The sequence below is a fragment of the Oryzias latipes genome, chromosome 7, assembly GCF_053564925.1.
Source record: "Oryzias latipes strain Hd-rR chromosome 7, Olatipes_Hd-rR_3.1".
Lineage (NCBI taxonomy): Eukaryota > Metazoa > Chordata > Actinopteri > Beloniformes > Adrianichthyidae > Oryzias > Oryzias latipes.
The window spans coordinates 21,062,263-21,134,188 of record NC_136243.1 but is presented as its reverse complement, the minus strand read 5'-3'; the positions used below and the strand labels follow the sequence as shown (position 1 = coordinate 21,134,188).

Genomic DNA, 71,926 nt, shown 5'->3' with positions numbered 1-71,926 from the left:
AGTCACAATTGAACCAAAGGACCAGTTTCTGGAGGATAGGTGTCTTACAGGAGAACAGCTTCAAACACAGCTTCATTTTAGTCATTGTAAGTCAGTGAAGAAAGTAAAGGAATTTTTTGTATTATGGAGTTTGTTCTAAAAGGCAGAGCTGCGATCGGAGATCAGTTTTTCAGATCAATGTTAAAGAGCAATAAAGTGAAATGGATGGCATTAAAGTTGCAAACACATTGTCACACTTTTTTCAAATAAATATATAAAGTACTGCTTTAGAGCAGCTGGCCAGTGCTGACTCTGCATCACCTGAGGTTGTTTAGTAAACTTCCTTGATCTCCTTCTGGAAACACTTAAGTAGTCTTCTGTGTGCTGCAATATTCCCTGTAAACAGCCTTTGATGTATGAAATTCATAGAGTCCCCCTTTGACTTTGTGCTTTAAGCTGCAAAATGAAATAAATATAATTGACTATTGCCAGAAAACATCTCTCCTGAAACCAAGACAACAGATCTGAGCCAGGTGACATTATTTCCACAAAAGAGTCACAATCAATTCAAACTGGAATGCAGATCGTGTGAAAACCAGCGGCTCTTAAACTATTACACACTCAGTTTTCCCCAATTCTGGATTTTGATAGACACAGAATGTTAGCAAATAAACAAAGAGACCTCACGTGAACTCATTGAACCCCTCAAACCCCAGAAAACAGATCTGGCACCATCAGCGGCAGCATCCTACTGCTGATCTCCTCAAACCACCCCAGTGAGTTTGTAGACTAGCTTGGTCAATCGACTGCTGTCAACACCAACCAAACCAATTAAACTGTCTAATGAACATCTTGTAAAACACCATTGTGACCATTAAAGAGCATTTAAAGAGAGTACTGGGTATCGCGTGGAGGACTGCAGGTTAGGATGTCATGGCTTATTAGTAGACAAATTGTCTATGGTTTCCATTAACCCTTATGTGGTGTTCGGGTCTGTGGGACCCGTTTTCATTTTTTATCAAAAGAAAAATGATACAATTACTTAATTTTTCAAACTCAGACTCACTGGCCTTGGCTCATTTTCTGTGAAGAACAGATATCAGAATACATTTTTAATGACCACACACCGTATACCCCCCCAACACATTTATATTACATATAAGATGTTCGGGTCCACTCGACCCGGGGCTAATAGAAGTGTGGAAATTGATGTTTTATGTACCTACACTCTGTCCTCCACCTGTCTGGGCCTGCTGTGTGTGTGTGGGTGTGTGTAGGTGTGTGTGTGTGTGTGTGACCAGTGAGAAAGAGAGAGAGAGAGTGGCAGAGAGAGAAAGTTTCACTGTAAATGTGAGTTCTGTTTCTGCACCTGCGGTTCCCGCGCAAGGTTGCAACATTGTTAGAATAATTCAAAAATCAACTCTGTTTGCTCTCGTTCTCCCGCACATTTGACATTTAACCATTTGACTTTCTTGCGGGAATCTTTAATATCTCGCTCTTTATCTGCTACAAATTGGAGGCGGGACACGTTAAATATAGCTTTGCCAGTGTGGTTTCTTATCACAACTGATCAAAATGGCCAAAGGGCTTTCTGCGCAGAGGGCCCTGGAATTGATTTTAGAAGAGAGACGTTTTTGATGATGATGTAGAGGGAGACGATTCAAAAGAGGAGGTTTCAGAATTAGAGGATCACATTTCTGAAAATTCAGAGTCTGACAGTGACTCTGAAGAAGATGATTAGATTGGGGCGGCCGTGGAGCAGCGGTCGGGTGGTTGGCCCATGATCGTAAGATTGCAGGTTCAATTCCCGCCTTGCACGCCCATGAGTCGAAGTGTCCTTGGGCAAGACACTGAACCCCACCTTGCCTCTGGTGGTAGGTGGGCGCCTGTGTTTGGCAGCGGAGCCGCCACCAGTGTGTGAATGTGTGTGTCACTGGGTGAATGGGTCTGTGACTGTAAAGCCCTTTGTCCTTGTTGGAAGAAAGGCGCTATATAAGTAAACGCCATTTACCATTTACCATTTAGATTGAGCATCAGCCAGTTCCAAAACGAAGCCATCAGCACCCAGCCACAGGACCAGGCCGTCAGCAGCAGGACCATGTGTTGTATAGGCTAGTGGCTAGAAGGCCATGTGTTCAATGGGGCTGATGTGTTGTCTAGACTAATAGGTTTACTCTATGTGTTCAGCTTGTGTTGTGCACCTGAATGGGTTCAGTTTCTGTGTTCAAATAAATAAAAGTCAGTAGTTTTGAAAACCCTTGCTTCACTTGAAAATTTGTTTCCACTCATATCTTGATTTTAATTGATTTTCTTTATCACGTTTTAAATAATGAGTTATGAATGTGATCTAACAAAGGTAAAGGGCAAATATTAACCAAATATACTGATTGTAAATGGATGAGGTAAACATCTGTCGAGTATTTTAACATCAAAGTGTTTGATTGTGAGGCATTAAAAACCACAACATGCAACGGGTCCACCAGACCCACGAACACTGGCTGAGTAACAACAATATGAACACCACACAAGGGTTAAAGGACATTTCAAGAGCCCAATGCTGGAAATGAGACAGGTCACCCAAGACTTTTGAAACTTACAAAGATCTCAGTTTGAAAAAGTAATATCTCAGATTTCACTTCCAAAAACCAAATGGCACATGTTATAAAAAATGGGGAGTTGACTGCATTACACAGGCACTCAGTGTATTACCCAGCTGTAATATTGCTGAGGGAACAGACTCAAGGTGCTACTCTCTTTTATTAGTACTTCACTGGGATTATGGACACATTTCTTCCATTACCTCAGAGATAGGAGCAGGAAGCTGTTCCTCTGGGGGATGGCCAAATAACTCACAGACACACGCACATAAACATTAACATAAACTCTGTGGCTTAAATAGATTTGGATCTCGGTGAGCAGGTGTACTCTGAAACACACTCCTTCATTAAACTCAACCCAACCTTTTGCAGCTACATAAAAATAATCAATACTGTGAAAATAAACGACTATAAGAAAGGAAACAAAAGGACATAGGAATATAGTGTTTTATCTGTGTTTTTCCTTAATGGTTTATTAGTGATTACATCCACAAGAGATTGAACAGATTTAGCTCTGACTAGAACTATAGAATCAGAGTATGCATTTTAACGTACAACCAGAGAGCACTCACACACACACAGACACACACACATTGGTGTCAGCTGTGATGTATTGAAGCTGATGGATGACAGTAAAAAAAGAAAAGAAGGACAGATGAATTTGATTTGATTTGTTTTAATACTGTCAAGGTGGACCATCTTCACATGGATCCATTCCTACCTCAGCTGTGAATGATGGTCACAGTAAACAAATTACCAACAGGACTTAGTCTTCATTTTGCATTGATTCATCTGGTGGTGCGAAAACATGTCTGATCTAACTTGTTCTCCTTTATTTTGCCGTGCATAGCATTCGACTTTGATGTGACATTGTGCACAAGAGAATGTAATATGCTCACATGACAGTATTACATTATTTATTGCCTTTATATCAGAGAAATGTGGCCTTTGGTTTACCCTTTTCTGCACATATGGAGGCAATTGAACTAGAACATTACATCAGTTTAACATGTTTGAAAGTGGAGGCTCATCCGTAGGTCCTATTATTTATTTACTTGTTATTGTAGCTTCCTCTTAATGTTTCAAATCTTGTGCCAAATCAAATAATTTGAAGACAGAAATTCAGAAAAAATGTCCAGAATAGGGATTTTTTTGTGCAAATATTGTGAAATCTATATAGGTAAAAGGCCAGATTGCATGGCCATTTTTTATTTTTCAAGTTCTTGTGCCACAATGTAAAAAATTACTTTGCTGTTTTTATCTGAATGCACTGTTTTTCTCTGTGTTGTAACTTTAGCAACACTCATTATTAAAATGTGTTTGATAGCTGAGGTTAACAATTGAATGTTACCTTTACAAAGAAGCTTATCCCTGATACATTGTTGTGTCACTTTACGGCATATCCTGTCAGGGACTGCCACAGCGAATCAGCTTTCACTGATTTGCACAGGTCGTTAGGCAGAGATTTTAGGCAGACCTTGCTGACACAACCCTGTATTTTATCTGGGCTAGGGGCCGGCACAGGGGGACCCAGACTCTGGGCCTGCCCCCTTGTGGCTACATAGTTAGCCAGTAGTGCAAAGGGTCTTGCCCAAGGAGCCATACTGGATTAAGCTCATTGTGCCCTATTTATTAACAGAGCAAATACATTGCATGCTGAAATCAATTCAGAAAAAAATCACATGATCCAACACATTTTTGTTTTATTTCCCCCAATAACTCCGTGGTCTGTATTTTAGAGTATAGTTCTATGTATAGTTGATGATGGACATCCAGTTAAAGTGCACCTCCTCTCCATGGCTTTTTGTGACCTGCTCTGATGTAAAGCGCACACACACAAATGCACAAATTGTTATGTGCATGCACATGTTAATATATATTCACTTAAGGCACAAACACACAGCCCTAACACCCACTCTCCTTAACCTTAATGTGGGCATAAATTTCTCTTGCTGTGACTGAAGAGACAAATGGCCAATAAAAGTGCCAGTCGTGTTCACATATGTGTTTCTGGCACAATCAAATCAATTTTCTCTAAGTAGCCATAAACTTGTTTTCCTTAAAAGGTGAGAGGGGGGCCCATTACCCCAGTTCCCTTGTTTGTTCCTCCATCTCTGAGAACTCTCCACGGGGGTCAACATAAAGGCCTTAACTCTCGCAGTCCTTTCAGACTTTCAGTAGCCTTCAGACACAGAGAGACCAGGATCTCATCCATGTCTGTGTCCTCTGATCCCAAGACCACATTCATTAATCAATAGCACCCAGCAGAGTGACAGAGACATTGCCTGGCAGGGGTGACTGTCCCTGGATTTACCCTGATTCTGCTGCAGGGCTCTGCCTGGTCTCTCAGCCGATGAGGGTCTGCTCAAAGGCCCGTAAGAAAAGTTGGTTGAAAAAGGAGTTGTTCGCTCATATCCATTGATACCTGTTTAAAACATCACTGTAAACTGTCATAACACATTTCCCCAAATAATTTTTCCATCATTTTTTTTCCAATTACAATTCTATTACTTTGGTGACTTCATGAGAGGGGGGGACTTGGACCACATTTACTTTGGCTCTCCATCCCATAGTTGAATGAATGTAGTTGTAAGTCCATTTTTTGCATATAAACTCAGCTCAAAGTGATCAACCCCCACCTTACAGACACCCACCTCTACCCCCTTCATTTTCATCATCCACTAAACCCGAGGCCAGCAGCTTACACTCATGAGAGTTGACACTTGGTTCCTACAAATCCAGTTAAAATTCAGTGGCTCATTAAAGATTGATTGTGGGCTGTAAAGGGTAAAATTACACGTGTATAACTGCACAAAATCCTTCCTTTAACTTGTAATTCTGCTTTATCGAGGAGCTTTGTTCCTGCTGCTCCCCTGCTCCTTGTTAGAGACATTAGGACTAAACAAACAAGAAGTTTTAGTAAGGTCCAGGCCAACCTGGACCCACCAAGGCTATAAACACCAGGGCCAGGAAATCAGGCAATCAGGCTCAAGATTGTACCCCTGAGAGAGCAGTTCATATCTATTGCTGAAATATTTAGCAGTCTGAGCATGCCTGAAAAGACAAGAACTAGCCAATCCTTAATACATCTCCTGTGTATATGACTAAAATAGCAAACTTGAGTTAAGTTTCCTGCAAAATAAAATTATTATCACTTTGTGGAATATATGGATTATGGAGATGCTTGATTATCATTACATATTGATTATTACATATTTCTATATATAGCAAAAGTAAGTTTAAATACTGATCTACTGTTTTGTTCTTTGCCTATACCTCTCACTCATCAATGTGTCTCCTACTTTTTCCCCCTTTCTACCCGGCCTTCGTGACCCTGCAAGTTTCCCAGGAGTCCTGGGCCTTGGTGACACCACAAACACAATTTTCCATAATGTCATTTGGACCATAGATGGAGGAGAGAGAGTCGTGCCTGTCAAACTCCCCTCACCGCAATGCCAGAGAAAACGCAAAGCGACACATGACGGATTTTTAGATTTGTACAAATGGACAGCCATGCGCTTCCTCTCACCTCTTGTTTTCCACCCCCACCCACCACCTTTTTAACCCCCCATAACAGACTGCCCTCATGCCCTTACCTTCCCCCCTAGGAATGTCACTTCTTTACTCACGCCATCTCATATGTGGAGAAATTACTGCATTATTAATTGTGTGTAGAGGGCTATGTCAATTCAATGAATTTACTTAAGTTAAAGGATCATGTGACTCCAATTTTGTCGTGGACATGACATGGAGACCTCAGAAACTAAGAATTATGAAAAGCATAGTGAGAAAGAACATTATGATTAAAAAAAAAAAAAAAAAAAAAAAAAAAAAAAACTACCTTCAAATGTTTTTGCAGATGTGAGGTGGCAATAACAGAAGACATCAATAAAGCCTTAGAACAGTGATGCTCACCAGACTGAGAACTATTGCAAAATCTTCTCTCTCCTAGAGGACGGACCTTATGTTCAACTTTGAACCTCATACCAGAAATGTGGTCATAGAACAAAATGAGCTAATTATATTGTAGCTGTTGAACAGAAATGTTCAAAATATATATAAGTTAGTTAAAATATCTAAAAGATTTAAATGGTGCATGGTGTGTACTAAAATAGCGCTTTACTACCTTCTAAGAAGGTCCAAAGCACGTTGCAATCACAACCCCATCCACCAATACACACAAACCGTTATATACTGATGGCAGCTTTGCTACTGAACACTTACCACAAGGAGCAAAGCGTCCTTGGCCAAGACACTTCGACACATGGGAAGGACTGGCAAAAAGCGCGAGACACTGCAAGAACCAGTGATCTTCTGATCAGAGATTGACCGCTCTACCTCTGAACCACAGCAGCCTTGTCTAGCTGCCATTACAGCAAGACAAAGGCATCACATCCGACATTAGAAGCACACTTTTACAGGTTGAAAATATTCAGTGTGTGGTAATAATAATAATAATGGATTGGATTTATCTGCGCTTTTCAAGACACCCAAAGCGCTTACATTGTGTCCATTATTCATTCACTCCTCATTCATACTTGGTGATGGTAAGCTACGGTTGTAGCCACAGCTGCCCTGGGGCAGACTGACAGAGGCGTGGCTGCCATTTCGCGCCTACGGCCCCTCTGACCATCACCGGGATCATTCATGCGCATTCACACACCAGTGGAGCCACACTGGAGGCAAGGAGGGGGAAGTGTCTTGCCCAAGGACACAACGACATTTTGGCTGGTGGGAGCGGGGATCGAACCGCCAACCCTTCGATCATTGGACGACCCCGCTCAACCACCTGAGCCACTGTCGCCCTCAGTGACTGGTGATGCATTGTGTCCTGAAAAAGGCGGCAATTTTCATGCACATCATCAGAGTTTGCCATATTTTTCTATGGTTTATCTACTTTAATCCTCGGCCCCTCCCAATGGCATCATAAAAAAGGTGAGACCCTCTCAATCATTGCCTCAATCAATGAAAATGATTGGACCAGTGAACAGGAACAAATTGGGTTATAACACCTCTGAGCTCCTCTGCACCTGATGTGACCCTCAGCCACCCAGAAACTACTCACATCCCATTTGTCACTGTAGTTTTTTCTGGAATGAGGGGATAAGATTGAATGGACCGACATGGAAATATGATTTTTAGAACGCACTGTTAACTCACTGGGGAGCAGCTTTTGCCAAATTCTATCAAAAAGGGCAACTGTGTATTAAATGACTATCAAAAGACAGGTCGTCATTTTTCATAGTGTAACCACGGTGTCCCAAGAACTAACCCTTGACTTCTGCCATTGATCTGCTGTAGAATTGTGGCCACAGTAAATGCGACAGTGCCATGAAAAAACAGGCAAAGTGTTTTAAAAAAAGAAAGTCACAGTTAGTATGTCTGTGAACTGCAACACATGTGCAAAAGGGCAGCTTCATATGAACATATGCTCCGCAGACCCCAAAGTCACTTTGCTTTCCATAGTGCGGCCAGAAGTTTGGCACATTGCTATGTGATCCATATTGATGCAGCTGGATTCAGGGCTGTGAGTGGGCGAGAGGGGTCCCAGTGGGCGGCAGGTCACAGATCTTATGTTGATGAAACATCGGGATCTCCCACAGCCAGAGAATGGTGTCTTCAGTGTGTAGGATAAGAGCTGGTTAACGTTTAACCAGCCCCATCCTGTTCTCCACAACCTTCCATCAGCCAGCCAGAGTCAGTGCCGGCCATGTAACTTCCACCCCTAATGACCCCCACTCTGTTAGGGACAGAATTGATGGATCGCCACTGCCATTGTGCCCTGTGAGAGGACTGCTGCAAAGAGGCACTCTGATACAGAGTGGACAACACAACACATTATGACAACCCCCCAGTCTAATATAAAACAGCAGAAAAAGAACACATGGCGCGTAACTTAACTCAGCCGCCTACACAGACCACTACAATCTCTTCTCTTCCTTTTTTTGTTTGCCTATTTTTAGCTCCAGCCCCCATAAGCCACGACAGGAATGCCCTAGAAGCTGGCAAGTAGAATGAAAAGATCAGAAAAAGTTGGACACAGAGAGAAAAATGAGAGTTGGAGGAGAGAAACGGTCAGCAGCTGTGTAGAGTGACAGGATGCAGTGCAGATGAGTAATTGTGTTGGTTGAAGTCCTGAAATTGATGTGCGATCAGTCACGTACCCATCTCTGACCCCAACCTTGTGCTCAGCCCTGGATGTTAGCGTGGCAGCTTTGTTTCCCCTAACTTGAGGAGAGGCTTTCATATTTTATAAGTAAAATATTAATATACTAAAAGTAAACAAAATCAAAATGGTGCATTACAAATGTTTATGGATCAAAAGGTAGAAAATCACAATGTAACAAAACTAAGATTGTACGCCATTTTTTTTATTTGTTAGGATAGTTTTACCAGTTTTTCTGGCTCTCTTTACAACTTTTTTTCTTCTTTTTTACAAATTAAAGCAAATAAGATTGTTTTTTTTTTGTCTGACATGTAAAGATGTTTATCATAATAAATAAGGGTTTAAAATCCACTCAAGAGGGTAAAAAGAACAAGAAATTTGTTAGTTTCCTCTCATTTAGTTTCCTTAATTTAATTTTCTGAAAATTCTGCTTTCGATAATTATATTCTTCAGAGGCTAAGATGGCAGAGGTAATTGAACTAATTTGTTAAGGGGATCAAGATTTCAAGACCTTACAAGGTAAATGTAATGATGCATAGGATATGGGTCAAGTTTGGGATTAGCAAGAAAAAAAAAACTGACAAAACAGTCTGCCTTATTTGTGACAAAGGGGTCAGCGCTCCACCCATCTGGGTCTAAACTGCAGACATTTTGTGTCAGCAGGTGACGGAGAGGACAAACCGCTCAGTCCAAGTCCAGTGATGTGTTCGCAGGCGGACATGTGCGTGTGAGTTGAGAGGTTGGCGTATACACACGCGCTGCAGCTCTCAGCTGACTCCAAGAATATGTTTGTGTGGGACAAGTCCACCAAGACCCATCCATCAACTGGGTCCAAATACGCCCTGCGCCACTGGTGACATGGGGTTAACAACTTGACACTGACAGAGGTTGGGCGAGGCCCATGGCAGAATGGAAACCGAGACAGAAAGAGAGATGGATTGGACGGTGATCGACATTCAATTTGAATTATTGCAAATATTTCCATTTAGGAAAAATGAAAACATTATCAAGTGTTCATGCCATGGGACGAGTGAGTGACTTTTCCGGAGTGCCTTTTCTGGAAACAGTTCATACCCAAATTACATCCACATCTTGGGACTGTTCAGTGCTGTGAAACTGGAAAAACACAGCAGTGTGTCTCTCTTTGAGGTTGTTCTTAATTCAGACGCTTGCTTTTGGACCTACCAGGCAAGCTTGTCAACCTGACAGCCAGAGATGAGTTATGTTAGAATTGTTCATGAAGACATTAAACCTTCTTCCTCTCACTTATCACAGTGCATTATTACACATTAAACATGCACTAATGTACAAGTGATCAATTTTGTGGCCAGACAATAACCAGAAAGTGATTAAAACTTTTAGGGAGCATTGATTTTAGAACTACTTTTCGGGCCAAGTGAAAAAAAAAAAAGGAAAAACGAGTTGAAAATACAGATGTAAACCAGGAGCTGATGAACAGCTCAGGATTTTTCCCGATATAAGTCTTTGTCCGACAGAGGCCGCAAATGTAAAGTAATTCACTGAGTATCTCTGGCAGGAATGCAGGTGGAGGAAAGCGCAAGGGAAATGTAGCATAATCTCAGCCTCTGCCACGTTATCGGCTGCGCTTTTTAACACAGGGGCCAATTTAATTGCACTTAAAGCAGAATGGCAGAACATCAATCTTGATGAGTGGATCTGCATCAGAGCTCTCCCAGGCCAATCTATCACTATCTATGCCTCCGGGTAGCTTCCCCCCAACACGAACACTCCTATGCATACTCACACTCCCTGGACGTCCCATCTGCACACTCCCATCATGATTTATTTCAAAAGCAAAACCACACTTTTTAGACTCTTGTGTCACAATCCACCATCAAAATTTGACAAAAAACAAATGTCTTTCTCTTTAAAAGATGCACAAAATGAAATGATGTGGCAAAAATGGATCGAAATTAGATGGTTTGGTAATATGTAGGCCATCAAATGTGTTTTCTTTTGGATTTTTTTGCAGTAGATGAAGAAATACTGGACAATTATCTCTGCAAAAAAGTTCAATCTCCTTATGAGATCAATTTCTCACATTTTCAGTTTAAATCACAGGCAAAGCAGTTTATGGAGCAGGCAAAACAATTTTTTAGTACTTTTTGTATAAATACATTTATTTAAAAAAAGATAGAATTTAATATAATTAAAGAAAAAATGACCGAACACTCTACTTACTTTTAATGTAAAATATAGCTGCAGTTTGTAGGAGAATTTTCTATATGGTACAAAAGCATTATCGATTGTATTCCATCATTTTGAACCTTACTGTAAATACTTGAAAAAGTTAAAAGCCATAGATCTTAAGCCTGTAGTTCTGTGGTTGGAAAATGCCTCCTGTGCTTGAAGCATCTTGAATTCTTAGCGGCTAAAGAACACTTAAATACAGACAGCACTGGCTTCATCAGGGCCATAAAGGCCTTGAAGAAAACATATCTACTGTTGAAAGGTAGGGACAGAGCCTCTAGAAGGAGTAATGATCCCTTAATGCGGTGGCTTCCTCAACCACACGCACTCTCCCTGTCCACCCCCTCTTCTCCTGCCATTCCCTGCTGCTACATTAGCAGGGATAATAAATGAGACTCCAGCATTGCAAGCATAAACTTTTTATGACCCACCTAACCAGCCTCATTCAATGTGGATGTGATTACTCCACCAGGTGTCAGATGGAAAGCCAGATGGACAGTGGTGACGAAGGTGATGGAGTTCAAAGGGGGAACTAAGGATGCTTTTCTGATGGAAATAAATAATTTTTTAATATCATGCTCATAAAGGAATGATGAGAGTAGGGAAATCGAAAGAGGAAGTGTGAAAATAAAAGTTGAGGGATAAAAAATGAGAGTAGAATGAGGGAAGTGAAGAGTTGGAGGATGGGAGGGTCTCGAGCAACCTCTGGGAAGCTGCTGTAAATGGGCTGGTAAGACGGAGTGGACAGGCTGTATAGGCCCAATGAAAGGTGCCTTTCTCTTCTACATGATAGCTTTGATCCTTGCTTTGTCCACACTCTAGTCAGCAATATTGTTAGGCAGCGGTTAGTTAATGCTTTAACTAAGTTCCTGTATGAAGCTTAGAGGGAGGTGTGCTGTTCCTCAGCTATGACAGTGTTCTGTCTCTTTAATCTTATTTTATTGGCAACACACGATGAACCTTCAATAACAAATAAAAATTAAAGATAAAACTTTGAAAAAGTATAAATGTTTATAAAAAAAGGAACAATATGACTATATTATATAAATCTATGTATGACAAACAGAGCTACTGTCCACTGTAATTAAGAATTGGGAATTAATCTTTACTGTTGCACAACTGAAGTTTGCAATGAAAACATGTATGTATACATTTCATATCATAAAAGCATTATAAAAGTGTTCATTTTTTATTTGAAATGTTCCCTTTTTTGACATTTTAAAAACAATAAATATTCTATTTCCATATTTTGTTTTGTTTTAGAATGTCTAAACTAGTTCACATATTTTCTGTTCATTGAATTAGTTCAAATATGATGTTTGAAAAAATGCATGGTCAAACAACTCGCATTTTTTACAGTAAAACAAGGATCTAAAATGTTTAGTTCAAATGGGACAAAAATCAAACATTCAAATATAACGTTCGGATGAATCTGATTTTTTTTACTGTTCTTTGCAAACATGACCTCTATTCAATGAAAAAGACTGCCAGATGTCAGATGTCTGCGCATGATCCTAAAACTGGTGTCACATACTGTATAGGAATACAAAAATAATAATGAATAGTGAGATCCAGGGAAGAGAAATGTGTCTTGTATTTTATAGTCTGTAAACTAGACTTTTCCCTCTATTAAACTGACATTGGCTGATATAAGTTTTCTTAATTACTATAGCAATTGTAAAGCAAATTAAAATAATGCAGACTGCTCCTTTTCGAAGAAAAGAAAGTAAAAGAAATTCTACACATCTGACTAACTAATGAATGCTTTGTCTTTATCAGGAACTGTTCACGTCGATGGAAATATTCTGTACCATGTAATATTAATTATGCGACTGATGGCGTGGATGCACGTTCAACATGTCTGACATGTAGTTTTTGTTCTGCCTCATTAACAAAGGGCCAGTGTATCCAGAGATCTGATTAAAGGTAATTAAAATGACAAAAACACACCATCATTCCTAATGCAACTGTAACGATGACCTAAGTGTTGCTGAATACTGTCTCCTCCTCTTTTCTCTCTTCCCGCTCATCGCTCACTCCAGCTCAGTTTTGGCTGCCGAATCATTAACCTGCTCTGGAAGTCGGGTGTGCTGACAAAACACTTCTGCTATTGTGCATCCTGTCATTTTCAGGAAATCAGGGTTTCCCCTGCTGTCGAGGTAAAAGACCTGTAGGTTGTGAGCGACAGTCCACTTCTGTTTTGTCTTTCTTTTTTAATTGTTCTTTAATTTCTCTTCTTCTTATGTTGCTCCCTCCCTACATATTTTTAAAAAAATCCAACTGAAACAAAATATTGATTTTGACAAAAAGAACTAAGAAAAAAGATTTTTTACATTTTTTTTCAATAAAAAAGTGTTGGAGGAAAAATGAGTGCAGCTTGCAAACCCTTTTAAGAAACAGAATTGTGCAAATGTCACACGAAACTGTTTATAGTCAGTTGCTTTGACCACCCCTGTTGTGTGTGTGTGTGTATGTGTGAGTGCGTGACTTGTTGCATGTGATGGAGTAGATGTTCTGTCACAGACAGTACAGACTCGACACTTCCTTTACATGGCAGCTGCTGGGCATCCGTGATGTATCAGAGTCAGCAGAAGCATTGATCAGAACAGGGTTAATCATTGCTCCGGGAACCCAGAAGAGATGGGGACTGCCTGGGGAGAAGCAAGCAGGGCAAGTGGGCGGCTGCTCCATAGGAGGCCTGCTGCGTGAAGGAATGCATAGTAGAAAGATGTTACTAGGCACTTGTTTACAGCAGGTTTCTTAAAACTTATCAAATATTCAAAAAAGGCCAGACTTTAGATATTCTTTTAATTATTTACTCTCAGAAATTTTAACACCAGTTGCAGCAATTGTTGTTTTACACAAAAGGATTAACTGATAATCTATGAAATTCATGTCATATCAGTGAGAGTCTTGAGACTTCCCATAAATGAATTTCCTCATTGAAGAAAAACAGAAATAGAGTTGCAGTTCCCCTGTTCTGTTGATGCTCTGCCAGTTTCAGTTATTGAGTTATTGAGTTCAGCTCGATTCCTGCCACAGTGTTCCCACAAGCTCTTGCTTTTTCTTGGTGTGTTGGGTAGTTAAAATAATTAATATTTTACCTCAACATGAAATCCTGAACTATGACAAAGAATTAGGGCTCTCGTAAATGCATTTCTTTATTTTTCTTAACAATCTCAGTAGGGTAAGAACATATGAAGTTAAAATATATATTCTAAAACTCAAACATATTAAAAATAATTTAATCTTTGATTTTCAGCATCTGCTTTTCCTTCGGCTTCCAACTCATATTTGAATAAAAAAAGCATAAGAAACTATATAAATGAACTCTCTATACAGCTCATAACAGAAACTGTAGTCGAACAGTCACAAATGTGCATTGTCAGGTTACATGATGGTTTTTCTGGTTTGTGTCAGTCGGGTGCTTTTGAGCAGATTTCTAGTAGAGAGACCAGGAACAAAAAGTGCCTTTTGTCCGTGCACTGTTGCATATAGATAGAAAGATAGATATAATTGATTCCAGACTCATGGTCCAATCAGTAAAAAGGAGTACACAGACCCACTGCATTTAAAAAATACACAGTGTCAAGAATACACAAGTTTAGGTACAGTGTATATTTACAGTTAATAAAAAAGTTAATAAAAACTACTTAATAAAAATAAATTAATTAAAAAGGATAAGAATAAATACCAAGATAAAAAGGTTACATATACATACCACACCATAAAAACATTAATTACAATGACAAATAAAAAGACAGTCCCTCTAGTGTTTCCATAAATGTGACCGGAAACGTATGGCACTAAATCTAATGTTACTTATAGACCAGATGAGAGTATTCTCTGAAGCGTTTAATCTGCAGATAAATTTGAACATAAGCGAGCGCATGCAAGCCCAGAGAGTGTTAATTCTGAGAGAAACAAACAACTCCCTAGCACTCATCCTCCTTGGCTTATTTAAAAGCACTCTTAGAGCATTATTGTGTGCCACCTGCAGCTTTCTCATACTGGCACTTTTATAGTTCGCCCAAAGATGAGCTGTATACAGAGGAGTACAAAAAGCTTTAAATAATGTCACCTTGACTCCTTCTGTACACATACCAAACTTTCGAGAAAGAGTGTTGGCTTGGCCATACACCACACCACACTGCCTGTAGATATCTGCGTCATCTGACAAGTCTTCTAAAATGATGTGCCCAAGATACTTGATCTTATTAGTACACACAAGCACAGCATTTGATTGGTAAAAATATCATAGCTCTAACTGCTTTGATATTTGAATCTTAACTGTCTGATCAAATGAACAAAGGATTTTACTTAAAGTATTCATATATGAATCAATAGCCGATTTTTCTAATTCACGTCCAGTTATTTCACTTACATGAAGCTGGATTAGAAGGATTCACCATGCCAACAGGTTTGTATGACATTCAAAACTGTATGAGTAGAACTGCAATGTGAACTGTGAAAAACGTGAAAAACGTTCTCCAAATGGCCATTATAATAAGAAAAAAACCTGTTTGTGTGTGTTATCTAGACAGTTTTATACCCAAATGATCTATTTTAGTCTTCAAAGCAAAACAGGATATTCTCATTTGATTTGCAGTTTTAGGATTGAAACTATTTTTCGCAGAAAATAACAATGATTGCTATTTTTAGATTAAATAAGCATTAAAAGAAATCATGTTGGGATAATTTTATGGTATTAATGAATGTTATCGTGAAAGTTAACATTTCTATACATTGCTGACATACATTGCTGTAAATGTAACCACAGGTACATTTTTTGATGGAAGAAAAGTGAGATGGAGTACAAAATGCAGCAGGGGCTGATGGAACCAGAAGTTTCATCCATTTTAGAGTCCAAAAAAAGTCAAAAATGATAACTTGAATCTGGTCTGTGACTACTCAGCACTGCCCATTCACACTCAATGTGCTGGGTGTTAATAATTCAAAAAGAAAGCTGGAAAAAAGCTTCAACCTTGAGTGACAACTGTGAAAGTGAAAGGATGGAAAGAACAACCACAGGTGGGAATCCTAAAAATATGCTAAATCTAAATGTAAAGTTGAAGAAAGTAATTATATGTTCATTTTTAATTAATTATATGTTCATTTTTCCTCAACCATCCTTCTGACGTGACTCAGCTGTAAATCGCTGTCACTGCCATCATGGATTCCAACATCAAAGTACAGGACACTTCCTCCAAAAAAAGGGAGAGATTAGAAAGAAAACGCTCAGGATCGCACAAGTCATGACACAGACACACAAGCCTTCATTTTATGTGCACACACTTTCTTGAAGGAATGTCAGCAATGCCAGTAGGAAGGATGAGGGGCAGTGAGAATACAAAGAGGTTCATCTCTTCACAGGGGAAGACAAACAGGGCAATAAAACCATCATGTCACGAGCCAAGAATCTGCTGATGGCACACATATATATACACGCACGTTTTGAGAGACAAAAGTGAGCCGGTCCAGCAGATAAAGCCATCACTTCTTTTAATCTCTGGTTTTGTCCGGAGGCATCCCCCTTTTCACCTCTTCACTGCCCTGCTCATGCTTGTCAGGTGAGAGTCATTAATGTTTAGTTGGGCTGTGATGACAGCCCTGACAGCTCTCATCTGTCTAAAGGGACAAGATGAGAGACAGGGACGGCCCATCAAAGGATGCCACTTGGGGAGTGGGGGTAGGAGTGGTTGTGTTAGAGGAAGAGGGACCTATCTTTCTTTCTTTATCTGCAAAGTTAAAGGTTTTGTTAAAAAGGTGGGACCTAAATTGATGCTATTGTCATTTCTGTCACCCGCTTCTCTTTCCATCTTTCTGTCCATCCATTTCTACCACCCCCAGTTCCTTCCACTGCCCTCCATGTGTTTGTCAGCAGTTTGATTCAGTACCTGTGGGTTGGTTACTCATTGAGCTGAGGAGGATCTGCAGCCGGTGGAGGTGTATGGATGAGTGTCTGTAGGCAGACATTGGTGTCTTGGGGGAAGGCTGCTGCTTGATTGACAGATCTGCCCGCATCGTCCATTCCCTTTTAAAAAGACGGGAGATACAAAGCACAGGAAGTGGAAGGAGGTACAAAGTCTCGAATATAAATGGTACACCACTGGGGTGGTTAATAATTGGGAAATGTTGGACAATTAATTTTGAGAAGCGAGAGGAGGCTGAGTTTGGATTCTGTCACAGAAATCGCTGAAATCAGATGGGTTTCCATACCATCATTAAAAAAAAAATCACTTTTATTATATCATTTATTGTCTGATTTTGTTCATAATTAACTCATATATATGAAAGAAAATTTGTGGAAAACAATACTAACTAATTTAGTCTGTGTGTGTGTGTTTATGCTAATCCAGCCAATGTTTCCCTCCATCTTTCCAGATACGTCACAAGTTAATTGAGAAGGAGCTTTGACCACCGTGACAAGTTAAGTAGAGGGAGTGGAACCATTGTCTTTCAAATCAGCTGTCAGCACGTTTTCCCTGTCAGCAGTTCGACTCGCTACCTGCCTGGTTAATCATCGAGCCACTCCAAGGCGCAGGCTGCTAGAGGTGTGTGCCCCCCCATCATAGCCACAACAGGGCAGAATCTGATTGACAGATTAGCAAGCACCAGCGCTTTTTTAAAGAAAGATCGGGAAAAACATTGTAGGGAGGAGTGACTGAAATTGAAGGGGACCTGCAAAGAAAGTGAGAGGTCAAGGAAGAGTGTATTTGAGTGGGTGGGTAGCTATGATGGAGGAATGCTGGGTAACAGGTCCTCTCCTATATCTGTTTATTGATGATTATAAAAGGCAGGCTTTAATGCCTGAGTTTGAATATGTGCATAGTTTTCAGATGATAGTGGAACTGATTTTTCACATGCAAACTTTGCATGGGAATCAAACTCAGACTTATCCACAATTATTATTTTGGGCAGATCTGTATGAAAAAGGGAAATGCAGAGCGACAGACTCAGTTTTCATAAGTAAAAATTACATGTGAAAGTAAAAATGCCTTGGATTTTGATGCTGCTGCATTCCGTGTTCCCCCCCAAATAAGGTTATGCATGCTTTCGTCTTCTCCCCCTTCTTAGATTCCCTCACGCGCACCCGTTGAGGTTTGATTTCAAATGGAAAAATTAATGGGAGAATAATAGCCTTGGGTCTTGTTCTCTTTCATACACATCTTAGTTGGTCTTCAGGGAGATTTTTAGAGGGGGTCTTTATAAGGGTACTTTTTATATGAAGTCACTTTCCTTGCTCTGGTATTCATGTACATTTACACACAGAACAGACACCTGGGATGTTTTCAATACAATTTAGTTTTGCACTCAGCCCAACTTTTAAAAATCCCAGCGTGGGTTGATACTTTAAAAAGGAAACTATGATTACCTGTATGAATAAATCAATCTGCTTCATATTTATTTTCCGTAGAACGTTTCGTCAGAAACGCTGATATTCAAACACGATTTCAGGCCAAGTTCTCATTTATAAATTCTGGTTCTTCTTCAAGTGATTTGACAGCATGGGAGGAATCCACTAATGAAGCTGTACTTAATTTTAGAAAAGTACACATAGTGTTTTTGAGACTACCTCCGTTGTTCTTATAGTTCTGAGTGCCTCAAGCATTATACTAGTAGGAGCTGGACTCTAGAGGGAACAAAAACCCACATTTACAAGATGTGCAAGTTTCACTTGAGCTGATGCAGGGCCAAATTGGTTGCAGGCATTATTAAATCAAAGTGAAGACTTAGTGCTCTTAGGCTAGCGACAGGAGTGTGCATGTGTGGCTGGAATAGGGGGTTGGTTGTTAGGAGTTTGTAAGCGGAAGATGAGTTAGTGTACAACCAGCATTGATGTCGGGAAGCCCACTGGCATCTTCTGTTCAAACATTTGAGAGCACCGACCTGCCGAAGCTGCGGTGCCCAGGCGGCAGGTTTCCAGGTCTTCTTGTTTCTCCTTACTTTGAGGAATTTTTTTGGTTAACAAACTCCCGTTGCTCTCCTTGCATGCCTTGTTCCTCATCACAGATACCTGACTCAGCAAGACTTGAGAGATAGACCAGGAGAGGAAACTTTCCAGGCATACAGGAATTCACATCTTTCATTGCCCAGAAATGTATGAGTGCATAGATACGTTTCAGGAATATGAGGTTTTGAGGACATTATAAAATAAACTGCTTGATCCTCCTCAATTCAGGAATTCTGAAAATTCCACTAAATTCCACGACACACTGTAAAGCATTTGAAAAAGCATTTAAAAGCATAGATTGAGCCATAGATTTGTAAACTGAATTACCGGTACCATGAGTCAAAGTTTTGTGCATGCTATGCTTCTGTTAAAAACTTCATGTGGAGACTTAACGTGGAAACTTAACGTGACTTGGGACATGCTTCAATATAAAGTAAACTACTAAAATACCCAGAAACAAGCTAATTATGTGAACATAGTCAATTGTAATTGGTAAAAAAAAAAACTTTTATCAAACCAAAATTTTGGCATTTTGGACATTTAAGTGGGCAAACAGACATTTAGGAAGGAAAAAGATAGGTACTGATCTCAGTAAAGCAGTTGTTGCTAAACATCTAAGTACGATTTTGAAATAATTTCCTAACAGTCTGAAACCATAAATCTACATAACAAAAAGCTATCCCAACGTGAGAAACACTTAAGGTTTGGCAAGCTTTTTAGAAAAAAAATTCTTACATTTACATCAAAGTACAGTTAAAAAAATAAATCTGAATGACTGATAATTTTGTCTGTGTTACAGAATAACATCAATTTGGTTTCTATAAATTTAGTTCTTAAGCTTAAATATCTTTAAATATAATAAAAATATTGAAAATATGCAACAAAGTATTTTTCTTAAACAATTGATGCTCCTGTAATGGTGATTTGATGATGATTTAGAGAAAATAAATATAGACTTTAGAGTTTTATTAGGAAAGATTAGGCAAACGTCTGAATCATGTACCATAATAAATAGTTTAAGACTTTATTTTAGGTTTAAGCTATAATACAATGCCAAGTTTTTTGTTCAATTACCTCATATAAGAACAATTTTTGTTGGAATGACGTAATCTGCAGCAGGTATATATACACAAATGGTTGTCTCCTTTTTCTGTTTCGAAATGATCAAGAGGCTAAAAAGTAAATCAATAGAATCTGAAAAAAAAAAATATATATATATAAATTATATATATATATATATATATATATACACACATCTGTTTTTTCCAATGCTTAGTTTTATGATGTAGTTTTATTTGTTCTGCAGATAGATAAATGAACACTGAAGCTGTTCATTTCAAAAGCTCTTATATTGTAAATTTTATTCAGAGGCAAAAACAAACACTTTTATTAATGCTTTGAACCATTTCAGGTAAGTGGAAAGGGAGACTTTAAATACAATCAGTAAAAACAAAAAGTGCTAAAATGTACAGATCAGAGTGACAGAATGACACAATTATTCCAAAACAAACCAGCATCTCTGTTTCTCACTGTGTGCCTTTGGGTGCATGTTGCATTAATTGTTGCCTCCTCAGAGCCTGCAGATTATGCACACCATTATACCACTCAGATCAAAGGAACCACACTCTGAACTTTATAAAAATTTCATTCATTGTGTTCAACTCCCCCTCCTCCCCACCTTGAATCCCCTCTATTTTAAGCTGTGCCACCAAATAAGACAAGAAAGTCTTTTTCTGCCATGTTTTCCGACTCCACTTCCTTCCTGCCCAGAAGCATTCAAGTATCTCGTTAGTTCTCTCACAGCCAACATCCATCCTCTATCTGCCAGAAGCAAAAACCTGATTCAGGGAGTGATAAAGATATAAAATCTATAGAATATAAAGGTACATCTCAATGCATAGGTGCTGGGAACCGACAGCATGAAGTTGGGTTGGTGAGATCTTTTATGGAGCTAGAAGCTGTTTTTTTATTATTTTGCAGCAGCGATGGGTGATACAAGAGGCTCTGAATGAGAAAAGATGAGAGGATTATCCTTCCCAGTGGACGAAGCACACTGAAGAGCTGAAGTTTCATCAGAAAGTTAGTAGGTACCCTGTTTAAAAGAATCACTCAAAGCGTTGAAGAACCCTTTTATGGGACTACTTTCTTTCAGTAGAAAATATTTATTTGACTGCAACAGCTCAGCAAAATCTGAATTTTCTATGCAGTTTCCTTTTTTTAACTGCTTTCCTTCACCAACACACATAGACTGTATGGTCATCCATCAGCAGCAAGTGTTGTTTCTCCCCCCACATGTTTCATACACACAGGTATAAATCACTGTGCCTGATTTCCGGGGCCAGGGTTTAAATAATTAAAGAGCTTTAATTTATCAGGATTTAGCACCAGTTGACAGTGGGGCTGACAAAAGAGAGTGAGAGATATATTGAGAAAGGGGGAAAAAAGCATCATTATACATTTCAAACATACAAAATTGGTACATACTTTGATTTGAAAGGGGGTGAAAAGTCTATACTGAAGTGGAGCCAACAAAATAAGAAAAGAACAAAACATGACGCGACTTAATCTGAAATGAAGTTTTAAGTTCCTGACATAGAAGAATTCAACGTCACTGGGTGAAGGTTTGTATTAAAGGTTTGATCTGAAACCAAAAACTGAAGAGTCACATTTAATAAGAGCAAAATTACTAAATTGAAGCACCCAAAAAAAAAAAAAAAAAAATTGACAATGTTTACTACACATTTTTTTCCCTCTGGAAAGTCATATGACCAGTTTAAAAAAAAAAATAACCTCGCATTCAAGAAAACTAAAAGCAAGCATAAATCCCAAACTTACCGTCCTTTCCAAAAACGATTCTAGACAAAACATGTGAAACGTATGCCTTGGGAAGTAACAGCGGTGGCCCCTTATCCACCGCCTATCTGATGATTCCAGTAAGATGTACGTCTATGAAAGTCGCCATTTCTAAACACCTCTGACACGTTTTGTAATGCTGCATTTGAATTAACCCAAAAGGTCAAAGAAACAGAGTTTGTGTTCTTTTGTGCTTCGCAAGAATTACAAGGCTGATTTGCTTCAGATACCAGTCAAGAGAACTGTATAACTCTACTGCCCTCATGTGGCAATACACATGTAAATAAAGCTTTTAGAAAATAAAAAAAACCTTCTTAAAACATAATTATCTTCTCCTGTGTCTATAGTTACCCTGGATAAATGTTTACCCCATTAAGTCTAATAGAAGGCAAAATGACAAAAGAAGAGGAGCCTTACAAGGAAACAAAGCGACACTTCTGGCTGTTCAATCCTCCTTATTTATTCTTTCCAGTTACCGGTAATTAGAAAAAAAGAGAATAAACACAAACTCCCACACAATTCTTACAAAAACACAAAAAATTCAAAAAATTATTTCTTTTAGCCGAATTAACCTACACAGAAACAACCAGACAAACCGCCTTTTCTCTCGTGAGAGCTGACGTGCACACATACTCTGTGGTAGAATATTTCTGTATATATTGTAGTTATTTGACACCCTAAGTGACTATACCTTGTCGTTTATTGTCAAAAAGCCATCTAGTTGACAAATTATTTTGTGAAGTGTACTGATTAACTGGATATTACAACTTTGGAAGCTTCTGATTATATGACACTAGGTCATTACCGAACAAGAGATGTAAAGAAGATATTCAACAAACTATCAAGTCTACAGGCTCAACAGGGGAGATTAGCTGACCAAAAAACACATCACTCCTAAAAACAAACTGTATGATATATTCTTACTCTCAACAAAGCCTACATTTTGAATATGAAACCTACAGGTTCAGAGATACGACACCAGTTCCTTATGAAAATAATTATAATATTTGAAATAGTAAGCGATGATACAGTGTCTTGTTATGTCTTTTAAAGACAATCCGCCCACCATTTCTCTGGACTCCTCTATTCAGATTGTTTGTGACACTTCAGTTGTCCATAAGGGAGCGCTGTAAAGCCTGCTGAATCATTGTTTGCTCGTCTGTGGAGTAGTCCTGAATAAAAAAGAAAAAGGAACAAATAAAAACACATTTTAGACAGTTCATGAAACTAGAAACTAAATACCAACAACTTCATACTTACAACAAAGGTCTCATAAGAGAAAGTGTGCCTGAGCTTTAGGTGTTGAAAGAAGTCCGCGCTCCTGTAGTTGGGGTCCCCCCAAGGCATTGAGGCACAAATTGGGCACACCTAGACAAAGTAAAGCCAAAAAATACCCCATTGAAATGCTACTAACCATTCATAAAGTACAACTGAAAGGGAGAATGATCAGATAAACTGGATTCTTTACCACTTGGCGTGCATCTCGAGCGTGATGGGTCGTGCAATGTTCAACCAGGCTGTCCTGGTCAAGGTTCTGGCAGTTGCAGTAAGGACAGGTAAATGTGTAACGATTTGGCACTGGACTGTAGGAGAAAGAGAAACCATTGGATCTGGATATGTCACCTCTGACCGTTTAGTCAAAGTTAAAGGCAGGAAACTAATTTGTGTAATAAAACCTAAACTGCTAAACTCCCTGGGCAAAAATTGGGGACACAACATTCATCTTAAAAAAAAAGAAAGTTTAAAGATGCAGTTTCTGTTAAAAATAATGCACCTTAGAGTCATTTTTAGTTTTTTACTAACTAGGAAAACCAGTGACAGCAAACCTAAACCCTTAGAAAGAAGACATACTCTTTAAAAAACCTAATGCAGTTTAGGAATATGTAACTTAACATAATAGCCTAAAGGAATTTTGGGTGTGTTTTATTTATTAACTGGTAAACCAACAAGCACTCAAAAATGTTCATGATTTAACCTGTACTGTTTAGAAAGCGACATTCCTTTTCGCAAAACTCAAGACATCCTGGAACTGGCCAGTCTAGTAGTGTTCAACACAAGACCACATTGCTCACACGCAAAAAACTGACAACATCGTTTCTTTGTAAACAACAAGGAAATTACAAGTAGCATTATCTTTACACATCTAATTGGATAAGACTGCATCTAAAATCTACATTTGTTTTTGCGAAAAGTGTGATAGAAACCTAAGCCCTACACCCCATGTTGTCTTTTAGTCTTTTCATTATAACGCAGTGTTAGGTACTTACAAATAAGTTCTGACACACTGTTTTATATGACCCTATAACAGCTTTACGTTATAAAATGCTCCACATGCCAGATGCCTCAAGCACAGAAAAATTAACATCAGCTCAACACAAAGTTAACATTAAAATGTATTTGTGGATGATCCTTTCTATGTGTAACTCCATACTGTGGTACATCTCTTACCTTTAAACGTATCCAATATACTGAAAAATAACTTCTGATGTCATACCCTCTAAGGATCTTAGTTTACATCCCATTTCAGCTTTGACATTTTCCACATTCATCTTATTGGAACAAGGAACTTGATCTCTTTCGTTCTTGACCAGTAGGCCTATCATTACAAGTGTGTCAGCACGTCCCACATGGTAAACATGTTTGTGTTTGCTAATGTCACCTTCAGCATGTTTAGAGGCCATAACCAGTGTTTGCTACACCTGTTCACACTGACAGAACTTGATTCTTCCCTCCTGTGCATTTCCACTTCACATTCTTCAATTCCTCAACTGTGGCTTCGAGACTGGCGTTCCACAATTCCGCCTCACTCTGACGTCAAATCCACCGAGCTCCTCACTTAACTGATCACTGATGCTTCCACAGAGAATGGAGCACACCCCTCCTCACCTCCCATTCTGTGTAAAGTGCTTATTCAAACATTTACCTTGTGCTCAGCTATGAATTTGGTGCCTTCATTTCATTGTTTCTTTATTGCAAGCATTTTACTATGTCACCACAGATGCAGCACGATCAATAGATACAAAAGTACTTAAAAACCAACTTCTATGAAAATTTTGTTATTGGTGTTTTTCTTGTTCTTGTGGCATTTTTCTTGTGATGAAGGATACATATTAAAAAAATTACGCTTAAAACTGCATTTCTAAGTATTTCTTTATTCAAATTGTGGTGAATCAGAAGCAGACAAAAAATGCTGTCGGAAAAAGCCTGCAGCAGTTCTGTAGGTCCCACAGTCGGAAGGCCACAAGCTTCCTGCTCTGCTTCATTCCGATGCATCCACTTGCAGATAAATAGATCCATGCACATTTTTGCTTTTTTCGTCTGAGCTGACATCTGGCTTAAAAGTGTACAGCTGGATAGCTCAGATATTGCTTGTCATTTTTGTTGCACCGCTATTGTTATGTTGAGTGTGAGGAGTTGTAAGCTAGTGGGAGGGGGTGTAAATAGATGGGATATGGAGGCAGGCTTACTATGTTCTACCTACAACTTCCAATGAACTCCTGTCACTCTACAGAAAATATGACCAAGGATTTTTGATTTAGTCTAAAAATAGCATGATTGTAATTAAAAGAGCACTGGAAATGCTTTCACAATGGATCAAAAGATTATTGGAGAGGAACTTTAAGGTCATCACTTCGTACCAACTATAGTACACTTTTCGGTCGTCACTTCTGCCAGCGCAGGTAGATGATCAGACCTCAAACAGTGTGAAACAAAACCAAAATCCTCCTCTGTTTGTTGTTCAATAAACCAACAATCAAGGACAACTTGACCTTTAAACAAGCTGCTAGACACAATTACTGGCCTTGAGAATGTTTACTCCGAAGAAGCTTTTTTTTAATGTTGGATATATAATAGTTGGGTCTGTCAAAGTGCAGTAGACACCTTATAAGCAGGCCCTTTGCAGGTGCTTCCATTTATACTGTTACATTATGTTTTGACCTCTGCTTGTAAAATTCCACATCTTCTGCCAAATCGGACGTTGGTGCATAGTCAACTGCTTTGGGAGAATATTCAAAATCCCCTACTGGTTCACCCATGACTCAAGACTTTCTTCAGGTTATATCACAGTCATTTAGGTCCTCTGACAATAGCATGATCCTGATACCCTGCTCTGTCACGCCTAAGACAAGGGAAGTCTAAAGATGGGCTTTCATCACCATTTTGCCAAAAAAGCTTTTTCAGAAGATTACTAATTAGAGACTGGTCTTAGGACTTTAAAGAATAAAATACAGGTTGTGAGGATGGGAGACATGATTTTCATTCCAACAGAGCAGGAATATTTTTGACGGTGTAGGTACCACAGCCATTCGGCCTGCAATAACCTTTCTGGGTCCTTCAACTAGTGCCGACGTCACATTATGTGATTGGCTGTCCATTGGTCCGATGACGTTTCAGATAGTGATTGGTCTGGACAAATTACGATACAACCATAGAAGTGCATTGCAGCCGAACGGACTGTGTTCCGAACCCTTCTCCGGACCGCACACTTTAACAAAGCACCTTCCCTGCCTGCAAACACGAAGCTACAAGACTCCAGCTGCTCTGCTCAGAGACATGGTTCGCTTGTGTGGAGCAGCAGGTTCATTCTAAAAACCACAGATCTTTTTACAAAGTGGGTTGTGGCAAAATCTCTCCATAAACATTACAAAGGATAATGTCAGACACAACTTACGAGGGAAAATAACTTTATGTAACAAAAGGAAATGTGAAATGAAAATATGTAGAGCCCGAGCAGATCTGGATGCTATGTAGTTTGTCCACGTGGTGCTACCGTAGTGTGACGTCATCCTCAGTCGAAGGGACCCCGAACGGTTATTGCAGGGCGAATAGTAATGGTACCTACAATGGCTCTATTCTCAACTCCCACTTCTACACCTAGATAAATGAACAAAAGCAGTCAAATATTGACCCCCCTTTTCTATACAATGGAGACAAAACCATTTACCCAGAAGGCATCTGTGTCCTGGACACATGGTAGTGAACAATGAATCATCATTCAACGTCTTGTGATGGTTATGGACTTACAGACACTTGAGGAGAGGGGTTAATCTACGTACAAATGAAAATAATTGGTAGGTATGTAAATATAAGTAATGACCTTTCATAGACAACTAATTCCACTGTGGCTGTGAAACCTGTGCAAAAGCATACAAATAAAAACCACATTCAATGATTAAAATGTGCACCAATAGTGGTTTGAGCATCCAATGTACCTGATTCTATATGATTCTATCCTTGTAGGGTTTTTGTCAACTAAAATTTCTATTTTTTCTCTTTCATTGTTGTAACTGCACATACTTTGTAAAAACAAAATAACATGAAAACCTTTGTTACTTATTTATGACTACAACCTGATGTTTTTGATTTTGTTGTGCCTTACCTCACAGCAGCAGGCTGGCTTTGGACACTTGTCCTCACCCCTTCCTCAATATAGTCCTGGTATTTTAAACAGGCAGCTGTGTGGCTCCTCATCTGAGACAGAACAATCTTGTGCAAAAGAAGAATTCATTAATAAATGTAAGTTGAAACTGTGTGGTTAATTACGTACAACAAACGGTTGCCTCATAGTATACCTGAACTCCACATCCCTTACAAGCTGAGATTGATGACTGGATGAGGGCTTCTAGATCCACTGCTTTGGTCCACGGCCCAACTGTAGTCCTACATACCGCACATACGGGCTTTTGAGGACGCAAACACTCTTGCAAACAATTGTGACAGAATCTGCCAAGAGGTAGAAAGAAATAACAACAATAAAAAGACAAATATTTAAACAAAATCCTCACATAAATATAATTGATTAGTTGGAATTATTTAATACCCACACAGCTCTCAAAGACAATTATTTTTTACTTTAGCTTCCGGTAAATTCGATGGAAATCCCCACCTCAAGGGGGCGCAGGGACTTGTAGTCCGTCACATTAGTCTTTCGAGTAACTGCAAAAGATTTATGAACTACATTTCCCTAATAAAGCCTATTCTTTGATGTAAACAAAACTGAAACTGATTTAACAGGCTAGAATAGGTTTTGCCAAATATATACACGCAGAAAAAGACAACATTACAGAATTTTAGCTCATAGCGAATCTAAGAATATTAACGTTGGCATTCTGTTAATGCCAGAATGCGTTAAAAGATCAAGCATTTCCCTTCATTGTTTTTAACTGGTATCGTTTCATCGATGGTGCTGAGCCTCAGTAAGGGGAGGGTGGTCAAAATAAGGCGAAATACTTACGTATGTCCACATTGTGTTCTGACAGGTCTCTCAAAGATTTCGAGGCAAACTGGACACATAAAATCTGACACGTCGTTGCTGCCGTCAGCAGTGGTTTCTCTCTGTTGTGCAGCGCTAAATCCTCCGCGCACCGCCATTTCTATTTCTTTTCTTCACTGCATTAGTTCCAAGCAACCCTTCCCATAGCAACGTCACTGGGTTTTGGTTGTTTTTTTACGGCGTGGGGCGGAGCCACCGCTGCATGTATGAGCAGAGGCTGCTCTACGTGCAGTTCTATTTATTCTGTCTGGCAGTGCAGCAGTTGACTCAAACTTGAGGTCTATGGCGGAAATTCTCCACCATAACTGTAAAATCCAACCACCTCCAAGTTCTACTAAGTTTAAGGCAGTCATTCGGCGACTGGAAAATATAACTTTCAATTCAAAAGAGAATGTAATCGTCCTCGTTTTCTAACGTCATTGTCAGTAATTGGGGAATTTAGAATAATGTCCGTATCCATCATCTTTTTTAGGTGCAGGTGAGGTGATCGAAGAATGCAGCCTGGTATTGTTACGTTTGGCCTCTGATTAAACCAGTAAATATTTTATCTGCATAATTAAAAACATAAATATAAACCAAACTATTGGCCTTTGTACTATTGTGATCCAAATCAACACTTCCTTATTGTGGGTGACTTTAGGTGGTGAAATTAATTAGCGTCTAAAAAAACTAGCGTTTGCAGTGTCTAATGATTAATGACTGACGGTCTACCTATAGGGTTTATTATGTGCATCTGTTTGTTGGTTTTGTCTAATACTAATGACTGTCAGTGTGGGCTCTGAATCCCCTCCCTTTACACGTGGGCCCCTAGTGGTCATGAACTGTCAAGATTTTGCGCATGCGTACTCCGCTAAAAATGAATTTTCAACAGCTGAGGAGGCGTAACTAGCGATGGTTAGCACTTATGAAAAGGTAAGATAACGATTTGATTGTGTTTCTGGGTTGGTTATGACTCGTAACACCTACAGTATCGTAATAACATGTTTGTTGATAAGAGAAATGGCTTGTTATTTTATCTGTTTGGGTAATTTCTCTTATATAGCGTGAAATAGCTGAGTGAGTGTAGCAATGGAACGCCCTGCTAGCCCGCCCAGAGTCAATTGCTAACTAGCCATCTGCGCTTAAATGGGCGTTCACTGCTTAGCTTGTACTCATTTGGGGGTCAGTGCCAGTTTTATTTAGGATGTCGAAAGTCTTTTAGAACACGTTCTACAGTGGATGTGTTGTTTTACATCACCCGTGTTAATTAACGATGCTGACCTAACTGATGCGCAGTGAAAAGGCATGTTGATGTAGCTTGCTAGCTAACTGGATATCCAATGCCAGGGCAAAAAAACTGGAACAGCCACCCGATTTATTTACCAGGAAACGACGTCCAATTTCCTGGACCTCTCCTCTGGCATGAAAACATTGCAGCTCGTTTTCATAAGTCACCTGTCGGTTCAGTTTGCCTGTTTTATGTCCCGCCATATAATTAGGGTAACGTGTGGACAGCCCCGATAAATCCTTTTCCAATTGAAACGTTAACTGAAAGGGACAGCCTTATCTGTGTCGAGCGTCAGCCTCAAGTGCCAGTCACCCATTATATTTCCCCTTCCTTATTGGTCATCGTTTCGCAGTAATGCAGCAGGTTTACGATTGTGACTGACAATATTAATTAAGGAACCCACACAATGCTTCCCACACAAAATACTTAATCTGCCTGAGATTAGTGATGCTTTACTTCCCTTAAAAAATGGAATAATTAGTTATGCAGAGCATATAGTGGTTGTTGCGACATCTTGTAACTTAAAGTGAAGCTTTTCTCGTAACAATACTTTCTGAGCTTGTGTTTTTAAATGACATTTCTATTTCTGTCATTTTGATTTCTCATTAGGACTCTGAGGTGGCTCAGAAGAATCGTTTAACGAACAGAACGTCTTCTAGAAGAGGGACGTGGAGCTCCGCATTCACAGCATCCAAGCCTAACTGTTTCTAAAGGCAAAAAAAAAAAAAACATCTTCTGACTTCACTTCTGGGGTAAAATTGAGTCTTGAGCTTTTACCAGAGATGGTTGTAAGACGGTATCCATGCCGATTGCAGCCTGGATACACCAAGTGAAAGCATCAGTCACCTGTCTTTCTACTTTAGAAGGGGTACGCCAGAGTGGACTCAAATCTAGTTCTTCCCTCATCTCCCAAAATACATAAGAAGTGACTGAGTTCCAATCTGTACAGGAAATTATGGTGACTAAAAATGGTGCTTAAATGTGGCATCCCGGTGCAGGTTGTGCTTAAATGGGGAGGGGGGGCTCTCTCAGAAAATTGTAAAAGCTGACTGAAAGTCTGCTTCTGACAATGGATGCCAAGTTGAAAGAAGATCTGTTTCGGAGGTATGTGACAGCACTGGAGAAACGTCTGGAGGAGGGGGGTGATTATACGGGGACCGGAACTACATCGGGTGGAGAGCAAAGTAGACAAAAGGACAAGGAGGCCCTACTTTCAACAGCAACGGCTCTGCTTGGCGCCTACCAGCCAGATCCTGGACAGAGGTTTCGCATGGTGCGTTTCTACGAGATTGTGGATAATTCCCTTCACTGCCAGAGAGGAGGCAGTCTCAAGAGCCTGGAGAGAGCATTTCACACCCTGGAAACCATCTGCACCAATCTCTTGCTCTTCCCTTGGAAAAAGGAGTTTAGATGTATAAAGGTGAGTTCAGTTTGTGATGGTAATGCCTAAAATAAGACTGATCACCACAACAAACACAATAGTTCCCTGTAGTATTTATACAGATGTTACAGTGTTACTGAGTTTTTATTTCTACCCAGTGAGCAAAGAGAAGTGCAGGATGCGAAGAGGATAAGGGTTCAAAGATTGTTTACATCTAAAATAGATGTTAAAAAAATACAAATTCAGAATTTATAGGTAGCTCAAAACTTTTATCTTGTAGAACTTAGAAGAGATAAAACTTTGATATATTTTACATGAATTCAGTTTTCAAAAAAATTAAAGACTGTTGGATTTACTTTTTTTGTGTTGTTGGTTAATCTTACCTTTTTTTTTAAGGAGACAGTAATACAGATGACATGTTTTCTCTTCCAGACCTTCACTGGGCCATACGTCTACCATCTGCAGTCTGTCATTTCTGATGCGGAACTCCGAACTTTGATGCGCACCATTGGGTATGCTTGTGATCATAATTCGCAGTTCCATTTGCAGGAGCATCCTGTGGGCTCAAATCATCTGCGCCAATTAGCATTCGAGCTCTTCTTGGCTCAGGCAGAGTGTCGTCTTCTGGGAGAGGTAGTGGCTTTGGCTCGTGGTTCAGCTTCAGAGCTGGAGGCCCTGGAACTCCGCAGAGGGAGCAGAGATGATGCAGCTGGCTGTGCTGAGGCGCTCCGTAGACGTGACAGCCTCGGGGCAGACATGGCTCGTCTGTCTGTGCGACCGCTGGATATAGAAAGACCTCACGCCCACCACTTAAGGCGAGGTAGCCGACCCTCCAAATCTGTGGATGTTACAGATGGGGCTGGGCACTGGCACCCAGCTGTGAGCAAGCCTGTTTTGAAGGCCTCGCTGAGCTTAAGGAAGGAACCTCTGTTTGTGGATGCAGAGGAAGATATGAAGGACGAGATCATCAGGCCCAGTACCTCGGCATCTTTTTTCTCCGTTGCAGCTCCACCTTCTTATAGCCCCATTGCAGACTTTTTCCCAGTTCAGTCGCCTCCCCCAGCTGATTCCTACACGCCATACCATCTGTCCTCATTGGATGAAATTGATTTATATACAGAGAGGGGGGTTGCCGGGACGGGAGGACGGCAAACCCCGTCCCGACCTTCTTCAAGGGAACCTCGAGAAGGACGGGACGGGTGGCTCCTTAAAGTTCATGGCGGAGTGAAGTGTCAGGGTTGTGGGCTAGGCTGTTCCTCAATGGCCTCCTGCCAAACATGTGACAGGATTCTTTGCCCGTCCTGCCATGACCTAGACCCTTCCCCTTGCTGCGGCCTCCAGGACTACCACCCCAAATCTTCCCGCCCCCTGGATGGATACATCCCTGTTAAAGAAAAGCTCTCTGTGTACTCTAACACTCAGTCTCACTCCCATCTTCATTCACACCCTCTGACATTAACCCACTCTCATACCCAGCCCCACCCTCACCCGCAGATGGTAGAAAAACCACTGATGTCCACCAAGCTGTTTCCGAGCAAATCCATTGCCTTGACAACACCCAAAGGTGGCATCAGTGAGCGAATTAGCATGGGGGGACCACGCTGTGGCTTTTGCAACAAGCCAGGTGCATCACACACCTGTGTGAATTGCTCCAAAGTATCATGTGACTCATGCATGGGCTTGTATGCAAACGATGTCTGCACGCGAAAGAATCCTCAGCACAGCTTTGTGCCCAACCATCAGCTCAACTTCAAATCTGGCACCATATCTCACCTGGTGTACCGGTAAATCAGGCAGTCTGACTAATGCCCCCGACCCCTTTCCCTCAACCCGTATTGTAGTCTTGCACTAACGCTTTAGCTTATTTTTCATGCTTTAACAGTTCATTTGCCACCTCCCCTAGAACCTGACGGTCTTTCTCTAACCCATATGTGTGCTTCTGTAGGGCCGTGGAATGCATATACTACAGAGAGCCACCTTGTCTGCCCATTGCTCTGCCTTGTACAACCTTTGGCCTTTTTAAGATTTATGTTTTGTTCTTCCCCTGCTACCTGCTTCTGAGTGCTAATGTGATGTTTTAGTGCTTTCTAGTGTTAGTTTGATTTGATCCTGCTTAAAAAGAAAAGAAAAAAGTTAAAGAATTCCATGTCAGTTTTAAATGACATTTATCTGAACATAACATAGTCAGAAATTCATTTTAAGAAAAGAGGCACTGACAGTCTATATTTCAATAGTATATATATTTTTAGTCTCCATTCTCAAGCTTAAAGCAAGACTGTTAAATGGTCCTGAGATTGGACATTAGGGCGACATGAGTGCACATCTTATTTATGTGAAGGGACTTACTGGGACAATGGACAAATATCACGTGTCCTGTTGAAGGGAAATCCTTTCTTGTAAGCTGCTTCAGATGACATGGCTGAGGTTTAAATGCTGCTTTTGACTTCATGTCAAAGAGACGTAGCGTTGATCTCTTTCTTATAGTTGTATAATTCTTGTCTCCCTTTTTTTGTTTTTGCCTACACTCATTAAGTCTACATGGTTCTTGGTGTGGATATGGCCCATTAGCGGATCAGTCATTTCCTGTATTCCTGGCTGTCTTTGTAGGGTCACAAAGAGTTTAATGTTGAGCAAAAAACTAAGCATCTAAAGAATGCGTGAGCTGTTTTGATCGGTTTTAGGATGAATGAAAAATAGTCCCCAACACAGTTTATGTCTACCTCATGTGACATCATCAGCTTATACCTGTAGTTTGAAATAAACCTGCCCTAAAAAGTTCAACGCAGAGAAGAAAATACTTTTTTCTGCCATTTAAAGCCTATGACACATACTTTTAAGTGAAACAATGACTTTAAGATATTTACTTTGTGAAGTATTTATTTCATTCAAATCCTCCAAACGGTGTTTTGCATTGAACGTGCTTACAGTTTCTGTTTTGTTGGGATGGCACATCCAAAAACCAGAAGGCCTTTGAAATGAGTGAAGTTAAATGACATTTTTTTGTTCTTTTTTTGTTAAAAAGCTTTTTTCTTAATGAACTGGATTGCATTAATGTAAGTTATTTTCTTTTTGTCCCTTTGACAAAAAAAAATCAGACACCACGAGTCACTGCATCTAAGTCTTGACACTGACAAAGGCACAAAGCTGTTACTGTTGATGATATATTTTATGACACTGGAATCCTTGTATCACTGAATTCTATTTGTGGAAAGGTATATATAAATATATATGAAGAAATAAAACCTGTGTTGGAAAGGCTGCCCATTGCATCTGTAGGTATACCCCATTGGTTTGGAACCAGGAGAGCTATTTTTTATTGCATTTGATGGTCAGCAAGGGCTAACTTTTAAATGACATCTCACTACCAAAATCCATCTGTCCATCTTCTGTTACTGCCTTGTCCTGTGCAGGGTGATGTAGGTTGCTGGAGCCTATCCCAGCCACTGCAGTTCAAATTGGGGTACACCCTGGACAGGTTGGCAGTCCACCACAGGGTCATTACCAAAAAAGATTTTTTTTTTTTTTTTTTAAAACAAGGTTTTTTTTGACAGACAACTTGGTCTACCTTTGCCATGTTCTGTCGGGCAGGAATAACCTCAAAATGCCTTAAGCTTGTTAAGCTCTCACATAGCATTTTATTTTTATTTGTTTAGTTCTGTCATGTCGTCCCTGTAACTGTTTTATCAGCCTGTAGCTTCAACATTAGTGCGTGTTCACCAGAGAAATAACAGAAAAAGAAATCAAAGGGATTTTAAACGTATAATTACAGCTGAGTATAGGATAGAGCACAGCTATGAAATGAAATGATAGAAGGATGCAGCAGTTTACATGATCAAAAGTGCACTAAATAATTGTTTTTCTTTACAAGTCAGAATTGTTTTACATTCAGTTTTGCTTTAAGATGTTACCTGGACTGACACAAATTTCATGTCTGTTGCTCTTCTTCCAATTTGAAATTTGATTCTGCAGCATTTTCAATATTCACGAGCTGAAAAGCTACAGGGCAGCACCGTGCATTTCACTCTGAAATGTTGCATTCTGTCTCGTCTCTGTTTCGGCCCTCTGTATACGTTTGTTTGGCTTCTTTGAGTGATTGGCTCTTATTCTGATTCCCCTTTGATGGCTGCAAAGAAAATTCCTTAGAAAGATTTGCAACAGCTGATTGAAACTTTAAGATGAACTTATTCCATAAGTACCTTTTTCTCTGCCCTTCTTTTTGAACAGTGGCACATCTTTAGGCCAGTCTCTCATTTTCAGTATGTTTTATAAAAAAAAAAACAAAAACTAAAAAAACAGCTGGTGACATTCAGCTGTTTTGGTGTTATTTTTTATTTTTTGACAAAAAACATTGTGACAAAACAAGCTAATTGAGGATTCAACATTTTTAGGGAGCTATTGGGAGACGTGCAATTGTTGACTTTCACAAAATCTTTCTAAATATTTTGATTATATATCATAGATGTATTTTGGTTGCTTTCTTGGCAAATCATACCAGCAACAACGTTGACTTCCATGTAGTATGATGTATTGAGCCATGTTCCACGAGTTACTATATTGCCAAATGAAGAACAAATATCTCTGGAGTACAAAACAAAAATCCGCAGCTTGCCTGGATGTACAATTCATGTATTATAAATCTGTGATTATGCGAACAGTTTAGCCTTGTGTTTGTTGATGTTGGCCTTTTCAGAAAGCCTTGAAAGCAAATCATCTCACATACAGTTCTCTCAAACGATCGGTTGGGAATCAGATTTTAAAGCAGTGACCTGGAAATGTGTAAGTTCCAACAAAGGGCTAAAATAGTCTTGAGGGCTGCTCTTTCATTTGTGGGCGCTGCTTTCACTGGTTGACATGTAGACATGTTTTGGATACGTTTACGTGTGGACGAAACACTAAATGAAATGGTTATAACGACTGATCTCCAAGGCATAAAAGTCTTTACAGTGAGCCATGTTTAACTTCCACCTGAAGCACTCATATTATTGTAGAAGCCAGTCCTCCCTCTAGTTCTTAGTGTGGTTATCTTCTTGATATTAAAAGTGGTGGTGTAGCTAGACAGCCTCGTTAACATATCCCATTTCTGTAAGCTTTTCTTTTGGCATGATCTGTACAAGGCCCATACCTATACCCTGAACTTCTACCTAACTTTGGCCCTGAGGACCATCGCACAATGTGTATGTGAAGGGGTATCAACCTCATTTTTCAGTATATGGGGGGGTGGGCAGAGAAAATTCATAAACTTGTTAATTGATAAAGAGATATGTATATTTAACTGATATTATAAAAGTACTTGGCAAAAGTCAGTCACCCTTCACTTCTTACAAATTGCTTCCGAGGAGCCAGATTTTTACTTCTGTAATCTTTTAAAATGCACTGTTGAGGTTGTTCTTGATTTATGAAGGACTGTTTTAATTTTTATTGGACATTATTTTGGCCTTTTTTCTGTCTTCTTTCAGTCCACTTCTTGCTCTTGATCATTTTTAAAGAGTGTGAAATTGGTTCTATTTATTATTTTTCTAGTTTTCATTTACATAAATCGGATTCCCCCATGTTACTGTATCAGGTGGCCGAGAAAACAGAAAAGGTTTTCCGGAAATGGTCAAGAGGAACAAGTGGATTGAAAACTAGAGTCGGGGAAAACTTGGAAAGCCTTTTGCAGAGCCAGGAAACAACTTAAAAGATTTAGGTGACGCAGGACACAGCGGAAGCAAAACACAGCATAAGAAATAGGAGTGCCTATGACTTTTGCACAGTACGGACACACAAAGAGATTGAATGAAAACAGATGTAAATGAGATTTTATAAAATAATTTAGAAAATAAAATGCTAAAAAAAAGTGTTTTACTCTGGTGTTTCTTATTTCTGTTTTTAACAATGCTTCCCAAGGCAAAACAAAACATCACATTTTCAACAAATGTTTAATTATCAGAGGAAAAATAATATTGACCTATTTTAGAAATTATTTCAGTACGTGATTTACAACGTTTATTTATTTATTTTTTATTGTGTGAGTCATGTTTAATATATTTAAATTTATTTTTTCAAGCATTTTTATTGCATTGTATAAAGTTTGACAATATTCTCCATATGACAACTAGAGGGAGACAAATACTCATTTCTAAGCAGAGGCTTTTAACCCATAAGATCCCAAACCCATTTTTCCTTAAAATGAAAATTATGTAGGACATACCACAAATCAAGTGGATCACAGAACACATTTCTCTCTCTCTTTATTTTTCTCCTGTTACACTGATGGTTTTTATTTGGATTAAGTACTAATACAAAAGTTAGTTCTTCAAAAGTAAAACATTATTACCTTAAAATCTGACTAAAAGCAAGACTTGGTGAATTTTGGTCTACAAAAGAAAACGAATATAAATATATTTTGAATTATCTTCTTTTTTTAACAATATTTTTTAAATCCTTATTTCTTATATCCCTCCTGTGCCTAGCCTGCCTCCCCCAGCCCCCCCCCCCCCTTTTTTTTTTTGAAAGTGGGGTCTTATGTCCTGGGTTGCCCTTTAATGGAATACAAACATAGAATAGACATAATCAAATAAAATCAATTTCTAACTTGATATTGTTTTATGTAGTCAAAAAAATGTCTGTGTCAGAGGAGTTAGTAGTTTATTCTTATTTTGTTATGACTGCTGTTAAAGCAGGGCCCAGTATTTTCACAGACATTATTCAAATACTACTTTAACTCTTGGAAAACAAAATTTCAAAAAGTGATTTATGATGTTAAAATGTGCCCATAAATAAAATAAGGTGCAAGTCTTTTGACACATGTTTCTGGCTGGAGCAAGGTCTACAGAAATGTTTAGTTCACAAAAGCAAATGGAAATATATTTTAAATTGGAATTTTAAAGCCACAATACTGTTAGAAGTCAGTTTTTGGATGACCGTCTTCAGTCTCTTCCTTTCATAACTCAGCTTGGATAACAGCCACTTGAAAATAAATGCCTCTTCTGTATCAGGATGTTATGAAACAACATTCTTGGTTTGTTTTTATTTTGGTTTCCTCATCGCTTCAAGTTTTGGAAATGACCAGTGTGGAACCAAGTTGAAGTCACTCGCTGACAAATGACAAACACATTCCTGTTCTTTTTTTAATTTTTATTATTTTATATAAAAATTGGATGTTGTACAAAACCTATGGACACATTCTGTGATAGATCTAGTTATATTTCCACTCTTTCTTTAAATTCAACCTTCCCTTGAACAATACTGCCACACCATGTGGTCAGGAGTAACTGTAAATGATTCAAACAGATAAGGGAAATATTTGTTAATCCAATAATTTGGTCTCTTACTCTGTCCAGATTCGTGAAAATATAAATGAAATTGGACTTCTTGAAGAAAAAACAACCTGTGTTTAGGCAAAACTTGAGTGTTGTTGAGATCAACACTTTAACACATAAGAACTGCAATCTTAACAGTCAGTGCAGCTAACCCTCTTTACCTGGAGAAATAATGGACCAATGCATGCCTCCAGCAAAACTGTTAGACTGTTTGCTGCTGAGATTATCCTCAGAGGTGTAATAGCAGAGATGAACTTCAGTGAGATCTCTGCAGTGCTGGAAGTGCTGAGTGAGTGCCAGCAGTATCCCTGCAGTATCCTCTGGGATGTGTCAGAGGTGTGCTGACTAACAGTCTTACATGCCTTGAGGGAGTCTAACAGAAGAAAGAACACATGGCATCAAAATTCTGTCAAAAAATGTGTGAGCGCAATGTAGGCTTTTGCACTGGAACATAAGTGTCCTCGTCCTTGTAAAATCCTGCTCACGTGTGCGCCTCGTCTGCTGTTTTCTGCATCTATAAGGCACATCGGGCTGAGCTCCTGCAAAGCCTGTTCAGCTGTTGGAGGTATATCTGCTCGCCTGGACAGTGCTTCCAAGAGATGCAGCTTTTGCCTTTATACTAACCGTAAGACTGTCATACGAACACATTTAAATCTAGTGATTATCTTGGTGATCATCTGTTTTTTAAAATAACATCTTACTGATGGGAAAAAAAGTCTTTGAAAATTACCAGCATAGTTTGATTTAGAGAATGCATTCAAAATAAATTACAAATCCATCCAACTATACACATTAAGTAAAATACATTTTAAATCTGCACAGTGTATAAAGAATACAAAAATGAATTCATTTTTTAACGTCATTTATTTCATTTCAATGATTTAACTTATTTGTTTTAAATTGTCCTGGTTGCTGTCCTCTTGTCCTGATAATATCGGGGTGATGCATAACAAAAGCAATACAATAAAGAAACATGTTAATTGTATAGGTTAATAAGCTGAATAAGATATGTATGTGTATATATATATATATGTTATATTTTACTTATCACAGGTTTAGTATTCATGTTATGCAACAGATTTACAGACTTTTTGTCCAAACCACAAAGAGGAAAAAATTATTTTATCTTTTCATCTAAATAAAAATCATAAGAGCTTCATGTTATTAATATTTTTAAAGAGGTTTACAACTACTATCAAGGGTTGATTCTACACACTGTACAAAGAAAACAAGTCGAAACATTTTGCAATAAAATATGCAATTTTTCCAAAATATTCCAGACCAAACTTGACTGTGGTTTACAAACAATCCAGATATTGCACTTCTTGTGCTCCATCAACATAGGAACTCCTGTAATACTTAAAGGTATCATGCCTGGACGGTGGTTTCTAGAGATACAATTCTTCCCTATAGTTGTCAAAATCCCAAACTAAAAAGGCTTCTTAAAAGACCAAATTGTAATCAGAGGAGGCATGGACTTTAATTTTATTTATTGTGAAAAAAACAGTGAAAGCTGGGTGTATAAAAAAAAAGCTGTCAAGAACAAAGAGGGGAGGGGCAGGCGTAAAGCAATGAGATGTGTACACGCTCTCACGCATCTGTTTTTACGCTGCAGAGTGCACAGGAGCATGACATTTTGAGGACAGGGACAACTCTGTTCCAGTGTGAGAGCCTGGTTACTCTCACGCAATTTTAGCAGAAATTTGACGCTTTATCAACACTTATTTTCTCCTGATTATCACTAATAGCAGCCAATTTTTTGATTCACTATTAATCCTTTTGCTATAGGCACTCTAACATTGGGAGTTGGGTCATCTAGACCCACTAGACAGTGCACTGAACCTTTTTTCTTCAATGATTTGTGATCTTCACTGGTGTCCATGGATTACATGAAATCTTTCCACTTTTATCCACCTTTGTCATGGTGGGGAGAAAACGTCAATGTAAGGGTGGGGTCATCTAAGATAGCACAAAGGTTAAAAAGATAAGTTAGGAACCCCTGTCCTGACATGGATAAAATAAAAAATATCTCGTTCCTACAAATTAATATCTTGTTCCCACAAATTAATATTCATCCATCCATCCATCCATCCATCTTCCTCCGCTTATCCGGGACCGGGTCGCGGGGGCAGCAGACTGAGCAGAGATGCCCAGACTTCCCTCACCCCAGCCACTTCCTTCAGCTCCTCTGGGGGGACCCCGAGGCGTTCCCAGGCCAGCCGAGAGACGTAGTCTCTCCAGCGTATCCTGGGTCTTCCCCGGGGCCTCCGCCCAGTGGGACATGCCAGGAACACCTCTCCAGGGAGGCGTCCAGGGGGCATCCGGACTAGATGCCCGAGCCACCTCAGCTGGCTCCTTTCGATGTGGAGGAGAAGCGGTTCTACTCCGAGCTCCCCGCGGGTGACCGAGCTTCTCACCCTATCTCTAAGGGAGCGCCCAGCCACCCGTACGGAGGAAGCTCATTTCAGCCGCTTGTATTCGGGACCTCGTTTTTTCGGTCATGACCCATAGCGCATGAGCATAGGTGAGTACTGGAACGTAGATCGACCGGTAAATTGAGAGCTTTGCTTTTCGGCTCAGCTCTCTCTTCACCACGACGGACCGATAGAGCGACCGCATAACTACGGACGCCGCTCCGATCCGCCTGTCAATCTCACGCTCCGATCTTCCCTCACTCGTGAACAAGACCCCAAGGTATTTAAACTCCTCCACCTGGGGCAAGGACACTCCACCCATCGAGAGATGGCAAACTACCTTACTCCGGTCAATTCCGGTTAATTAATTTGTGTGAACGAATTTCATGTCTGGGTTTTCATGTCTGGGTTCATTGACATCCTGGTACGCTCTCCGTCCATCCTGCTGCAAAAGCCGCTTTCTGCCGCTACTTGCGTGTCTCTGTGACCCACATTTGTTCAAGAGGGGAAAAATAAAAACAAGAATGATCGATTTTTTTATTATCTTGATAAAAATAAGAAAAATATCATAAGATTTAGGATGCCCAAGCTTTATCTGAATTATTTGGCTTTCTCTTTTAGCCCCAAAAGTTTAAATGGTAAATGATCATTTAATTTTAATGAGTATATGATTTTTTGTCTTTGCATGTGCCCATGCAGCGGATTGCAGACTAGTTTAAGGGACATCCTACTTTTAACCAAACAAATTAGAATGAGCTCCAACAATCCCTTCATGCTTTTATTTTTATATGAAACTAGTCAAAATGATGGATGGAAGGCTTTACAAAAAAAATATACTTTTGAAAAACTCTTTATTTCCTTTGCTTTGAACATGATTACTTTATGAATTGTGAGTAACTTTTTGATTTTTCTTTTTTACAAACGCATGCCTTAGCAAGAATCCTTAAAAAAAGATTTAAAGTAATAATTAAATGAAGTAACTCTGATCCTAGACAAGAGTCCTAACCTCTTCTTGGTTAATTACGAAGGATGAATCCAGAAAAAGAAGTTCTACTTTTTTGTCCTTCCTCTTTTCCATTACACCACTCTTTTCTAAAGACCTGAGAAAACAGGAGCAAGGTCTGTTTGCCACAAAGCCTTGATGTTTTTCTTATCAGCACCTTAACCCTTCCGCTCCCTTAGGTTGGCATGTGCTTTGGGGTCTGCATGACCCCCCTCCAAAAAAATATAACTCCCTCCGCTGTTTTACAGGGCATAAGTGACCCCACGAGGCATTTCTCGGTGGCCAGCACGAAACCCATTCCCTCCGCTGTTTTACAGGGCATAAGTGACCCCACGAGACAATACTTTATTTTTTTTTTCTCTCCATCCTCTCCGCTGTTTTACAGGGCATAAGTGACCCCACGAGGCATTTCTCGGTGGCCAGCACGAAACCCATTCCCTCCGCTGTTTTACAGGGCAGAAGTGACCCCACGAGACAATACTTTATTTTTAATTTTTTCTCTCCATCCTCTCTTCATTTTCCTTACACCCCAAGACCACCAGAAGGTGGAGAGGGAAGGAGGGGGGTAATCAATTTTTTTTTAAATTTATTTTCATACCCCTCGCGCTGTGCTTTCGCTTGCATTCGACCCCGTATTATTAAAAAAACATTCACTCCGCTGTTTTACGGAGCTCAAATGACCCCAAGAGACAATACTTTTTTTTCTCCAAAAAAAGCGTTCACTCCGCTGTTTTACGGAGTGCAAATGACCCCACGAGACAATGCTTTTTTTTTTCACCCACTATTCATTTCCTTACAGCGCACGACCACCAGGGGGAGGGGAAGGGGGGGCATCAATTCATTTATTTATTTACATACCCCTCGCGCTGTGCTTTCGCGTGCATTCGACCCCTGTATTATTTAAAAAAAAAGCGTTCACTCCGCTGTTTTATGGAGCTCAAATGACCCCAAGAGACAATACTTTATTTTTTTTTCTCCAAACAAAAGCGTTCACTCCGCTGTTTTACGGGGCTAAAATGACCCCAAGAGACAATACTTTATTTTTATTTTCCTCCAAAAACAAAAGCGTTCACTCCGCTGTTTTACGGAGCTAAAATGACCCCAAGAGACAATACTTTATTTTTTTTTTTCTCCAAAAACAAAAGCGTTCACTCCGCTGTTTTACGGAGCTCAAATGACCCCAAGAGACAATACTTTATTATTTTTTTCTCCAAAAACAAAAGCGTTCACTCCGCTGTTTTACAGAGTGCAAATGACCCCACGAGACTATGCTTTTTTTTTCCTATCTTCATTTTCCTTACACCGCACGACCACCAGGGGGAAGGGGGGGGGGTATAATTTTTTTTTTTGTTTATGGCATTTGGCAATTCCCTCGCGCTGTAGTTTGGGGTGCATTTGACCCCCGTATTTTTTTTCAAAAAAAAATAAAAATTCCAACCGCTGTTTATCGGAGCACGTGTGACCCCACGAGGCGTTTTTTTTTTTTTTTGGTGGATGGCATTTGGCAATTCCCTCGCGCTGTAGTTTGGGGTGCATTTGACCTCCGTATTTATATAACCCTCCCACTCGCTCAGGTGGGCATGTGCTTTGGGGTCTGCATGACCCCCCAAAAAATCCGCTGTTTTACGCAGCTCGTGTGACCCCACGAGAAATTTCTCAGTGGCCGGCATAAAAAACATTCAGTCCGCTGTTTTACTGATCGTAAACGACCCCACGAGAAATTTCTCTGTGGCCGGCATAAAAAACATTCAGTCCGCTGTTTTACGGATCGTAAACGACCCCACGAGACAATACTTTTTTTATCATCCTCTCTTCATTGTCCTTACACCCCACGACCACCAGGGGGTGGAGGGGGAGGAGGGGGGCATCAATTTATTTATTTATTTTCATACGTCTCGCGCTGTGCTTTGGCGTGCATTTGACCCCATATTTTTTATCATCCTCTCTTCATTGTCCTTACACCCCACGACCACCAGGGGGTGGAGGGGGAGGAGGCGATGAGGGGGGGCATCAAACTATTTATTTATTTTCATACCCCTCGCGCTGTCTTTTGGGTGCATTTGACCCCGTATTTTTAAAAAAAAAACATTCACTCCGCTGGTTTACGGAACGTAAAGGACCCCATCCTCTCTTCATTGTACTTACACCCCACGACCACCAGGGGGTGGAGGGGATGAGGGGGGGCATCAATCTATTTATTTATTTTCATACCCCTCGCGCTGTCTTTTGGGTGCATTTGACCCCGTATTTTTTTTTCTTCATTGTCCTTACACCCCACGACCACCAGGGGGTGGAGGGGGGGAGAAGGGGGGCATCAATTTATTTATTTATTTTCATACCTCTCGCGCTGTGCTTTGGCGTGCATTTGACCCCATATTTTTTTCATTTCTTCATTGTCCTTACACCCCACGACCACCAGGGGGTGGAGGGAGAGGAGGGGATGAGGGGGGGCATCAATCTATTTATTTATTTTTATACCCCTCGCGCTGTCTTTTGGTTGCATTTGACCCCATATTTTAAAAAAAAAAAAAAAAAAACATTCACTCCGCTGTTTTACGGAACGTAAAGGACCCCATCCTCTCTTCATTGTACTTACACCCCACGACCACCAGGGGGTGGAGGGGATGAGGGGGGGCATCTATCTATTTATTTATTTTCATACCCCTCGCGCTGTCTTTTGGGTGCATTTGACCCCGTATTTTTTTTTCTTCATTGTCCTTACACCCCACGACCACCAGGGGGTGGAGGGGGGGAGAAGGGGGGCATCAATTTATTTATTTATTTTCATACCTCTCGCGCTGTGCTTTGGCGTGCATTTGACCCCATATTTTTTTCATTTCTTCATTGTCCTTACACCCCACGACCACCAGGGGGTGGAGGGAGAGGAGGGGATGAGGGGGGGCATCAATCTATTTATTTATTTTTATACCCCTCGCGCTGTCTTTTGGTTGCATTTGACCCCATATTTTAAAAAAAAAAAAAAAAAACATTCACTCCGCTGTTTTACGGAACGTAAAGGACCCCATCCTCTCTTCATTGTACTTACACCCCACGACCACCAGGGGGTGGAGGGGATGAGGGGGGGCATCTATCTATTTATTTATTTTCATACCCCTCGCGCTGTCTTTTGGGTGCATTTGACCCCGTATTTTTTTTTCTTCATTGTCCTTACACCCCACGACCACCAGGGGGTGGAGGGGGGGAGAAGGGGGGCATCAATTTATTTATTTATTTTCATACCTCTCGCGCTGTGCTTTGGCGTGCATTTGACCCCATATTTTTTTCATTTCTTCATTGTCCTTACACCCCACGACCACCAGGGGGTGGAGGGAGAGGAGGGGATGAGGGGGGGCATCAATCTATTTATTTATTTTTATACCCCTCGCGCTGTCTTTTGGTTGCATTTGACCCCATATTTTTAAAAAAAAAAAAAAAAACATTCACTCCGCTGTTTTACGGAACGTAAAGGACCCCATCCTCTCTTCATTGTACTTACACCCCACGACCACCAGGGGGTGGAGGGGATGAGGGGGGGCATCTATCTATTTATTTATTTTCATACCCCTCGCGCTGTCTTTTGGGTGCATTTGACCCCGTATTTGTTTTCTTCATTGTCCTTACACCCCACGACCACCAGGGGGTGGAGGGGGGGAGAAGGGGGGCATCAATTTATTTATTTATTTTCATACCTCTCGCGCTGTACTTTAGGGTGCATTTTACCCCGTACTTTTTAAAAAAAAAAAAACTTTCACTTTCACAAACTTTCATTTACACAGAGTATAAATGACCCCACGAGACATTACTTGGTGGCCTGCATTTGGCAATTCCCTCGCGCTGTACTTTAGGGTGCATTTGACCCCTGTGTTTTTTTTTTTTTTATCCATCCACTGTTTTACTGTGAGTGACCAACCAGACATTCTTTTTTTTTTCTCTCTCTTCATTTCCTTACCCCTCGCACTTGCTTAGGTTGGCGTGTGCTTTAGAAAAATCCCCTCCCCAGACACAGGGACACAGACACAGAAAGCTGTAGAACGAGCTCAGAGAACACGCGCGAGAGAGATAGAGGGGGGAGGGAGGCATGCGGAGACCTCCGCTCTGTGAGGCCGACCGAGGCACGTTAGAGAAATCCCCTCCGCTGTCAAGCCAAGAGAACAGCCAGAGAAACAGCAGGCCAGACGCAGAGGAGGGACCGTGCTGCCTGCAGCTGCGAGGAAAGACCAGAGTTTTTTTTTTTTTGAGGAAGCAAGGGAACTCGGCCGATCAGCAGCTTTCTTCTGTGTTTCAAAGCAGGGAGGTTCTCAGCTCAGGGAGCGGGCAGGGCCCTGCAAGAAAAGCAGCGTCTCGCAGCTATGCCGAGCAGGATTTTCAATGTCACTAATCACAAAGAGAAAATAAAAAGGATGCTCGTTGGAGCATTGCTGGTTTTACACGCCTGAGTGTCTGCAAGTCACGTCCAAAGCCGCTTGGCTTCGGCTCATTCGCAGAGCTCCCTCCCTGAAGACGACGTGTTTGCATTTTTACACACACCAAATACGTGTCCACAGCTCAGCTTTTTGTGGGGCCAGATCAGAGATGAGGGCAGTGGGCAGACACAGAAAGCTTTCCGAAGGGGCTCAGAGAACGCTCGCGACAGAGAAACAGAGAGAAAGGGAAGAAGGAGGAGGTGGAGGAGGAGGAGGAGGAGAGAAGGAATGTGAGGCAGAGACTGGGGAGAGGGGGTTGGAGACAGAGATGATTTGGCCTCGGCTCTTGGAGAATGACTGACTCGGACCGCCCAGTGGAGCCTCACTCACGAGCGGGCGGGAGAAACAGCAAGGCAGACCCAGAGGAGGAACTGTGGTGCCTGCAGCTGCGAGCAGGGAGTTTTGAGGAAGGAGGGGGCAGGGAACTCGGCCGATCAGCAGTTTTCTTCTGTGTTTTCAAAGCCGCACAGCCTCTGAGCTCTGCGAAGACAGGGGCCACGGCTCAGGGGGGAAGAATGCAGCCTTACTCTCAGACGAGTCACACAGCCTCTGAGCTCTGCGAAGACAGGGGTCAGCCCAGGGGCAGGCCGCAGCCTTTCTTGGTGGGGGAAGAATGCAGCCTGTCGAAGCAGAGCCAGCCGCACAGCCTCTGAGCTCTGCGAAGACAGGGGCCACGGCTCAGAGGGGGAAGAATGCAGCCTTACTCTCAGACGAGTCACACAGCCTCTGAGCTCTGCGAAGACAGGAGTCAGCCCAGGGGCAGGCCGCAGCCTTTCTTGGTGGGGGAAGAATGCAGCCTGTCGAACCAGAGCCAGCCGCACAGCCTCTGAGCTCTGCGAAGACAGGGGCCACGGCTCAGAGGGGAAGAATGCAGCCTTACTCTCAGACGAGTCACACAGCCTCTGAGCTCTGCGAAGACAGGGGTCAGCCCAGGGGCAGGCCGCAGCCTTTCTTGGTGGGGGAAGAATGCAGCCTGTCGAACCAGAGCCAGCCGCACAGCCTCTGAGCTCTGCGAAGACAGGGGCCACGGCTCAGGGGGGAAGAATGCAGCCTTACTCTCAGACGAGTCACAGCACGGCTCAGAGGCAGGAGGCAGGCTGGAGGCGGCAGCCTTTCGCCATCAGAGACGCACAGCCTCTGAGCTCTGCGAAGACAGGGGTCAGCCCAGGGGCAGGCCGCAGCCTTTCGAAACCTGAGCCGCACAGCCTCTGAGCTCTGCGAATGAGCCAAAGCCAAGCTCTTCCTCTCAGAAGAGTCACAGAGGCCACAAGACAGAGCCGTGGCCTATGTCTTCGCAGAGCTCCTTGGGAAAGGTTTTTCTCTAGCTGTATAACAGAAATCAAAAATTAAAAAAAGTGACAGAAAATCCAAAGCAGCACAGAAATTTCTTTGGTGCGCGATGACTTTTTATTTATTTTTTTTTCATTACAACCCAGGGATAGCTCAGCGAAATGGAGAAAGAGTTGGAGCAGGATATTCAATGTCACTAATCACAAAGAGAAAATAAAAAGGATGCTCGTTGGAGCATTGCTGGTTTTACACGCCTGAGTGTCTGCAAGTCACGTCCAAAGCCGCTTGGCTTCGGCTCATTCGCAGAGCTCTGAGAGCCTGCCCCCACAGAGGGCCCCTGAGGAAGCAGCGGCAGGCAGGCCAGAGTGGAATTTTCCTCTCTGAAGACGACGTGTTTGCATTTTTACACACACCAAATACGTGTCCACAGCTCAGCTTTTTGTGGGGCCAGATCAGGGATGAGGGCAGCGGGCAGACACAGAAAGCTTTCCGAAGGTTCTCAGAGAACGCGCGCGACAGAGAAACAGAGAGAAAAGGAGAGAGGAGGAGGAGGAGAGAAGGAATGTGTGTGACTGCAAGAGGCACAGACTGGGGAGAGAGGGGGGAGAGAGACAGAGATGATTTTGCCTAGGCTCTTGGAGGCTGACTGACTCGGACCGCCCCAGAGCCACACAGCCTCGTCGCTCTGTTTGCATTTTTACACACACCAAATACGTGTCCACAGCTCAGCTTTTTGTGGGGCCAGATTAGGGATGACGGCAGCGGGCAGACACAGAAAGCTTTCCGAAGGGGCTCAGAGAACGCGCGCGACAGAGAAACAGAGAGAAATGGAAGAAGGAGGAGGAGGAGAGAAGGAATGTGTGTGACTGAAAGAGGCACAGACTGGGGAGAGAGGGGGGAGAGAGACAGAGATGATTTTGCCTAGGCTCTTGGAGGCTGACTGACTCGGACCGCCCCAGAGCCACACAGCCTCGGCGCTCTGTTTGCATTTTTACACACACCAAATACGTGTCCACAGCTCAGCTTTTTGTGGGGCCAGATCAGGGATGAGGGCAGTGGGCAGACACAGAAAGCTTTCCGAAGGGGCTCAGAGAACGCGCGCGACAGAGAAACAGAGAGAAATGGAAGAAGGAGGAGGAGGAGGAGGAGAGAAGGAATGTGTGTGACTGCAAGAGGCAAAGACTGGGGAGAGAGGGGGGGAGAAAGACAGAAATGATTTGGCCTCGGCTCTTGGAGGCTGACTGACTCGGACCGCCCCGTGGAGCCTCACTCACGAGCGGGCGGGAGACACAGCAAGGCAGACGCAGAGGAGGAACCGTGGTGCCTGCAGCTGCGAGCAGGGAGTTTTGAGGAAGGAGGGGCAGGGAACTCTGCCGATCAGCAGTTTTCTTCTGTGTTTCAAAGCAGGGAGTTTCTCAGCTCAGGCAAAGACCAGAGTGTTACTTGTTTGTTTATATCTTTCTTTATTTTCCTTTACATATGTAAAATACATTTAAAAAAAAAAATACAGATTGCGAGAGGAGCAGGAGGGATAGACCAGCATTTCAACAGTTTGATTTCTGCCTGAGGCCTCCAGCACAAGCCTTGTCTACAGAATCAATGTCTTTTCTCTTTCTTTTATCGCGAAGCCCTTTTCGCACCTTAAAAGAGTTGTAAAGTGCTATATGTATGAACAAAGTGTCATTCGTTCAGGTTCCCTTCAATGAAATAACAATATTTATTAAAATATAACTGCCTCATCCAGGCCTGTGTTTGTTGAGAGTAATTTCTGTTTCCCTTCATCTGCCGTATGAAAAACAGCGATGCAGGACAGCCTCCGGGCTACATGCTGAATTTGACCAACATGATTCCAGCTGGAGCTCCAGACTCTCCTCCTCCTCCAACATACTCCAGTTAGGTTTTTCTAGTAACCGTAACGGCGATGCTGCTCTTGGTTATTTTCATCCTCACCTTGTACCCCCTTTACGGTCCAAAATGCAACACAGAACCAACGATAATGTAAAGATTTGTCTGAAATGTTCACTGATTTGTGCGTGCGTGTGGAGTGAGGAATTTGGAAAACAAATCTTCAGGCTTTGAAGCGATGGTCAGGGAACCAAGCGTCAGAGCTATTAGGCGTATTTTCTCCCCGGACACGAAACGCTCCCGCTAGACACTGCATCCTACCACCACAGTTCGAGGGGCCAACGCGGAGAACGAGGCAGGCTGAGGCGGGCTGCGGCACGCAGTGCTTAACAGCAGCTGGACTTTCCTGGAGAGTTCTGTTGGTGGAGCATCCCCCTCTGACTTACAGTCATAACGCCCGCTCGCACACACCCAAAAGCGTGCACACCCCCTGCAGCTGGTCACCGATTGGTCACCGATTGACCCTCACCCCTAAAAGCCCAGATATAAAAAACGTCGAGTTGACAGTAGCCTAGTCAAAAAGAAAATAAAACGTCTACTTATTAACGCCGGCAGAGAGCACAGTTCAAGGACACCTTAGAAAAGCTTAGGCGGTGCACTGCGTTCGACCCCCACCAGAGGCCCACCCAGATGGACATCCTCCTCAAGGCCATACGCTACGTGGAGGCGCAGCAGCTGCAGCAGGGGTTCAAGTCCTCTCTGTCATCTCAGCCATCACGCGAGGAAGGAGGGACGCGGGCTCAGACTGCTTTCTTAGACGGTCGTTCTTTTGCTCGGAGCTCTGATGCCAGGGGCTCAGTCGAGATTTTGCCCTCCTCCTCGGCTTTCTCATCCGTCTCGCGTCCGCCCCAGCGGCTGAAAACCGAGGACAACGAGGAGCAAAAGCCCCAAGGTGGAAGACGATGGGCTGAACGTTGTAAGAGAGCACGGTTCAGGGACACCTTAGAAAAGCTGAGGCGGTGCACTGCGTTCGACCCCCCCAAGAAGCCGACCAATATGGACATTCTCCTCAACGCCATAAGCTACGTTGAGGGGCTGGATGCACTGCTCCTACAACAGGGGTACATGTCAGCCTCCGCGCAGCCAGCTATCTCAGACGGTCGGTCTTTCGAGTGGAGCTCTGACGCCGGGGACTCAGCCACGTGGGACAACCTTCGCCCGGAGGCCGTCCAGGACCGGACGTCCGGCCCGGCCTCCGCGCAGCCCGCTTTCTCAGACGGTCGCTCTTACTGCGCCTGACTAAAACTGCAGAGAGACCTTCTCGGTAGTACTAGGACCGTCAGCTCAGAACGATGCCTTGCTTAATTTTTCATTATTTTTTTTTTATTTTATTTTTTAATGAGACCAGGCTGGACTCTTTACAGCCATTCCCCCCATTCGTTCTGACATGCAAGATAAGTGTGTGTGTTGGATTATGTAAAGGAAATTGTTTTAGTATTATCATTGGTTTAAATGTGTATGCTTAAATGTTAACTCAGATTGACCTTTTTACCTTTTTAGAAAGATTTGTGTGTTTGTTCATCTGCTTCTCATCCCAGCACGGCTGAGGGGGTTTGACGACACACTGTCCTTAGCTGATAAGGACTGGTTGAAGTTAGAATGCACCAAATGGGTCATTATACGACACCCACAATGAACTTTTTTCTGTGTTTTGAAATTTTTACCTTCTTCTTGTGTTCTTAATAAAAACAGCACGAGGAGAGACAGAACCTTGGTGTTGCTCCACCAACAGAACTCTCCAGGAAAGTCCGGCTCGCTTCAAAGCCTGAAGATTTGTTTTCCAAATTCCTCACTCCACACGCACGCACAAATCAGTGAACATTTCAGACAAATCTTTACATTATCGTTGGTTCTGTGTTGCATTTTGGACCGTAAAGGGGGTACAAGGTGAGGATGAAAATAACCAAGAGCAGCATCGCCGTTACGGTTACTAGAAAAACCTAACTGGAGTATGTTGGAGGAGGAGGAGAGTCTGGAGCTCCAGCTGGAATCATGTTGGTCAAATTCAGCATGTAGCCCGGAGGCTGTCCTGCATCGCTGTTTTTCATACGGCAGATGAAGGGAAACAGAAATTACTCTCAACAAACACAGGCCTGGATGAGGCAGTTATATTTTAATAAATATTGTTATTTCATTGAAGGGAACCTGAACGAATGACACTTTGTTCATACATATAGCACTTTACAACTCTTTTAAGGTGCGAAAAGGGCTTCGCGATAAAAGAAAGAGAAAAGACATTGATTCTGTAGACAAGGCTTGTGCTGGAGGCCTCAGGCAGAAATCAAACTGTTGAAATGCTGGTCTATCCCTCCTGCTCCTCTCGCAATCTGTATTTTTTTTTTTAAATGTATTTTACATATGTAAAGGAAAATAAAGAAAGATATAAACAAACAAGTAACACTCTGGTCTTTGCCTGAGCTGAGAAACTCCCTGCTTTGAAACACAGAAGAAAACTGCTGATCGGCAGAGTTCCCTGCCCCTCCTTCCTCAAAACTCCCTGCTCGCAGCTGCAGGCACCACGGTTCCTCCTCTGCGTCTGCCTTGCTGTGTCTCCCGCCCGCTCGTGAGTGAGGCTCCACGGGGCGGTCCGAGTCAGTCAGCCTCCAAGAGCCGAGGCCAAATCATTTCTGTCTTTCTCCCCCCCTCTCTCCCCAGTCTTTGCCTCTTGCAGTCACACACATTCCTTCTCTCCTCCTCCTCCTCCTCCTTCTTCCATTTCTCTCTGTTTCTCTGTCGCGCGCGTTCTCTGAGCCCCTTCGGAAAGCTTTCTGTGTCTGCCCACTGCCCTCATCCCTGATCTGGCCCCACAAAAAGCTGAGCTGTGGACACGTATTTGGTGTGTGTAAAAATGCAAACACGTCGTCTTCAGGGAGGGAGCTCTGCGAATGAGCCGAAGCCAAGCGGCTTTGGACGTGACTTGCAGACACTCAGGCGTGTAAAACCAGCAATGCTCCAACGAGCATCCTTTTTATTTTCTCTTTGTGATTAGTGACATTGAAAATCCTGCTCGGCATAGCTGCGAGACGCTGCTTTTCTTGCAGGGCCCTGCCCGCTCCCTGAGCTGAGAACCTCCCTGCTTTGAAACACAGAAGAAAGCTGCTGATCGGCCGAGTTCCCTTGCTTCCTCAAAAAAAAAAAAACTCTGGTCTTTCCTCGCAGCTGCAGGCAGCACGGTCCCTCCTCTGCGTCTGGCCTGCTGTTTCTCTGGCTGTTCTCTTGGCTTGACAGCGGAGGGGATTTCTCTAACGTGCCTCGGTCGGCCTCACAGAGCGGAGGTCTCCGCATGCCTCCCTCCCCCCTCTATCTCTCTCGCGCGTGTTCTCTGAGCTCGTTCTACAGCTTTCTGTGTCTGTGTCCCTGTGTCTGGGGAGGGGATTTTTCTAAAGCACACGCCAACCTAAGCAAGTGCGAGGGGTAAGGAAATGAAGAGAGAGAAAAAAAAAAGAATGTCTGGTTGGTCACTCACAGTAAAACAGTGGATGGATAAAAAAAAAAAAAACACAGGGGTCAAATGCACCCTAAAGTACAGCGCGAGGGAATTGCCAAATGCAGGCCACCAAGTAATGTCTCGTGGGGTCATTTATACTCTGTGTAAATGAAAGTTTGTGAAAGTGAAAGTTTTTTTTTTTTAAAAAGTACGGGGTAAAATGCACCCTAAAGTACAGCGCGAGAGGTATGAAAATAAATAAATAAATTGATGCCCCCCTTCTCCCCCCCTCCACCCCCTGGTGGTCGTGGGGTGTAAGGACAATGAAGAAAACAAATACGGGGTCAAATGCACCCAAAAGACAGCGCGAGGGGTATGAAAATAAATAAATAGATAGATGCCCCCCCTCATCCCCTCCACCCCCTGGTGGTCGTGGGGTGTAAGTACAATGAAGAGAGGATGGGGTCCTTTACGTTCCGTAAAACAGCGGAGTGAATGTTTTTTTTTTTTTTTTTTAAATATGGGGTCAAATGCAACCAAAAGACAGCGCGAGGGGTATAAAAATAAATAAATAGATTGATGCCCCCCCTCATCCCCTCCTCTCCCTCCACCCCCTGGTGGTCGTGGGGTGTAAGGACAATGAAGAAATGAAAAAAATATGGGGTCAAATGCACCCTAAAGTACAGCGCGAGAGGTATGAAAATAAATAAATAAATTGATGCCCCCCTTCTCCCCCCCTCCACCCCCTGGTGGTCGTGGGGTGTAAGGACAATGAAGAAAACAAATACGGGGTCAAATGCACCCAAAAGACAGCGCGAGGGGTATGAAAATAAATAAATAGATAGATGCCCCCCCTCATCCCCTCCACCCCCTGGTGGTCGTGGGGTGTAAGTACAATGAAGAGAGGATGGGGTCCTTTACGTTCCGTAAAACAGCGGAGTGAATGTTTTTTTTTTTTTTTTTAAAAATATGGGGTCAAATGCAACCAAAAGACAGCGCGAGGGGTATAAAAATAAATAAATAGATTGATGCCCCCCCTCATCCCCTCCTCTCCCTCCACCCCCTGGTGGTCGTGGGGTGTAAGGACAATGAAGAAATGAAAAAAATATGGGGTCAAATGCACGCCAAAGCACAGCGCGAGAGGTATGAAAATAAATAAATAAATTGATGCCCCCCTTCTCCCCCCCTCCACCCCCTGGTGGTCGTGGGGTGTAAGGACAATGAAGAAAAAAAAATACGGGGTCAAATGCACCCAAAAGACAGCGCGAGGGGTATGAAAATAAATAAATAGATAGATGCCCCCCCTCATCCCCTCCACCCCCTGGTGGTCGTGGGGTGTAAGTACAATGAAGAGAGGATGGGGTCCTTTACGTTCCGTAAAACAGCGGAGTGAATGTTTTTTTTTTTTTTTTTAAAAATATGGGGTCAAATGCAACCAAAAGACAGCGCGAGGGGTATAAAAATAAATAAATAGATTGATGCCCCCCCTCATCCCCTCCTCTCCCTCCACCCCCTGGTGGTCGTGGGGTGTAAGGACAATGAAGAAATGAAAAAAATATGGGGTCAAATGCACGCCAAAGCACAGCGCGAGAGGTATGAAAATAAATAAATAAATTGATGCCCCCCTTCTCCCCCCCTCCACCCCCTGGTGGTCGTGGGGTGTAAGGACAATGAAGAAAAAAAAATACGGGGTCAAATGCACCCAAAAGACAGCGCGAGGGGTATGAAAATAAATAAATAGATAGATGCCCCCCCTCATCCCCTCCACCCCCTGGTGGTCGTGGGGTGTAAGTACAATGAAGAGAGGATGGGGTCCTTTACGTTCCGTAAAACAGCGGAGTGAATGTTTTTTTTTTTTTTTTTTTAAAATATGGGGTCAAATGCAACCAAAAGACAGCGCGAGGGGTATAAAAATAAATAAATAGATTGATGCCCCCCCTCATCCCCTCCTCTCCCTCCACCCCCTGGTGGTCGTGGGGTGTAAGGACAATGAAGAAATGAAAAAAATATGGGGTCAAATGCACGCCAAAGCACAGCGCGAGAGGTATGAAAATAAATAAATAAATTGATGCCCCCCTTCTCCCCCCCTCCACCCCCTGGTGGTCGTGGGGTGTAAGGACAATGAAGAAAAAAAAATACGGGGTCAAATGCACCCAAAAGACAGCGCGAGGGGTATGAAAATAAATAAATAGATTGATGCCCCCCCTCATCCCCTCCACCCCCTGGTGGTCGTGGGGTGTAAGTACAATGAAGAGAGGATGGGGTCCTTTACGTTCCGTAAACCAGCGGAGTGAATGTTTTTTTTTTAAAAATACGGGGTCAAATGCACCCAAAAGACAGCGCGAGGGGTATGAAAATAAATAAATAGTTTGATGCCCCCCCTCATCGCCTCCTCCCCCTCCACCCCCTGGTGGTCGTGGGGTGTAAGGACAATGAAGAGAGGATGATAAAAAATATGGGGTCAAATGCACGCCAAAGCACAGCGCGAGACGTATGAAAATAAATAAATAAATTGATGCCCCCCTCCTCCCCCTCCACCCCCTGGTGGTCGTGGGGTGTAAGGACAATGAAGAGAGGATGATAAAAAAAGTATTGTCTCGTGGGGTCGTTTACGATCCGTAAAACAGCGGACTGAATGTTTTTTATGCCGGCCACAGAGAAATTTCTCGTGGGGTCGTTTACGATCAGTAAAACAGCGGACTGAATGTTTTTTATGCCGGCCACTGAGAAATTTCTCGTGGGGTCACACGAGCTGCGTAAAACAGCGGATTTTTTGGGGGGTCATGCAGACCCCAAAGCACATGCCCACCTGAGCGAGTGGGAGGGTTATATAAATACGGAGGTCAAATGCACCCCAAACTACAGCGCGAGGGAATTGCCAAATGCCATCCACCAAAAAAAAAAAAAAAACGCCTCGTGGGGTCACACGTGCTCCGATAAACAGCGGTTGGAATTTTTATTTTTTTTTGAAAAAAAATACGGGGGTCAAATGCACCCCAAACTACAGCGCGAGGGAATTGCCAAATGCCATAAACAAAAAAAAAAATTATACCCCCCCCCCCTTCCCCCTGGTGGTCGTGCGGTGTAAGGAAAATGAAGATAGGAAAAAAAAAGCATAGTCTCGTGGGGTCATTTGCACTCTGTAAAACAGCGGAGTGAACGCTTTTGTTTTTGGAGAAAAAAATAATAAAGTATTGTCTCTTGGGGTCATTTGAGCTCCGTAAAACAGCGGAGTGAACGCTTTTGTTTTTGGAGAAAAAAAAAAATAAAGTATTGTCTCTTGGGGTCATTTTAGCTCCGTAAAACAGCGGAGTGAACGCTTTTGTTTTTGGAGGAAAATAAAAATAAAGTATTGTCTCTTGGGGTCATTTTAGCCCCGTAAAACAGCGGAGTGAACGCTTTTGTTTGGAGAAAAAAAAATAAAGTATTGTCTCTTGGGGTCATTTGAGCTCCATAAAACAGCGGAGTGAACGCTTTTTTTTTAAATAATACAGGGGTCGAATGCACGCGAAAGCACAGCGCGAGGGGTATGTAAATAAATAAATGAATTGATGCCCCCCCTTCCCCTCCCCCTGGTGGTCGTGCGCTGTAAGGAAATGAATAGTGGGTGAAAAAAAAAAGCATTGTCTCGTGGGGTCATTTGCACTCCGTAAAACAGCGGAGTGAACGCTTTTTTTGGAGAAAAAAAAGTATTGTCTCTTGGGGCCATTTGAGCTCCGTAAAACAGCGGAGTGAATGTTTTTTTAATAATACGGGGTCGAATGCAAGCGAAAGCACAGCGCGAGGGGTATGAAAATAAATTTAAAAAAAAATTGATTACCCCCCTCCTTCCCTCTCCACCTTCTGGTGGTCTTGGGGTGTAAGGAAAATGAAGAGAGGATGGAGAGAAAAAATTAAAAATAAAGTATTGTCTCGTGGGGTCACTTCTGCCCTGTAAAACAGCGGAGGGAATGGGTTTCGTGCTGGCCACCGAGAAATGCCTCGTGGGGTCACTTATGCCCTGTAAAACAGCGGAGAGGATGGAGAGAAAAAAAAAATAAAGTATTGTCTCGTGGGGTCACTTATGCCCTGTAAAACAGCGGAGGGAATGGGTTTCGTGCTGGCCACCGAGAAATGCCTCGTGGGGTCACTTATGCCCTGTAAAACAGCGGAGGGAGTTATATTTTTTTGGAGGGGGGTCATGCAGACCCCAAAGCACATGCCAACCTAAGGGAGCGGAAGGGTTATATTGACAAACCAATACCTTTTTACATGCTTATCACAGGTAAGATTGATAACCCTTGTGCTGTCTTAGGGGGAAAGAAAAGCATGGATTAAAAAAAAGGTAAGGAGGGGGGGTCATTTTAAAAACGCATACCCCCCTTTGGTATTGACCCCAGACAGGTACACCCGGTACACCCTCCCGCAATCGAAGAGGGTCGAGTTCCTGAATTTATTTTCACTGTGGATTTACTCAGTCAAATTCAGTGGGGAAATCCAGCTTCTTTCAGTCAAAGCAGCTGGTTAAAGTCAAATTGTTTTTATCAATAAAGCACTTTGACACAGTAATCCGCGCCTTTATTTCTATTCGACTGGATCAGTGTAACTCTCTTTCCATCTCTCACTCGTCCTTATCCTGTCTCAAACTGGCAAAGATCGCTGCTGTATGTTTGTTAACTGGCATGTGGAACAGAGAGCATATTACTCAAGTTCTGACTTCTCTACACTGGCTGACTGTTCATTTTAAAATTCTTTTATTTGTTTCTAAATCTTTAAACAGTCTGGCTCTGCCCTGTCTCTCTGAGCTGCTACAGCTGCATTCCTCTTAGATCAGCTGACCAGCTGCTGCTGGATGTGCCAAGGACACAGGGGAAACTCAGAGTGTATGGGGCATTTTCCTTTGCTGGCCTCAGCTTGTGGGATGCACTGCTCATGCAGGTTAGGCAGGCCAATTCTTCGAATGATTTTAAATCCAAGTTGAAAACTCAGTTTTTCTCACTGGCTTTTAACTGAGTTTGAGTTGGTGATTGTACTGATTTTTATTACTTTTGTATTATGTTGTTCATTTTGGATCGTTGTCTTGTTTTATCTTTCATCATTAAGCACTTTGGTCAGCCTCTGCTGTCACAAAAGCGCTTTATAAATAAAGTTTACTTGACTCATGCCTTGCTGGAGTGAAAACATAGTTGAAAGAAAGAAACAAAAACAACAAACAAAACACATCAACCCCGTCATTGTTTTTATTGAGTTTCACAGGCAAGTTTACTGTAGCACAAGCAACAGTAAAAAAAAAGCAAAAGCATTTTTAAAACTAAAAAAAAAACTATATTTCACACACTCAAAGCGTCTGCCAGCACAGAGTCCTTTCACTGCTAGCGCATTTCACAGGAACAGGCTGGACTGTGAATAGTAGTCGCCATCCCCGTATGTTTTGGCAGCATTAAGACCGTCTCGATGAGCGTTGTGCGACATGAAGGCGTCTGTATTTCTCCCGTCGCCTTGCCTCTCTTTGAGCACTGTGGAGGTGAGCACCATGGTGATCACGTACATGGCGTATATGAGAATGTTGAACACTGCTATGGCGCACTCCACGTTGTGCATCCTGTGTTCGTCACGAATCAGCGGCCTGTACAAGAGCTCCATGCAACCAGAGACGACTGCCATGAACAGCTCCAGATTCATCATGATCAGACAGGCCAGCACCGTCCGGGTGCTTTTGTTGAGCCTTCTGGTTCCTTCCTCGGCGTCGTCCATCTTGCGCTTGCTCTTGGCCGCGAAAAAGCTCAGCACCACGCTCACGACCATCGCCAGACAGCCCATGGTTATCACAGCTATGCCGCCGTGTATGTAAGCGTGATCGTAGCTACTCCTCTCCTGAGCCGTAGAGGAGCCGAAGGAGACGTCCCGAGCGCTCCCCCTCACGGCGTGACTGCTATCTATCAGGTAGAGGATGTTGTTGGGCAAGGCGAGGAACCCGACAATGAGAGAGGTGATGACCGCGATGGCGGCCCCCAACTTTCCCCTGAACCTGGCAACGCTCAGTACGGGGTTGGACGTCCTCCCCATCAACATCTCTTTTCCGGACGAAATCAAAGAATCGAAGCCTCCGACGAGGCCGGACCTGGTCCGCTGCATCCCGCCCAGCAGAGGTGGGCAGACGGGGTCGCGTCCTGTGCACGAGAGGGCGGAGCCAGCATAGGTTACCTACCCCCCTTTAACGGTTACTGCCGCACAGCGTCTTGGTCCACCCCGAGACATTTAATACGATGAAGCTCGGGAGGCCCGTGATCGAGTTCAGAGGGTCGAGAAGAGACCTCCAGGCGAAGGCCGTGACGCAGGACCGGTGGTACAGGGTCCGCGGCATCACGAGGACCTTGAATTCGATCGCGCGCCGCAGGAGAGGCGTCCGATCTCACAACATGATATGTGTGGACCTATACGCTAGGTTCCTTAGCCACCTCGTCCGTGACCGACGAAACCCGCTCGGCTGGTTGTCTCATCACTTGGCCATCCTGAACGCGCCTGAGGACCCAGCCCGTAAGTTTGAGGGCGAGTTGAGACGCCTGCTGGCATACGGCTCTCTCAACTTTGAGTCGTGCAGGCGCGCCTGGGACAGGAGCCGCATGTCCAGGGGCATAGGAAACGCAGTAGACGCTCAGTGCAAGGACGTGTTCAACGGAAAGAAGGCTGCTTCAGAGACCGGGCCCGTGTCTCGCCTCCTGCTCGCCCAGCTCGAGGCCCTGCGCCTCAAGCCGATCTGCGCGGGCCTCAAAGTGGCCGGCGTGCCCACGCCCGACCGAGGCGGCAGCACGTACCACAACGGCTGCACCCGGGGCTGCGGGCCACTGCCTGGACGGAACACCTTCTACACGGAAGTGGACCTGCTGGCTCACGATGCAACGACCGACACTGTGGCCCTCCTAGAGCTCAAGACCCGAAACAGCGACGTTTTGGATGCCCCTACCCTGTGGCGGTACAACGCCCAGCTGTGGCTGACCTGGACGATGTTCTCGCTCACGTACCCGAGCGTGGCGGAGCGCTCAAACGCTTACCTGGTGATCGTGAGGCCAGGCACGAACACGGTCACCATAAGGAGCTGTCTGAGGCCCTCCGTGACCAAGACGCTGCGCACCAAGTTCCCCTGGATAAACTGCCTTTGTCCGCAGGTGCTCAACTGCCTCACGCCGACCTGTGTCAACGTGAGAGTGCAGGCCTATCCGAAGCCAGGCTCTGGCGGCAGGGCGAGCATCGACCCAAAGGACCTCTGTTACAGGAACGTCATGTTCAACCGAGAAAAGGCCAGAGTGCGTCAGAGACGTTACCCCGATCAGGGATCGCAAGGCCGTCCACCGCACCCAACGCCCTCCTCCGAGACGAGCGGGGCCCCCCAGGGGTCCTGGGTCCGCATCACGTGGGAGCCGAACACGGCTCCCACGCAGGCATGACACTCGATAAAAAGCCCCGCATGTTCGAGCGCTGGATGGAAACTGACGGACAACTAGAACTGACATGGGTCTGAGGCACCAAGCGCTCCACGGCATGCTGGCCAACCCAGACGTGTCCCCTTTCAAAGTAATCGAGAAACCCAGCGAACAGCAGGACTGGATCCTGATAGACCATCTCATTGTCACACACACAGTCAGAGAAAGCGATTACAGGGAGAGCGAACCGGAGATGTCGGTCGCGAGGATGGCGAGCTATTTCGCATCCTGGTACGTCAGAGAGAGGGCCCACGGCCGATGCGTCGTGCTCGTAAAAGACGGTCCGGGGGCGCAGAAGCCTAGCGTGAGGGAAGAAAGGGCCAACAGGACGGTCCCTGGTCACTTGAAGTTCTGTAAGGCTCACCTGGCCGAGATAGAGTACGGCACGATGAAACTGTTGGCCGACGTGGGCATGAGAGACAGCTTTTTCTTAGTCACAGGGGCGGTAGGCGAGTCGCGCTGGGCCCAGACCGCCGGCGAGCGCGCCAGCAACCTGGTCTCGTTCCACAACGAGCGCGGGGGAGAGGGGGCCAGTCCACTCACGGAGCCAGACCACTTCAAAATCGAGACCCTCCATTTTCCCGTCGTGGATCTGAGCTACTGCGACGGCAAGACCTACAGGCCTGAGGGGACGCCTGGAGTTTTCTTGACAGCTTTCGGGAGCCCGGAAGACGAGCGGCTCCAGGGCTTGCTAAAGGCTTGCGTCGAGTGTCGAGAAACGGAGGCCGACACGCTGATGGTGGAGTTGGCCAACGCCCTAACGGGCTCAGTGACAGTGTGCACAGGGGACACAGATCTGATAGCCGTGCTCGCTGCGAGCGGACGGCCCGGCCTGACACTGAGGTTGGACAACAAAAGCTACACTGAGGACAGAGCCATGCACGAATCGCCCTTCGGCGAGCTCCTTGTCGAGCCAGCGGTCCGACGGACCGCCAACAGAGCGCCGGGTGCCACAGACGACTGGCTGAGCGCACTGTGCGACCTGGGCTCCGCAGAGCACCACCTGTTGCCCAACGGCGCGGCGGAAAGACACGCCGATCTGGGTCGCCTTCTGGAGAGCCACGGGGGCGAGGCGTTCAAACTCTCAGTGTACGAGTTCTTGTACCGGGGCGGTGTTCGAGGCTCGGTTTACGTCGCTTTCCTGAGCGCGTTCTTCGAGTCTGACGCGAGGAGCAAACTGAGTGAACTGGCACTGGAGAGCCAGAAAACGGATGACCCGAAAGTCTTAGGCGCGGGGAACGCGCCCTCGTCGCAACTTTTCGGTAACGCAGCACGCTCGGTCGAGCGGGGATCTAAGCGCCCCCGCGAGCCAGAGGTCGACCGGGAGGGCGAAGCAGAACCAGAGATCGGATCCGACCCCCAGAAGACCAAGGTAAAGATCACGGCTGGGCTCAAGCGCACGGCCAAAGCCTACGCGGACGGAGCAATCCCGGAGTCCACTCACGCCCGTTACCTCAGACTGGCTCGCTCCGGAAGGCACCTGTTCCTGAGAGCCAAAGCCAGAGCGCAGGAGGACCAGAGCGTCCGATCCAAACACTTGCTGTTCATGGCCCTCTGCGGAACAGACTACAGCTTCACTCCAGTGGGGCTGGGAATCAAAAGGTTGCTGAGTGGCGCGATACGCAACCGAGAGAAGTTCAGCTCTTGGTGCGCCAAGCTCGTGACCGCACTGTGGTCCCAGGACGGAGAGGATGGCGGAGGGAGCGAAAGGTCCCTTGAGTTTCGCGCCATGGGCGAACAGTTGGCCAGCCTCACAGGAGTCCCCAAGTCTACGAGCTCAAAGCATTGGACTGGAAAAAAGTTTGAAATCATGTGCAGGACGCTCAAATACGTGTGCGACCTGTGGACCCTGAAGGGTCCCCGGATCGGTCCCCATTATGGGTTTCGTGTGCACGACGGAGTCGTGCGTTTCATAGAAGAGGAAGACCCAGAGTCTGTGTCTTGAGAGTTGATACAGGGGCGAGATGTATTTCATTTCATTTTCTGTGTAAAAAATGAAGAAGAAAAAAAAAAAAACGAGCGAACAAACACAATAAGAGGATGACCCAGAGTCTGTGTCTTGAAAGTTGATACAGGGGCGAGATGTATTTCATTTCAATTCCAATTTCTGTGTAAAAAATGAAGAAGAAAAAAAAAAATAAGCGAACAAACACGATGGAAACAATAAAAGTAAATTCAAACACACCAGTGCAGTTTTCAGAGTTTTATTTCATTCGGACACGTCTGTATTTACACCACACAATGTCGATTTCAACTCTCGAAGCCATCTCTAAATTACCACTGGAGTTCGTCGTGTGTCAACCGAAAGGATGATTGGCGTACTCGAGCTTGCTCATCCATGTACATTAAGGTCATAGGCGGCGCTAAGGATGAACAAAGGCCGCAAAAGAACACTAAGAAGCAGGTCGAGGCCCCTGGCCCACAAGCGGGGAACAAGAGCGGTCGAGCCAGAGGATCCTCGGCCCGACTCGCAAGGGCAGCGCGGGGGGCCGAAGCCGGGCCGCTACGAACCCTACGACTGGGATTCGGACTCAGACGGGGGACACAGAGACGGAGGGGGTCACGGTCGAGTCGGCCGCAAAACTCGCGCGGGCCGGCGATCCCATCCGCCGGGGGACAAAGCCCGTGAGCCTGATGCGGCAGCGGTGGAGCCCGTGGGTCCTCGGCACGACTCGGAAGGGCAGCGCGGGGCCCCGAAGCCGGGCCGCTATGAACCCTACGACTGGGATTCGGACTCAGACGGGGGATACGGAGGGGGCCACGGTCCGCCGCGGGACGAAGCCCTCGAGCCTGATGCGGCAGCGGTCGAGCCCGAGGGTCCTCGGCACGACTCGGAAGGGCAGGGCGGGGGAGACGGAGACAGAGGGGGCCACGGTCAGGTCGGCCGTGAAACTCTCGAGGACAGGCGATCCGATCCGCCGCGGGACGAAGCCCTCGAGCCTGATGCGGCAGCGGTCGAGCCCGAGGGTCCTCGGCACGACTCGGAAGGGCAGGGCGGGGGAGACGGAGACAGAGGGGGCCACGGTCAGGTCGGCCGTGAAACTCTCGAGGACAGGCGATCCGATCCGCCGCGGGACGAGGCCCACGAGCCTGACGATGGAGCGGTCGAGCCCGGGGGTCCTCAGCATGAATTGGAAGGGCAGGGCAGAGGCGACGAACCCTCCGATTGGGATTTGTACGAGTGTGAAACGGACGTGGACGAGCTCGATGGTTCTCAAAGTGAAACGGAAGAACAGCACCGGGGCCCCAGGTCATCGGGCGAGGAAGACGTCGAGGAAGCCGTTGAGGAAGACGCCGAGGAAGACATAGAGGAAGAACCAGCCGCAGAGAGCGCGAGCGTGTACCCGGATACATTTTCCTCCAAGAACGGTGAAATAAAGTGGTCAGCGAACGAGCGTGATCGGTCGAGCGTCCGGGCGTCCCCTCCTCACCAGGCCTCAGGGCCTACCACTGAGGCGAGGGAGGGGGCTCAAGACATCCTGTCTTCTTTTCTTTTGTTTTTCACTCCGAATGTAGAAAGACTGATTTTGATAGCTACCAACCGCCATAGCGCCGATAAGGCCCACGCCTTAAAGACTCCGAAACCCATGGACGAGATTGAACTGAGAGCCTACGTGGGACTGCTGATCTTGGCCGGGGTGTACAGGTCTCGAGGCGAAGCGTTGGTGAGCCTGTGGGAGCCCGAGTGCGGACGACCGATCTTCGGGGCAACCATGTCCCTTAGAAGCTTTTACCAGCGCTCTGCGACGCTCAGGTTCGACGATCGAAGCACGAGAGCCTCTAGGAGCGCTTCGGACAGATTGGCCGCAGTCAGAGAGGTGTGGGAAGAGTGGTGCGATCGGCTGCCCAGGCTTTACGACATCGGACCCGAGGTGACTGTGGACGAACGAATGGTTCCTTTCAAAGGTGCGGTTTCAGCCTCCCTTTTTACTGTTCTCAGGGTATCCTTGACGTATTCGCGTCTGTCTTAACTCTTCCTTTTGTTTTTCTTTCTCTACGCAGGACGTTGTTCTTTCAGACAGTACATTCCCAGCAAGCCTACCAAGTACGGCCTCAAACTATGGGTCGCTTGCGACGCAAGGACGAGCTACGCTTGGAGGGTCCAACCGTACATGGGCAAGCTGGCTTCGGGTGCTCGAGAGACAAACCTTGCGTCCCGAGTGGTTTCGGATCTCACCCGGGGACTGGAGCACCGTAACGTCACGTGCGACAATTTCTTCACTTCGTACGCGCTCGCCACCGAGCTCCTGAAACGGAACATCACCCTGCTCGGTACGATCAAAAGCAACAAACCCGAACTGCCTCCGGAGCTCGCGTCGGCCCGCGGACGAGAAGCACTCTCCTCCAGGTTCGCCTTTACGGACTGCGCCGCGGCCCTTTCCTACGTGCCCAAAAAGAACAAAAACGTCCTGCTCCTTAGCACGAAGCATTCGAGGGTCGAAATATGCCACGAACGCAGGGACAAAAAACCAGAGATGATCTTGGATTACAATAAAACCAAGGGCGGCGTGGACAACCTGGACAAACTGCTGGCCACGTACAGCTGCAGGAGAATGACCAAGCGCTGGCCCTTGGCCATGTTCCACAACATGATCGACATGTCGGCGTACAACGCGTACGTGATATGGAGGGAAATGCACCCGGACTGGATGCCGTGGAACCGCAACCGAAGGAGAATCTTCCTCGAGCAGCTGGGCAAAGATCTCGTCAGACCGCTCGTACTTCGCAGGAAGCGTGTTCCTCGCGCAAGGCCGGCCTACGACCTAATGGTCAGCATGCAAGAAGCCGGCGGGACGAGCGCGCGCAGCGAGGGCAAAAGAAAACGATGTCAGATATGCCCGCGCTCCAAGGACACAAAGACGCTGATCTCCTGCAAGAGCTGCGGAAAGAGCATCTGCAGAGGCTGCACTGTCCCCTTTTGCCCCCTTTGCTCCGAGCGCCAGGGAAGGGACGCCGACACAGACGCGTCCCAGTGAAAGGGATCGAGCTGTCTGGTAGCGCGACCTGATGCCTCGTTTCCCACTCGAGTAACTGAAAATCTGTTCTGTTTTGATATCAGCGAGTCTGTCCTCTGTGCCGCCCTGTATGTCCTCTGAAAATAAAACTGAGAACTGCTGTCGTACAAAGGTGTCTGTGTGCGCGTGTGTCTGTGTGAACATTCGAGAAGCAAAACTGTTGAAAGGGTTTGAGGGGTCTACGCGAAGGTACGGATATTTCGATCCAACGCGTTCGATTCACAAAGAAAGGCCTACAAACAGGGCTGGTTTGAGCTTGCAAAGCCTCTCAGCGCCCACAGGCCAACTCTGTCCTCGTTCGAGTGGATAAACAGAGTCAGCAGGGATTCTAAGCTTTACGGGGAGAGAATTGGCCTGCAAGCTCTGAGGCTTGGCGTTCTGGAGGTATCTTCACATTCAGAATGCTTGAGTCCGGAAAGATTTTTTTTTTTTTCTTCCCACTCGAGCTGTCAGAATTACATTTGGAGCCAGTTTGGGGAGGGAACCGCAACAGCCGAGAGCTCAGCGGAAGGGGAAAAAAATGAGTTGGCCTTGTAGCACCAAATCTCTTATGAATCCTATGAGCTCTCCACCTAAACCTACTGTGAATGTTGTGTGAGATTTTCACTGGGTGTAAAATAAAATAAAAACAGAACAAATAATCGAAAAGAACCCAAACATTATAGTTTGTTTTTTTTGTGTGATTCGGGGATGTCTTCTGATGCAAAAGGCTCGTAGCGCTGGCCAGCCTTCGCGATCTGGTCTGCGCCCTGGAAACGAGCAGCGTGGGTTTGCGAGGGTAGCCGAGCTGCCACACGGCTGCTCGTTCTGGGATAGGATTGGCCTGCGAGCTCCTCTCATCAACGACACGCTTCAGTTTGCCTCTGATTCGGCTTCCCTGACACAGCGCGCTGTGATGTGACTCGCAGAGCCACACATCAAACCCTTCCCATAGAGCTTCATGTGCTGTCAGAGTGGAGGCGATCGGCCTGCTCTGGGGCTGGGCTCCCCTTGGGGTTGCTTCACATTTGGAACATTTGGAGATACAAGCGGAGCCAGCCCGGAGAGGGAACAGAAACGGACCACAGCTCAACGGAAAGGAGAGAATGTTGGTCTTTGAGCACTCCGCCTGAAGCTATCGCGAATATTCCGTGAGGTTTTCACTGTCTGTAAAATAAAAATAAAAAACAGGACAGAAAATCCAAACGAACACAGAAATTGTTTTTATTTTGTAAGACTTTTTTATTACAACATGACCTGGGTATCCAACCCAGGGTGGAACCGAAACGGTCAGAGCTCAGCGGAATGGAGAAAGTCGGCCCTCCCTGACACAGAGCGCTGCGGTGTGACTCGTGGCATCCAGCCTGTCTCTCAGTCAGCTCACTCTCAGGCGCAGGCTGCGTGTGTTTTTCAGACGCGAAAGGCCCCAGCCTGTCTCTGAGGATGCCCCCCTGCCCCCCGACACAGAGCTCTGTGGTGTGTGGATTGTGTTCTGAAAGGGTTTTCTCACTCGAGCGGTCAGAATTACATCCTGAGCCACGCAGAGCCGCTCGTGCGGTTCCCTTCACCCAAACCTGAGCCTCTCCACGGAGCTTCATGTGCTGTCAGAGGGGAGAGGGTCTGCATGCGGGCTGCTCTCAGCCAATGCACGATCTAGCCTGCCCCTGCGCGGTCCAGCCTTCCTCTCATTCTCCTCCCCTGCAGGCGCGGGCTGCGTGTGTGCCTCAGACAGGAAAGGCTCCAGCCTTCCTCTGCCTCGGCCCCCCTTGAAACAGCGCTCAGTGGCTTTACTTCACGCAGAGCCGCTCAGGATTTTTCCCTACACACACCCCAAGCCTTTCCGTCGAGCTTCATGTGCTGTCAGAGGGGACAGGCTCTGACTGCGGGCTGTGCTGCAGCTCGGCTTCCTTGAGGTTGCTTCAAAGTTAGAACGCTTGTGTTCGGAAAGGGTTTTCTCACTCCGGCTGTCAGAATTACATCCTGAGCCACCCTGGAGAGGGAACAGAAATGGCCCAGAGCTGAACAGACTGAAGAGAATGTCCTTCTTAGAGCTCTACGCCTGAATCTATCGCAAATGTTCCGTGAGGTTTTCACTGGCTGTAAAATAAAAATTAGAAAAAAACAGAACAGAAAATCCAAACGAATTTCCCCCCGGGAGGGGCTGCGTGTGTTTCCCAGACGCGAAAGGCTCCGGCCTGCCTCTGAGAGTGCACCCTGAGCCTCTGCAGAGAGCCTCCGTAGAGAGCCTGCCTGCGAGTGGGGACTTCCCGACAGAAGCGGAGCCCTGTGCCTTGTGACATCTGTTTCGAAAGACCGCAGCCTGCTTCTGCTTCTGCAGCTTGCTTGACACGGATTTCTGCGGAGCGTGGCTGGTGTTGGGAAAGATTTGTTTTCTCACTCGAGCGGTCAGAATTAAGTGCAGGGCCAGCTCTGGGAGTGAACCGAACGGGCCCGGAGCTCAGCAGAGTGAAGAGAAAGTTTGCCACCGAGCTCTTTGCCCGTTGCTGTCTAGAGTGTTCTGTGAGGTTTTTGCTGGCTGTGAAATAAAAATGAAAACGAAGTAAAAACGGGACAGAAAACCCAAAAGAACACAGAAAATTTCTTTTGTGTGATGACTTTTTTTATTACAACACGAGCTGGGTATCGAACCCAGGGGTGGAACAGAAACGGTCCGCAGCTCAGCCAACCCTGCCTGACACACAGCTCTGCCGTGTGACTCGTGGCATCCAGCCTGTCTCTCGCTCGGCTCACTCGCGGGCGGGGGCTGCCTGTGTTTCTCAGACGCGAAAGGCTCCGGCCTGCCTCTGAGGGTGCGGCCTGAGGAAAGGTTTTTTTTTTTTTTTTTTCCCTCTCGAGCTTTCAGAATTACATGTGGAGCCAGCTTGGGGAGGGAACCGCGACAGCCAAAAGCTCAGCGGAATGGAGAAAGAGTTGGCCTTCTAGCACTAAATCTCTTATTGTTTTTGCAAATGAGCTGTCCACCTCATGCTACTGTGAATGTCGTGTGAGGTTTTCACTAGATGTAAAATAAAAAACAGAGCAAAAAATCCAAAAGAACCCAAAAATTATTGTAATTGTTTTATTTTTTATTTTTTGCATGATGATTTTCTTTGTTGAGACTCGGGGATGCCTTCTGATGCAAAAGGCTCATCGCGTTGGCCAGAAAGAGTTGAATTCAGAAAGAGTTTTTCTCACTCGAGCTGTCAGAGATACAAGCGGAGCCAGCCTGAAGAGGGAACAGAAACGGGCCACAGCTCAACGGTCTGCCTGCGGGCGGCTCTCAGACAAAGCACGATCCAGCCTGCCTTCAGTCGCTCCCCTGCACAAATCCAGCCTGTCTCTCATTCCCTCCCCTGCAGGCGTGTGTGCCTCAGACGCAAAAGGCTCCAGCCTTCCTCTGCGTTGGGCCCCCCCTTGACACGAGCTTCAGTGTCTTTACTCCACACAGAGCCTGCCTGCGGGCGGCTCTCAGACAAAGCACGATCCAGCCTGCCTTCAGTCGCTCCCCTGCGCGATCCAGCCTGTCTCTCATTCCCTCCCCTGCAGGCGTGTGTGCCTCAGACGCAAAAGGCTCCGGCCTTCCTCTGCGTTGGCCCCCCCTTGACACGAGCTTCATGAAGTGTCTTTACTCCACACAGAGCCTGCCTGCGGGCGGCTCTCAGACAAAGCACGATCCAGCCTGCCTTCAGTCGCTCCCCTGCACAAATCCAGCCTGCCTCTCATTCCCTCCCCTGCAGGCGTGTGTGCCTCAGACGCAAAAGGCTCCAGCCTTCCTCTGCGTTGGGCCCCCCCTTGACACGAGCCTCGCGGAATGGAGAAAGAGTTGGCCTTCTAGCACTAAATCTCTCATTGTTTTTGCAAATGAGCTCTCCAACTCATGCTACTGTGAATGTCGTGTGAGGTTTTCACTAGATGTAAAATAAAAAACAGAGCAAAAAATCCAAAAGAACCCAAAAATTATTGTAATTGTTTTATTTTTTATTTTTTGCATGATGATTTTCTTTGTTGAGACTCGGGGATGCCTTCTGATGCAAAAGGCTCATCGCGTTGGCCAGAAAGAGTTGAATTCAGAAAGAGTTTTTCTCACTCGAGCTGTCAGAGATACAAGCGGAGCCAGCCTGAAGAGGGAACAGAAACGGGCCACAGCTCAACGGTCTGCCTGCGGGCCGCTCTCAGACAAAGCACGATCCAGCCTGCCTTCAGTCGCTCCCCTGCACAAATCCAGCCTGCCTCTCATTCCCTCCCCTGCAGGCGTGTGTGCCTCAGACGCAAAAGGCTCCAGCCTTCCTCTGCGTTGGGCCCCCCCTTGACACGAGCTTCAGTGTCTTTACTCCACACAGAGCCTGCCTGCGGGCGGCTCTCAGACAAAGCACGATCCAGCCTGCCTTCAGTCGCTCCCCTGCACAAATCCAGCCTGCCTCTCATTCCCTCCCCTGCAGGCGTGTGTGCCTCAGACGCAAAAGGCTCCAGCCTTCCTCTGCGTTGGGCCCCCCCTTGACACGAGCCTCGCGGAATGGAGAAAGAGTTGGCCTTCTAGCACTAAATCTCTCATTGTTTTTGCAAATGAGCTCTCCAACTCATGCTACTGTGAATGTCGTGTGAGGTTTTCACTAGATGTAAAATAAAAAACAGAGCAAAAAATCCAAAAGAACCCAAAAATTATTGTAATTGTTTTATTTTTTATTTTTTGCATGATGATTTTCTTTGTTGAGACTCGGGGATGCCTTCTGATGCAAAAGGCTCATCGCGTTGGCCAGAAAGAGTTGAATTCAGAAAGAGTTTTTCTCACTCGAGCTGTCAGAGATACAAGCGGAGCCAGCCTGAAGAGGGAACAGAAACGGGCCACAGCTCAACGGTCTGCCTGCGGGCGGCTCTCAGACAAAGCACGATCCAGCCTGCCTTCAGTCGCTCCCCTGCACAAATCCAGCCTGCCTCTCATTCCCTCCCCTGCAGGCGTGTGTGCCTCAGACGCAAAAGGCTCCAGCCTTCCTCTGCGTTGGGCCCCCCCTTGACACGAGCCTCGCGGAATGGAGAAAGAGTTGGCCTTCTAGCACTAAATCTCTCATTGTTTTTGCAAATGAGCTCTCCAACTCATGCTACTGTGAATGTCGTGTGAGGTTTTCACTAGATGTAAAATAAAAAACAGAGCAAAAAATCCAAAAGAACCCAAAAATTATTGTAATTGTTTTATTTTTTATTTTTTGCATGATGATTTTCTTTGTTGAGACTCGGGGATGCCTTCTGATGCAAAAGGCTCATCGCGTTGGCCAGAAAGAGTTGAATTCAGAAAGAGTTTTTCTCACTCGAGCTGTCAGAGATACAAGCGGAGCCAGCCTGAAGAGGGAACAGAAACGGGCCACAGCTCAACGGTCTGCCTGCGGGCCGCTCTCAGACAAAGCACGATCCAGCCTGCCTTCAGTCGCTCCCCTGCACAAATCCAGCCTGCCTCTCATTCCCTCCCCTGCAGGCGTGTGTGCCTCAGACGCAAAAGGCTCCAGCCTTCCTCTGCGTTGGGCCCCCCCTTGACACGAGCCTCGCGGAATGGAGAAAGAGTTGGCCTTCTAGCACTAAATCTCTTATTGTTTTTGCAAATGAGCTCTCCAACTCATGCTACTGTGAATGTCGTGTGAGGTTTTCACTAGATGTAAAATAAAAAACAGAGCAAAAAATCCAAAAGAACCCAAAAATTATTGTAATTGTTTTATTTTTTATTTTTTGCATGATGATTTTCTTTGTTGAGACTCGGGGATGCCTTCTGATGCAAAAGGCTCATCGCGTTGGCCAGAAAGAGTTGAATTCAGAAAGAGTTTTTCTCACTCGAGCTGTCAGAGATACAAGCGGAGCCAGCCTGAAGAGGGAACAGAAACGGGCCACAGCTCAACGGTCTGCCTGCGGGCCGCTCTCAGACAAAGCACGATCCAGCCTGCCTTCAGTCGCTCCCCTGCACAAATCCAGCCTGTCTCTCATTCCCTCCCCTGCAGGCGTGTGTGCCTCAGACGCAAAAGGCTCCAGCCTTCCTCTGCGTTGGGCCCCCCCTTGACACGAGCTTCATGAAGTGTCTTTACTCCACACAGAGCCTGCCTGCGGGCGGCTCTCAGACAAAGCACGATCCAGGCTGCCTTCAGTCGCTCCCCTGCGCGATCCAGCCTGTCTCTCATTCCCTCCCCTGCAGGCGTGTGTGCCTCAGACGCAAAAGGCTCCAGCCTTCCTCTGCGTTGGGCCCCCCCTTGACACGAGCCTCGCGGAATGGAGAAAGAGTTGGCCTTCTAGCACTAAATCTCTCATTGTTTTTGCAAATGAGCTCTCCAACTCATGCTACTGTGAATGTCGTGTGAGGTTTTCACTAGATGTAAAATAAAAAACAGAGCAAAAAATCCAAAAGAACCCAAAAATTATTGTAATTGTTTTATTTTTTATTTTTTGCATGATGATTTTCTTTGTTGAGACTCGGGGATGCCTTCTGATGCAAAAGGCTCATCGCGTTGGCCAGAAAGAGTTGAATTCAGAAAGAGTTTTTCTCACTCGAGCTGTCAGAGATACAAGCGGAGCCAGCCTGAAGAGGGAACAGAAACGGGCCACAGCTCAACGGTCTGCCTGCGGGCGGCTCTCAGACAAAGCACGATCCAGCCTGCCTTCAGTCGCTCCCCTGCACAAATCCAGCCTGCCTCTCATTCCCTCCCCTGCAGGCGTGTGTGCCTCAGACGCAAAAGGCTCCAGCCTTCCTCTGCGTTGGCCCCCCCTTGACACGAGCTTCATGAAGTGTCTTTACTCCACACAGAGCCTGCCTGCGGGCGGCTCTCAGACAAAGCACGATCCAGCCTGCCTTCAGTCGCTCCCCTGCACAAATCCAGCCTGCCTCTCATTCCCTCCCCTGCAGGCGTGTGTGCCTCAGACGCAAAAGGCTCCAGCCTTCCTCTGCGTTGGGCCCCCCCTTGACACGAGCCTCGCGGAATGGAGAAAGAGTTGGCCTTCTAGCACTAAATCTCT

At 44.5% G+C, this 71,926-nt stretch overlaps 2 protein-coding genes across 2 annotated transcripts; one reads left to right on the top strand and one right to left on the bottom strand.

Annotated features, from left to right (window-relative positions):
• Positions 1–21,035: 21,035 nt before the first annotated feature.
• Positions 21,036–28,305, bottom strand: rnf114 (ring finger protein 114). Its single transcript, XM_004070500.5, has 6 exons — positions 27,996–28,305; positions 27,334–27,484; positions 27,141–27,247; positions 23,229–23,343; positions 23,021–23,128; positions 21,036–22,932 (listed from the first exon to the last, which is right to left on the bottom strand). The coding sequence occupies exons 1-6, from the start codon at positions 28,130–28,132 to the stop codon at positions 22,867–22,869; spliced, it is 684 nt and encodes a 227-aa protein (XP_004070548.1). The 5' UTR covers positions 28,133–28,305; the 3' UTR covers positions 21,036–22,866.
• A 412-nt stretch (positions 28,306–28,717) lies between these two features.
• On the top strand, positions 28,718–33,940 carry spata2 (spermatogenesis associated 2). The gene is made up of 3 exons (XM_023956659.2): positions 28,718–28,946; positions 29,911–30,721; positions 31,115–33,940. The coding sequence occupies exons 2-3, from the start codon at positions 30,371–30,373 to the stop codon at positions 32,468–32,470; spliced, it is 1,707 nt and encodes a 568-aa protein (XP_023812427.1). The 5' UTR covers positions 28,718–28,946; positions 29,911–30,370; the 3' UTR covers positions 32,471–33,940.
• Positions 33,941–71,926: the final 37,986 nt, after the last annotated feature.

Bases quoted from the DNA above. Each gene is read 5' to 3' on its own strand.
- rnf114 (XM_004070500.5), bottom strand. From the start codon at position 28,132: ATGGCGGTGCGCGGAGGATTTAGCGCTGCACAACAGAGAGAAACCACT. The intron at 27,485-27,995 runs GTAAGTATTTCG...ACCTCTTGGCAG, and splicing joins AGAACACAATGTGGACATAC to ATTCTGTCACAATTGTTTGC. The intron at 23,129-23,228 runs GTAAAGAATCCA...TACTTTGTCTAG, and splicing joins CTCGAGATGCACGCCAAGTG to GTGTGCCCAATTTGTGCCTC.
- spata2 (XM_023956659.2), top strand. From the start codon at position 30,371: ATGGATGCCAAGTTGAAAGAAGATCTGTTTCGGAGGTATGTGACAGCA. The intron at 30,722-31,114 runs GTGAGTTCAGTT...TTTCTCTTCCAG, and splicing joins AGGAGTTTAGATGTATAAAG to ACCTTCACTGGGCCATACGT.